We start from the raw sequence: 72,089 nt of genomic DNA on the forward strand, positions 1-72,089 counted from the left end.
GTTCCGACGTGACTCAGTTTGAGATCGACTGGCTCTACCGGTCTAGGAGGATTCCGGAAGGAGTCATCTGCCGGCTTCCAGGTGACGAGATCGAACCGGTGCTCGAACCCGGTGAGGTCGTTGTTTTCCTTGCTCATTTTGAGCGTGGTTTCGGCCTTCCTGCCTCTGATTTCTTTCGTCAATTCCTTAACTTCTATCGTCTCCAGCCTCACCACCTTCCCGGCAATGCCGTTTTTTATCTTTCTTGTTTTGTGGCCTTCATGGAGGGCTACATTGGCATCCGTCCCGCTCGCGAGACGTTTGCCCGCTTTTTCTCCCTTCGGATCAATTCGGTCCAGGGCAAGGACATTCCCAAGCCCAAACCCCCCGTTCAATGCGGGTCTTGCATCATCGGCTCCCGCCAAGGGAGCCCCTTTTTTAAGTTCAACGGCCTCGAGTCTTGCCGGTTGTGGCAGACGACGTTCTTCTATGTGAAGAACGCGGGCGACGTCGACCTCATCAACTTGCCGGCGTTCAACCCGGCGCCGCCCGCCAAGACCAACTGGCAGTACAACCCCGGTACGGATCACGCCGAGACGAACCGGGTGGTGCGCTTCATGCTGAGGTTGATGAAGGACACCAACATCTGCTCCGACGATATCATCCGCGCCTTCATCAGCCGCCGGGTGCTTCCCCTCCAGCAGCGCGCTCACAAGATTAGTGAGATGTACGGCCCCGGTGATCCCACCAAGATCACCGGCCTGGCCTTAAGCAAAGAGGATGTGGTCCTAAAGGCTAGCCAAATCTGCCAAACGGACATGCCGGATGACTGGGAGTGGGGCCTTTGCCCCCTCAGCGCCAGAAATCCTCCGTCCAAAGAAGTAAGAAAATATGCGGCTCGGGTCGTACTACCGATAACTTTTGTACTTATGTCTAATCTCCCTTTTTTCCTTTGTTTTCAGGCTAAGGCCCGCTTCCCCCGGATTGACTCAGACCGACGAGGCCCTTGCCGGAAGAGGCCTCTAGACAAGTACGATCCGGATCCCGTTATTCATTGGCTGGATCTGAGGATGGGCCGGACTCCATCTTCTCGCCTCGGCAAGTCTCCGCCGGAACCAGCTGGTTCGTCTGATGACTTGACCTTGCTTGAGGTAGCCTTTCTGTTCCATTTCTTATAGACATTTTGTTACTTCCAGCCTGTAGACAGTCCCCCAGCCACCAACAACCCACAGGTCCATGAGCATGAGCCCCCCCAGCCGAGGTTGGGGACGAGTTCCTGGATAAACTCATGGCCGAAGGCCGAAGAGTGATCCTCCGGGCCGGGCGCCGGCTGACCATGCTTCCTCTGCCAAACGCCCTCGGACTGAAGTCATTGGAGGGAAGCAGGTTAGCACCAAGCGCTACAAGCAGAAGCGGATGCCGATGTCTTCCGGGTAAGTTTTTATTTCTTTTTATGCTCTCTTTGTTTCCACCGAGTTCTTTTCCGGTTGCTTTTTTCCAATTTGCTCTCTTTTTCCTTTCTTTCAGCCCTGCGCTTGAGCTTGGCTCTGCCGGCTCCGCAAGGACCTCAACTCCTCCTCCTTACTCAAGTCCGGTACCATCTGGTGCCGGCAACAGCTCTGCCTCCCCCTCGGGAGGCACTACAAGTTCGGGGCGCGCGGCCCCAACACCTCCTGATCACCGCGCGGAGAAGGACTTCACCTCCCCTACAGAAACCCAAGACACCGGCGCCAGCAACATCGGCGCCGGCCAGACAGATGCCGGGCAGGTGGAACCTTTGGTTCCTCCTCCCCCGAAGAAAAAGAAGAAGCAGTCAAGCTCTTCCCCTACCGCGCCGGATACTTCCGCGCCGGTATCTTCTCCTCCTCCCGAGGCCACGCCGACACCGCCGCCCAGCCAAGGACCTTCCGCGGCCAAGCAACCGGCGCCGTCCGAGACCCCCAAGATTACCAAATTCCTCAAGCCCGGGGCTTCCCGTGGCAAGGCTGTGGAGGGCGACGCCTCAGGTGGCTCGCGGGACGTGGTGCTGCACGTCGGTCCCGCTGCTGCCACTGTACAAGACAAGCCTACCGGCCTCCTAGGCCGGATCATCGAGCTGAAACGCGCAGGCAAAGACCTGGGGCACCTCCTCCCCTACGCCCAGAAGTGGAATGAGGCGGATATCTCCGCATCTACCCGCGGCCTGGGGAAGGACCGCCTTCCGGCACCAGACCCTGCTGGGCCTCGGTCTACTGAAGAACACTTCACGCGGCTTAAACGCGCCGTGAAAGAGTTTGACAGTGCCTGGTACGATGCTACCAACAACGTGGTGGTAAGTTTTGCTAAACCTCTTGTATTTTTGTTGATGCCGGTTTCTTTTCTTTCCGGATCTTGTCTATTCTCCCAGTCCCCGAGTTTCGTGGTGAAAACGCAGTTTTCAGCGCGAAACTTTAACTAGAGGCATGTGAAACCGGCATAGCCAGTCCCCGAGTTTCGGGTTGAAACCTTGTTTCTTTCTTTCTCACACCCATCTTCCTTTGAACAGAGCACTGCTGACGCCCGGAAGCAACTCTTTGAGGAGCTTCTATGGGAGCATCGGGACCTTGCCGAGGCCCACAGCCACTGCCAAGGTTTGTTTTGTTCCTTTTCCCTCCGGCACCTTTTCACCGGAATGTTTCCTTCTCTGATATTTACGCATCCTTTTGTTTAACAGTTGTTCCGGAAGCTACCATCGAGGCCCTGAAGGCCCAGGTTACCAAGCTTCAAGGTATCATCCTTTCTTTTTCTGCTAGCCATCTTCTTTTTTCATTTCATCTATTGTTGCTTTGCTAAAACTTTTCTTTCCGGTACTTAGGCGAGAAAGAGCAGCTTCTCAAGGAGCACAACGAGGCACTGGACGCTCAGAAGACCGCCTTGGGGGAGCTGAAGGAACAGGCTATGCAAGCCGCGCTCCGGCATGAGCAAGCCTTGAAGGACGCCCGGGTTGCAGCTGAGGCCAGGTTGGCGGAGGTCGTGGAGGACTCCACGAACTCCAACACCGTATTGACGGCAGAGCTGGAGGAGGAGAGGAAATCGCGGAAAGCAGCGGAGCGCCTCATTGATACCATGACCACTGATCACCGGGAATACGATCGGTTGGTTATGAAGATAGACGCGCTGGCTCTTCGTAAGTTCTTGCCTTGCCCCTTCTTTCGCTTATAAGCTTTCTCCTTTTGAAAATGTACCCTCGTTCCTTGTTCTTCCGACATGCTTTTTTCCGGTGTCTTGCGTTTATGCTTTTTCCTTCTTCCTGTAGAGCATTTCCCGGAATCCCAGGTCTATGCCTTGAAGAAGGTGAGGGAGGATCGGATTGCGCGGGAATTTCCCAATCTGGACGCGCACTGGGATGGGTACGACTATCTTGTCGCCCTCTCCGCGCGAGTCCAACATATGCGCTCCGTCGACCGGCTTCTTGCCGACCTGCCAGCCGCCGCCATCCAAGTCTTCAAGGTACTGTGGCCTGAGGAGGAGCTGCCAGGAAATATCACGCTTACCGCCGCGCGGCTCAATGATGCCGGGCACCGGATTCGCGAGTGGCAATGCTCCGCGGCTCGTGCCGGAGCTGACACGGCGCTGCGCTCCGCATGCTCCTGGTACCCTGATCTGAATCTGGATGCTCTTCAAGGCGTACGCGCAGATGCTCCCACGGACACGGATCCGGCGCTCGCCGCGAAGCGGCGGGACCGGGCATACCGGCTTGCTGAGTATGCCGAGGTCCGCACCTTCATCCCTCCCCCTCCTGGTGTCAAGGACTACCTCAGCGATGAGGAAGAAGAAGACGAGGGAAATGAAGATGAGGCTGCCGAGGACGTGCCGCCGGAAGCTCCCGAAGCCGGGGCTGCTCCCCCTGAAGATGTTGAGGCCGGTGCCGCTCCACCTGATGCCCCTGCTGCCTGATGATCCTTTATGCCATGTTTGCCTGTGATATGTTCGTTTGCCCTGGTTGTCTTAAAACAATGCCCGTTAAATTCTACCCCGGTATGCCGGGGTTTATGATGTAAGACTTTAAATTTGCTTTTGGTTACCGTACAACATTTTATGCCGGTAAGTTATGCCGGTAAGTTATACCGGTAGCTAATTATCTTAAGTTTGCTTTAGCACATTTGCTTTTGGTTCTGCTTTTATCCTGCACTGCAAAGATTTCCCAATTGTTTCCGCATCCAATTTGATGCATACTTGGTTCTTTTGCCTTGGCTCTGCCTGCCTTCTCTGGGCGTTCTTTGGCGTATGAGCACAAGGTTCTTTCACCAAACAAGCATCTTCTTGAACTTAGAAATAACTTTGAAATTTTGCAAAAAACTGGTTTAACCGGGGTTAGTTAAATTTTCCGGATTGTTCTTTCCTGCTCTCCCTTTTCGCAGTTCATGTGCTTATCCCCTACCGGTTTATCTTGCTTGCCATGAAGCCGGTTTGCGGACAGCAGCAGAGTCGAAGACTCCGGTAGGATTTAGCACACTACTAAACCGGAAAGAAAAAACATTCAATAAGCAACCGGTAAACTGAAAAAATAAACAAGTTACATGCAACCTTATTGGGGTAGTCCCCGAGATTCATTCAAGGTTCCGGCATCTTTTATTCATAGCGTATAAGGTACAAAAAGGAACTTCTTATACCACCACTTCAAGAGTAGAAAGGACGCAACAGAGCTACGTTCCATGGACGCTTGCTCTCCTCTCCGGACCTGTCCGCCTTTCCTTTCTTCCACTCCTGCGCATCGATTAAGTAGTACGCATCATTGTGAAGCACCTTGCTTACAATGAAGGGACCTTCCCATGGTGGCAAGAGCTTATGCCGGCCTTCAGTGCGCTGCACTAGGCGAAGCACAAGATCTCCTTCCCGGAAAACTCTCGGGTTAACCTTCCGGTTATGATAGCGTCTTAGGTTTTGCTGGTAAATGGCTGTTCTTGCCAAAGCCAGCTCTCTTGCTTCCTCCAGCAAGTCCACATCATTTTCTCTGGCCTCTTTGACCTCTTGCTCAGTATAGAGCTGTACCCTTGGTGAATCATGAATGATGTCGGTTGGTATGACCGCTTCTGCTCCGTAAACCATGAAGAACGGAGTGTATCCGGTAGACCGGTTTGGAGTCGTTCTTATACTCCACAGAACTGATGGTAGCTCATCGAGCCAACATCCCGGTGACTTTTCCACTGCATCAATGAGTCTAGGCTTGATACCGGAAAGCACCAAAGCATTCATTCTTTCCACCTGGCCATTGCCTTGTGGGTGTGCCACTGAGCACAAATCCAACCGGATGTTGTTGTCCTCACAGAACCTTTTGAACTCACCTTGAGCAAAGTTGGTTCCATTATCAGTGATGATGCTGTGCGGGTATCCATACCGCAAAATGACATCTTTTAGGAATTTCACCGCTGTATGCCCATCACACTTTGCGATAGGTTTTACTTCTAGCCATTTGGTGAACTTATCCACCATGACCAAGATATGGGTCATGCTGCTTCTTGCAGTTTTGAATGGGCCAACCATGTCAAGGCACCAAACGGCGAATGGCCATGTTAACGGTATTGTCTTTAAACCGGATGCTGGGGTATGATTTTGCTTGGCGTACCTCTGGCAGCCGTTGCATTTTCTTACCAAATCCTCAGCGTTCTCCAAAGCAGTGGGCCAATAAAACCCATGCCGGAATACTTTTGCTACTAGCGCCCTTGATGAAGCATGGTGCCCACATTCTCCTTGGTGAATTTCCTCAAGCATTTCTTTCCCTTCCTCCGGTTCCACACATCTTTGAAGGACACCGGTAACGCTTCTCTTGTACACCTCGCCGTTGATGAAGGTGTAAGCTTTGGACCTTCTTTGTATCCTCCTTGACTCATTTTCGTCGGCCGGCAAGGTGCCGTTGATCAGGAATTCCTTAATAGGTTTAACCCATGACGGTATCTCTCGAACCAAAAACACCGGTGCATCTATCTCCATGCTATCTACCAGCATCATTTCTTCCGGTATGGGTACAACAGTCCCCGAGCTTACCGGAGCAGTCCCCGAGCTTGCCGGTACAGTCCCCGAGCTTGCCGGTACAGTCCCCGGGTTCCCTTCATCAATATCCATGGGTACTACATGTGATTCCGGTACAAAAATTGATTCCGATTCCGGGCTTGGTTTGATCGATGGTACTCTTAAATGAGCCAAAGCTATTCCGGGAGGAATTTCTTGCCTAGATGAGCCCAGCTTGGACAAAGCATCCGCGGCTTCATTTTCTGCGCGTGGCACATGGTGGAACTCACATCCTTCGAAGAATCCGGCAATCTTTTGCACGTGAAACCGGTACGAGGCCATGTTGGCATCTTTTGCATCCCAATCCCCGGAACACTGCTGTACCACAAGATCTGAATCTCCATAGCAAATGATCCGGTGTGCACCGATTTCTTTTGCGACCTTAAGCCCATGGATCAAAGCTTCATATTCGGAGACATTATTGGATGCCCTGAAATGCACTTGCAAGACATACCGGAGGTGATCCCCTTTAGGCGAAGTAAGTACCACACCGGCACCTAGGCCCTCTTTGAGTTTGGATCCATCAAAGTGCATTTTCCAATATTCTATCCTCTGATCTGGCGGTTTGTATTGCATTTCCGCCCAATCAACGAGGAAATCAGCCAAAGCCTGTGATTTTATGGCATCTCTTCTTTCATACACCGGCACGTATGGTGATATCTGGATTGCCCATTTTGCAATCCGGCCGCTAGCGTCTTTGTTGCACATGATGTCGGAGATTGGTGCTTCACTCACCACCTTCATGGGGTGCTCCTCAAAGTATTGCTTGAGTTTTGTGGCGGCCATGTACACGCCATAAGTCATTTTTTGGAAGTGAGGGTAGTTTTGTTTTGAGAGGGAGAGCACTTCGCTCAGGTAGTATACCGGCCTCTGGACGATTTTTCCTTCCTCTTCTCTTTCAACCACAACTACTACGCTCACAACCCGGTTTGTTGCCGCTATGTATAATAGCATAGGTTCTCTTTCTAGAGGTGAAGCCAGTATAGGTGCTGTGGCTAGCATTGTTTTTAGCTCCTTAAACGCTGCGTCTGCCTGAGGGGTCCAGACGAACGTGTCAGATTTTTTCATCAGAGCATAGAGTGGCAGAGCTTTTTCTCCCAACCTGCTCACGAACCGGCTTAGCGATGCCAAGCTTCCGGTAAACTTTTGCACATCTTTTAACTCTCGAGGGATAGCCATTCTTTCTATCGCCCGGATTTTTACCGGATTGACTTCTATGCCCCGGCTTGACACCAGGAAACCGAGCAGCTTGCCGGCAGGGACACCAAAGATGCATTTTGCCGGATTGAGTTTCATCCGGAACCGTCTTAGGTTATCGAATGTTTGCCGGATGTCATCGATTAAGGTGTTCTTTACCTTAGTTTTTATCACAATGTCATCCACATAGACTTGCACATTCTTTCCGATTTGATCAAACAAGCATTTTTGCATACAGCGCTGGTACGTTGCACCAGCGTTGCGCAAACCAAAAGGCATAGTGACATAGCAATAAGCCCCGTGCGGGGTAATGAACGCAGTTTTTATTTGATCTTCCTTTTTCAAGGGAATCTGGTGGAAACCGGAATACGCATCCAGGAAGGACAGCAACTCACACCCAGCAGTTGAATCAATCACTTGATCGATCCGTGGTAAAGAAAACGGGTCTCTTGGGCAAGCCTTGTTTAGGTTGGTGTAGTCAATGCACATACGCCACACCTTCGGAGCTTTTGCCTCCAGATTCTCATCTTTCTTCTTTTCCACCATCACCGGATTGGCCAGCCACTCTGTGTGCGTGACCTCCACAATGAATCCGGCAGCAAGCAGCTTGGTTACCTCTTCTCCTATGATCTTTCTTCTATCTTCAGCGAACCGGCGCAAGGGTTGTCGCACCGGCTTGGCATCTTTCCGGACGTTTAAAGAGTGCTCAGCCAGCTCCCTCGGAACACCCACCAAGTCGTCAGTTGACCAGGCAAAGATATTCCGATTCTCACGGAGGAAGCTGACGAGCGCGCTTTCCTATGCTTGATCAAGCCCGGCACCGATACGAACGGTGCGCTCTGGGTAAGCCGGATCCAGCGCGATGTCCTTTGTTTCATTCGTCGGCTTGAATGCCGGTGAGCCCAAGTTTCCACTCATTGCCGCTAAGCTCAACTGTGAGGACTGAGCCAGCGCAACAGCTGTTTGCATCCTTTTCTTTTCCTCCGCGATCACCAGCGACTCCGCTAGGTTTGATCCGGCAGATGCAGTTTCCAGTGAGACTTTATAGTTTCCCACAACAGTCAGCGGTCCACGAGGTGCCGGCATCTTCATCTTGAGGTAAGCCGTATGAGTTGTGGCCATGAAGGCTGCCAATGCCGGTCTCCCCAGTAATGCATGGTAGGGACTGTCTAGATCCACCACCTCAAACTCGACATTTTCAACCCGGCAATTGTCACGACCTCCAAATGCTACGTCCACCCGAACTTTTCCTATCGGGGTGCAGGACAAGCCCGGAACGATTCCGTGGAACGTTGTGCGCGTCGGCTGAAGCATGTTTTCTGTTATGCCCAGCGTATGCATAGTATGCTTGTACATGATGTTTATGCTGCTGCCATTGTCTATCAGCACCTTGCTGAATTTTACTCGAGTTTGCGGCCCTTTCATGATTGGGTCCACAACAAGAGCGTATCCACCCGGATTCGGCATGATCTTGGGGTGATCCTTAGATGACCAGGTAATTTCCTGATTGGACCACATCATGTATTTGGGAACCGCCGGCATCACGGCGTTTACTTCCATGGAGCGGCGATGCATACTTTGCCTGTCTGTTGGCTCAGTGACAAAGACAACACAGCACAGATGCGGGTCTTCGTAAACATTCCGGCCTAAAGGTGCCGGTGGAGGTGGTTGATTATCGTTTTGCTCCACCCGGTTAACCTGCTGGTACTGCTGCCGGTTTGGCTGTACCGGTAAGGCGTTTGCCCCGGTAAGCGGCGGTGGTGGCGGTAGCTGTTGCTGCCGCGGCATGTCTTGTGGTGGCTGTGCATCTTTTACCGTTCCCTTTTGCATCAAGTACTTGGTCCAGGTACAATCCTTCGTCAGATGGTTTGACGGGTGTGCCGGATTCGGTGTGTGCCACCGGCAAGGTTGATCCATGGCAGCTTCCATGGTGTATTTTGCGGGTTCTTGCCAGTTTCTTTTCTGGACCCAGGGTTTCTTTTCCACCCATTGTTTCTTAGGACCCGCCCATGGCTGCGATCCGGTTTTTTGCCTCTGACTGCCGCTGGCCTCAGAGTTTTCCTGCACAGCAGCAACTTGCTGCGGACCATACCTTCGATCCGGAAAATCTTCCCTTCTTTTGTTATTCCGGTTATCCCGGTGTTGTTCGTGGCGCAGCTGTTCCGGCTCAGGTTGCACTGCCGGCTGCGTTGGGTCTCCCAACGCATAGCTATCCGCCACACGTATCATCTCTGCCAACGTTGTCGGCATGTTCCGCTGCAGCTTTTGCCACAACGGTGAACCTCTTCTGCACCCACTGCTAAACCAAGCAATGGCCTGTGCCTCGATTACCCCTTCACAGGAGTTCCTTGTTGTGTTCCACCGGGCCAGATAATCCCGGTCTGTTTCGTTCGGGCGCTGTACGCACAGAGCAAGTTGTTGCGGCCTGTTTGGCCTCTGATAGGTGCTGCTGAAATTGCTCACAAAAGCCTCTTCAAAATCCAGCCAGCCATTTATGCTTCCTGCCGGCAAGTTGTTTAGCCAGATTCTTGCCGGTCCCACCAAAAACGATGGTATGATTCTCACGGCCCAACGCCGGTTTCCTCCTCCTGCTACGGTTCCTCCACCGCCTGCGACGTATACCGCGGTCACGTAATCCGCGAGCCAGTCTTCCGGCTTCGTGGTGCCATCGAATGTTTTTGTGTCACGGGGCAACATGAAGTTGCGCACTGGTGGTTTTTCTTTCATGATCCTTGGGCCAAAGCACTTTGGGCCTGGAGGACCTTCCTCCTCGATCATTTCTGACAAATACACTCTATCCAGACGGTGCCTCGCATCCTGTTCCGGTAAGTATCTCTCTCCCAAGCGTTCTCCCAACGCGTTCCGGTATGCTGCCGGTCTTGCAGAGTCAGCTTCATCATAACATTCCGGTACCGCGGCCCTTGCTTGCCGGTACCTCGGGGGATCTATTTCCTCCTCATCGTACGCTGCCCTTGCAGCTCGATAATTTTGCCCGGTTTCATATCTACCGGCATGATTGTTTCCGGCATAACCTCCTTTGGCGTAGCCTCGTTCTGCCCCTTGGCTTTTTCTACCGGCATCATGTTGCCCGGCTTGTTGCTTTCCGGCAAGAACTGGATCGTACACAGTCATCTGCTGCGCATTCACCTCTTTTTCTCTTCTTCTGTCCGGATGGGGGGACGAAGCCTGCCCATGGGACTTGCTACCGGCATTCTTTGTTGAACGCGCGGATTTTGAGGCCGTGGCCTTGTTCAGCTTAGCCAGCTGCTCGGCATTTTGCTGCTCAATAGTTTCCAGCAGCTCTCTAACACGCTCTTGCTGTTTTGCCAAAGCATCCCCGGAAAGCGACTCGCACAGCTCTACCGCAGCTTTAGCAGCTTTTATAGTTTTATCCGGGCTGCTATACTTAGGCTTTTCCACGATGCTAACAGATGCAGAGGCACTTTTGCCGGCATGAATCTCTTTGCGCAGATCCTGATCTAGGTTGCGAGCTTTTAGCCGGTTTTCCGGCATCCTAGCAGCATGCGCGCTAACCGAAGCAAAGCCATGGGCAGCGTTATACTCACGTACGGTTAGGTTCAGCTCGCGCTGCGCCCTGACGATGTCCTTGCCGCTCTCGAGCATCTTCTGGCGCTGCACCTCCAGCTCCGCCTGAGCCGCTGCCGGGTCGATGTTCTGCGCGATGGGGGTGGCGAGGACGTTCATCGCCGCTTGAAGCGGTGTTTCCGGTGGTGCGGACGATGCTCCCGCTGCGCCTGCGCCTCGCTCCAGCGGTGGCTTGGCTGCACGGGTCGAAACCGCGCGACCAGCACCTTCACCCACAGCTTCCTTTCCTGCACCAGCCACACCGGTCATCATTACCTCGACGCTGCCGGCGGCGCGGCTAGCACAGAGCCATCTTGGCGGGTCCGGTGCCACCAGCACCGGCGAGAGGCGCTGGCGCACGGGGACGGTGCCGAGGTAGACGCGGTGGCTGCCAAACTCGATGATGCGGCCGTTCTTGGGGAAGACGCCGCCGTTGGCGAAGCAGCCCGCGTTGTCGTTGATGAAGTCCATGGCGTAGATGCGCTGCACCAACGCGGACACCGTACGCTCGCCGGAGATCTCGAGGACGCCCGCCCGAATGTGAACTCCATCAAGCGCCACTTCATGCCCCACGGTGGGCGCCAACTGTCGTCGTGGTGAACGAGCAGATGCCATAGGATGGCTTAGATTGGGGCCGAATGGACGCAAGAGGATTCGGGGGAGGGTTTGTGATCAGGTGGGATGAACTTCCGGATGGTTTCCTCAAGAACTTGGCCAAGGCCAGAGGTTGAAGAAGAAAGACACAAAGAAGAACTCGCTCTAGATCACCATGTTCATTGATTCACACAAGTTACAGGTTTTTCTCTCTCTGTGTTCCGCGCCCGTGAAGAAGGGCTGCCCCCTCTCCTTATATAGGGGAGAGGGTGGCTTACAGTGCAAGAAACCCTAATGGCATCTTTGACTGGACAAACTACTTTACAAAGCTACTTTACAAAGCTACTTTAATCATAGATGACACCGGGGTCTTCTTTAATCAGGGAGGCTGACGTCCTCCGGCTTCTTTCTTCGTCATCTTCTTCTTTATCGTCAGCCCTTCGTTTAAAGCTACTTTGCTTAGCTCATCTTTGTCTTCTAGCTCTGGAAAGGATCTTTGACCAGCCCTGCCGACAAGCTCATCCTTCCGGTGGCCCGGTATCTTTTCTATCCGGTTCCGGTATCCCTCCTCTGAGGATACCGGCTTAACCTGTTCAGCCAAACGCCTATCTTAGACTCCGGCATGAACATCTAACCGGTATCCTGATGGCTCAAACCATCCGGTTTGGCATGCCTTTGGCATACCGGGGGTCATCCCCCCAACAAACCTCCTTTAGTCAGTCCACCAATCCGACCTTCATGATATTCCTTCTTCCGACTTCACCATGGACCAAAAAGTCACCAGATGTCAACACAGAATATAGCTTCGCGGCGCTCCCTCCGGAACCAAACGGTCGGAATAAAAACATGGGTGCGCGCGACCGAATACCACCCGATCCAGCAAACTGCAGGCAAAATATGCACTGTTCCATTCGCCAGCGGAGCTTTCCGGAACTCATCTCTCTAGCCAGATCAAAGCAAACTGACCTCCGGTAGATCTTCATCTTCGCTTGCGAGAAATCCGAGGACCGCCACCAAAAACAAAGCAAGACCAGCAGCCCCCACGCCGCCAGTCCCTCCTGCCAGATCACCAGGGAAGAAGACGGTGGCGCGGATCATGCGTACCACCGCTGAACCGTCACCGGGGCGGAGGCCGCCACCGCTCCACCGAATCCTCCATGGCTACCGACGGAGAGCATCAGACCCCGGCCAAGTAGCCGTGCCGCCCGGCTTCCTCCACCGGCGCTTCATCACCTCCCATGGAACGCCACCGTGGAAACCCTCTCCTCCCCCTCGTCGTTCGACGGAAGGGGCGCCGCCACCGCCGTCGTGGCCGAGGCCAGGGCCGGGGCTGTGGCCGGGCCGGGGCCGAAGCCGGGGCCAAGGCCAAGGCCGGGGCCAGGGCCGAGGCCGGCAGCAGCGGCGGCTGAGGTGCGGCGATCCGGGGACGGCTGCTCGGAGCGGGGCGGGTAGATCCTCCGCCGCCGCCCGGGAGGGGGGCGGGAGAGGAGGAGGCGGCGGCTAGGTTAGGGAGAGGAGGCGGCGGCTAGGTTAGGGAGCGTTTGTAATGTCTGTACTGATCAGACATAACGCATTGGAATGAAGCAACATACTATGCACATGAGCCAAAGTCACACGTACAGAGAGCGAATTCACCTTATCTCAGAGAGATTTAGCTCGGACTCAAGTCATGTTTCCATTTGGTGACTTGAATGTCTTGAGATGCTATGTCCGTAGGACGAGACATATCGCCTTTAATTTTTGGAGATGCGAGTACATTCCATGGTACCCAATGCAAATATGATCGGTGAAGAGAAATAGTCCACCAATATTTTCCCATAAATGACATCAGTTTTTTTACAAACTATCATTGTCAAAATGAAGAAATGTATTATTCCAGGAAGGCGTGGCGAGAATGCACGCATTTCTTTCCATAGATAGGGAGGAAGGCGTGGCGAGAATGCACACATTTCTTTCCATAAATAGGGAAAGAAGTAAATACAAAGATCCACAAATAAAAACAGGTCAGGCCAAAGCCCCAAAAACAATAAAGCAGATATCTCAGTAGAAACCTAGTAATTTCCAACTGTCGAAGTATAAATGTATCGCATGATCTCTTTCATCAGATCGATATTTAGTTGTGTTGGGTAGAGCATGCAGTTCCACACCACCTATCTGGCTCCTCCATGATGGCGTTGATAAGAAGCGCTTTCGTCTTTTTTTTTTGAAGATCATATAATTCCGCTCGATCCAAATTGACTTGAGCACCAAGAAGAAGAGTGATCACACTGGACAGAAAGAAAGTAAAAGATTCCATTGAGACAGTTATGGATTTGATTGAGTTCCCCTTACTTGACCAAACATATTCCAATTCTGTTATTTCAACTACACCAAATGATCTTTCAAATTGGTCAAGACTCTCCAGTTTATGGCACCTTCTATACGGTACTAGTTGTTGTTTCATTGAATTTGCTTCATTAATAGGCTAGGGATTCGCCTTACAAGCTCAATAAATTGCAATTCTTCACCTTTTTCTCAGATAGTGGGAATGCATTTTCTTACTTGATTGACATTGATAGATATGTGTACCACGTCGAACAAGCAATATGTCATATGCTTGATGTACTAGCCAAGCCAGCTCTTTTTTCCTCAGTTCCCTTATCCTTAGCACAAAAGTCAGAAGAAAATGAAAGAAAGTTTGTATTTCTTTGGTTTAGTTATAAGAGTCATTATGATTACTATGCTAGTACAACTTAGTAAACATATTGCAATTGCATTTAGTCATATATTTACGTGTGTCCGCCGTAGAGCCAATCACCGGCCGTGGCCACCGCTTAAGAAGACACACCACCGGTACGCAGGAGAGAGGGATGGTCCAAGCCCCTCGACACTTGAAACCAGATGCTCCGAGGGAAGAGACATTGAAGATGAAGATGACGTATTATCTGGGAGCCTTACCAGCAGCAGAAGGACGTGCAAGAACCATCGGCGAAGTCCCCTACTATCGTTTATCCAAGGCAAAGGGTTTAATTTGAGGGGTTTCTGTTTGCACAGCAGCGTACACACGGAATCACGGATATGCTACCAGCAGCGCGGCGGCACATGAGAAAATGCCGAAGCCGCTACAGCTCGCACACGTTGTAGTAGTAGTAGTAGCGACTAATCCTGTTGCTGGTTGGATTTAAATGTAGAGAGTGTCGGTGATTCGGGCCGGGGAGTGGCACCACCGCCCACCCCGAAAGCGAAACCCGCGTGGTGTGGCCGGACCAGAAGACGACGCCGCCTCCGTGCAGCCCGAGACGCGCCTGTGACCCAGCACCTCCTCCTTGTCTCCTTCCATGCATGATCGATCGCCATGCATATGCATGCATGATCCGCTCCTGACGCATGACATCGTCATGATTTTCCGCTCGCCTGTTAGCGTCACTGTCAGGGCAGCGCCAGGCAACGCGGTTGCCGTGGCCGCTTTCACGCGTTAACCATGGATCCTCTAATCATCATCATCCCTTTGCCTCCTCAATCCTCATTGCTCTCTTTCACTAGAACATTGTGACTTTGGTGTGTTTGGTTTACCACAAGATGACACGGCTATTGATCGAGCACTAGCTCCGCACACGTGCCCATCGTGGTGGAGCAGGTAGTGAGCAAACAATTTGTTATCTTACCGTTGTTCTAGCTTGGCTGCCTAATGGCGCGCGTCCACCCAAATCTGCGGTCACTAGCTTTTCAATCGTGAACTCAGATGCTGCACCGGTTGTCGTCAAGAGATGTTTGGAGGTGGAGGCAAACATTCCATTGCACAAAGCCGGTCTCATTTTTAAACAAAGTCAAGTGCGCCCAGCATCAACGATGCCTCGGCCGTTCAGTAGGTCTTAATTAATCGACAAGGATTCTCGGTCGACTGGGCATTAGCTAGTTTTCTCGGTCGGTTGCAACTCCCAATTAACAAGAATCACAAACCAAATCAATCAGTTAGGGACATTATCCCGAGAGCGGAGTTTGTCCCGTACCGTTTGATTTAACATGTTTCATGCTTTTGAGATTCAGTTCCAGAAACCCTAAAACAAATTGGCACACAACGGAATCTAATTTTGCCGTGCACGGGAGGTGAAACATGGTGAATCCAGCGGCGCAAACAGAGGTGCCGTGCATTGGACCAATACATTTCTCACATTATCCATCGATGCAACTCACTTGTAGCTAGCAAAACTTAGTTGTAACCCGTTTCCAACTCATAGACATTACGAATCAAGATGCAAATCTAACAGTGTTGAAATTGGCCTACTCAAAATATTAGTATGAGATGTTTTAGCCAATAGTCCTTTGAATATCAGATTCACTTGTTTACAGAGGATAAATGGGTTATGTGGATAAGCCTAGTGCGGAGACTAATGGGAGTAGCGCTTCATGATGAAATGGATAGGGATACATGACACTGGATCATAAATGGTTTTTTTTTTGTAAAGTCTATGTATGTTAATTATATGAATAGACATATAATTATCCTTACAAAATACTACCTCCATCCCAAGGCTTAAGACCTATATTTTTTCAGAAAGTCAAACGAAGTAAAGTTTGACCAAACTTTTAGAATTTTTTTTGAATAAATATGATATTTTGTATGTACCATATGAAAATAGATTTCATTATCTATCTAATGATATTGATTTTGTACTTTTCATGTTAATGTTTTTTGATAAAAACTTAGTCAAACTTAACATAGTTTGACTTTCTGAAAAAATATAGGCCTTAAGTCTTGGGATGGAGTAGTACTTGTGAAAAATTAAGGTTTCCCTAAGATATAGATTTTCATGTGGTTTGTTTATAAAATTGTGCTTATGACTAAGGATAACATGTCGAAAAGACGATGAAATGGGTGTACTAACTGTGTGATTCTATTGACCACCTTTTATCTCATGTCAAGTTGCACGTCTAGTATGAAGAGTTGTCCACTTCACGTATAACATCCCTCATCCAAAACGATGTTGTATTTAACAGACATGCAAAACTAAAAAAAATGCAAGTTATACATAGGGCGGCTTAATCAATCTATATGTGGTCCTACCTTCTTCCCGTGGAGCAGTAGAAACCTATACATATTGGCTGCAATCGTTGGATGGCGGTCGGCTATCCTTCAGTTAGGTTGGATAGCAACATTCTAAGCAAATTCAGTATGCATATAGGATACTCTTGTTCTTTATTTAGATGGCTTATTCTTGCTGTAACTTCAAGTGATCCATGAATTGTAAAACTGATGCATATAAACTCTTGAATTCAGTGGTAATATAACTGATGCATGCATGATCGGTTCCTGACGCATGGCATCGTCATGATTTTCTGCTCGCCTGTTAGTGTCACTGTCAGGCCAGCGGCAGGCAACGCGGGTGCCGTGGCCGCTTTCACGCGTTAACCATAGATCCTCTAATCATCATCATCCCTTTGCCTCCTCAATCCTCATTGCTCTCTTTCACTAGAAAAGCTCATGACATTCTGACTTTGGTGTGCTTGGTTTACCACAAGATGACACGGCGATTGATCGAGCACTAGCTGCACACAAGTGCCGATGGCAGTGGAGCAGGTTGGGAGCAAAAAAATTGTTATCTTACCGTTGTTCTAGCTTGGCTGCCTAATGGCGCGCGTCCCCCCAAATCTGCGGTCACTAGAGAGCTTTTCTATCGTGAAATCAGATGCTGCACCGGTTGTCGTCAAGAGATGTTTGCAAGTGGTGGAGCCAAACATTCCATTGCACAAAGCCGGTCTCATCTATTAAGAACAAGCAAGTGCGTGTATGCTTGCCCTATCCCAGAGCGATCCACGATAGCCAACTGGCGTGCAGCGGTAGGGCGTTGTTCTTCATCGCGAGCCGTTCGATCCAGGAGCGCGGCCCGCGTCAATCTCGTCCGTCCATCCACTCCCAGTTTCCCTCAATGCGGGGTAAAACCCTAGCCCCGAGCCGCCGCCACCCTCATTTTCTTCCTCGTCGTTCCTCTCTCACACGCGCCCACGTTGTTGTCCTCCTTCCATTGCGATGCCACCCCGCCCTCCTCCATCCTTACATCTCCCTTGAAGAGCTCGCACCACCACCTCACTCTGCCTCTCAGTCGTGCTCAGTGGGTCGGCAAACGCGGGGAACGCACGTGCCCATGGCGGTAAGATAAGCTCCGGCTATAGCAGATCTGATTTTCTTGATCTTTTACCTATTCCAGTGAATCTCCCGTTCTCTCATTTCCAGGACCAGTGGAGGAGAACAACTAACCAACCAGAAAAGCGGCAGCGACAAAAGTTCTTTCACAGCATCTCAGCAGCCAGGTGATTCCCCAACTCATGTCGTCTCATCTCTTATTTCCTATTTTCCGTTTCAGAGTTCGACCTGTTTTCCTTTGTATCACCTGATTTGTGCATCGTTTCAGGAGGATAAGGAGTTTGTTTTACTCGATGGAGGAGCCACACCGTTCAGAGTATGCAGGACAAGCAATGAACTTCGATTTTATTTTCCCATGTGGGTGCTCCTGTGAGCATGATAAATTGTGTTTTAACTACTACGTAGTGGGTACAGTGTGTACAAGAAATTAATCTTTAGGCTGACTGATGTCATACAAATAATTGATGCAAAAAATCTTGTGCATATAATTTTTGTGTTAGTGCCTTCTACATGTTTGTTGTTATGCTCCATACAGCTGAATCTATTTGTTTGAGGTTTTGTGAATGCATACACATGCTCATAGTGAGCCCACGTCCCTGGTGAGCAAATGTAATGCATGGCCACCACGCCCATGGGTGCAATTGGGTGGTCATTGTGTTGAGCTCTCTGCCACTCCCTCTTCTGCCATGGCTTAAGTGACATTTAATTGTTATTAATTAGAATTAGTGCTGGATTTGTGACTGTCACAGCGTTTTTCGCTCCTAGCGGTATAATTAATTAGGCAAACTGAGCAATCACACCAATTAGTTTGTCACTTATTATGTCGCTGAATCTTTAGGCTTGGTTAACTGTACAAACAAATAATTTTCTAGCAGCTTTGAAATACTGAAATGTGTGGCATCGTCACTTTGTAGGTTGGTTGCGTGGCATCGTTTATGTGTAAAATTTCAGAAAAGACAACGGATAATAAACTATCTTTGATGCAGAAATCTGTAGAAAAGAAATTCCGAGCTCGAAGAAACCAATTGGCATGACCGGATAGAACTTCAAACTAGGTAAACTGATGGATCCATTTGCTTTTATGTCTGATGCAAAAAAATGAACCAATCGGGATAGACCTTGGATTTCATGTCTCATTCAATGTATCATATTTCACATGTTGCCATAGAATCCTTGTAAGGAGTATCATACAACTCATAAAATGTCTGAATTTGTTAAAGATAACATCTATCTATACATACGATGTTCACAAACTCAACCTCATGATTTCTCTGTGTATCCAGACCTAGCTGAAACTTGATGAGATTTGCATGACAGAAATTGTATGGGTAGCAAAGTTTGCATGAGCATGTTTAATTCGTTAGAATTCAGGTGGCTCCCTATGTGGGAATTGATGTAATTAAGTTAAAAGATTTACGTGTTATTTTCATGAAAATTTGGTCAAATATTTGCTCTATTTGTATATTGTTCTAGCACTGCTTTATTTTCTTCCTACAATAAATAAATTTGTTAACCTGCCACCATGAAATGTTTGTTCTGGCAAGAATCTAACCTTTTGTTCTTTTACATATGATCTGAAATTCATGAAAGTTTTAAGAAATGGCTTTAGATGAATGAAGCTTCCATGTTCATTGCCAACCCGACCGGTCCTCCGTAAATGGTTACAAACCACACAAGGTCTTCTGGCATACTATTTTCTTGCAACGTACAACCTATTTGTCTTATTTTGCTTCTTTAGTTCTTCATGTTGATCGTGATTTACGTTTTCTATTATAACTCATAATTAGGGGTAACAATAATAGGTCAGGGTACTATGCCATTCGAAGGAATGTATACAATATTGTTATTCCATAAGTGCTTCATTCATAGGACATAACGAGCCAAATTTAGATATGGCCAAAGACTGTCAAAGGAGGCGCACGACACTCCAAATTGTTTGAGTTCATCTAATTGCTTATTGACCGTGTTTTGTTAAAACATTTTGCTTCTGTTCATACATCGATTCTAGGGCAATCAGGTCTGGACAAACTACTCCTGCACTACTGTCATATTAATTCTGTTAAATTTTGTGCTTCTGCTCCTATATCTCTAACAATGCCAAAGATTGTCTTGTCATGTCCATCAGATACTTGACATAGTTCCAATCGCATGTGTACTTCTTCCTTAAATGGCTTTTTACGAAGAAGCTCAGGTAATTATTGTTCATGTGAGAACCGTGTATGCTCTTCTGCTGTAATCATTTTCATTCTTACCATTTTCATTCTTACATTAACAGACATTCCTTCCAATTTATCTGTAATTCTTGTTAGGAGATGTAATAGCAGTATTGTTAAACGATTACCTAAGAAGAATCTATTCTAGAGAGAATCTCCTGCGTACTAATGATACATTTTTCATCTTCGGCTGTTCCCATAGCATTTATGTCCATTGTGGACAATGCTTAGGGTAATTACATTCCTGAGTATTTCTAGATCAATAAGACGCTGCAAGATCGTTCCTTGTGCCAAATATAGGTTATGAACACCACGACAATTGGATGGTAGAGGTCAGATAGGAGTATAATGAAGTTTCTGAAAAAGACGTGGAATGTGAGCTCCTACATGTTTCTCATCATAAAATTCCCTTGTACTAACTGTCTTAAGTTAGTCTTGCACCATATTCATTTTCTACAATGCTTTTTGGTCTTCTATTTTTAGGTTGGAGATAGATTTGATGTACTATGTATCTGCCATCTCCCTGTAGTCTGCCAACCGGCGTCGTAATTGGTCCTTTGTAAATCTAATTATTCTAGGTAAATAGGATGAAATAAGGATCTATGTTTGCCATGGTGCCACACATAATTTAGCATTGCATTATCATTAATTTCTGAAAGCTACTTCATCATTCGTGATGCACATACTTGGGTTAATTTATCTTTGGCCAAAAAAAACCACATTGTTCTATTATCGAAGAATGTTCTATTTTTAGCTATCAAACTTGTTTTCCTCTATTGTTCATTATGTTTTAATGTTCACATTGAGTTGGGTTCAGCTCTATTTTACATTCTAATTATTGTTAGAAAGGGTCACGCCTATTTTGATTAAATAGCTCATCTAGGATGAATTCTTTGATTGATGAAACTATGATATCATGCTTCTTGCCTACTCAGTTTTTCTTATTTCGGTTGTCAATAGAAATCACACCATTTACCAAGGCCTTTCTGTTTCCCATTTTATGTCCGAAGTAATCTAATCGATGATGACATGATGACATGACAGAGTTTACTGGAAAGACGTCCATGCATATTGGCATGCCAAGGTCCAAGACAGGTACCTCCCATGACTTGATGATTCGGAGACCAGATAGAGGCGGTGTGCCAGCGGGAGAAGGGTGAACAAAGAGAACTGCGATGGACGCTCAGAAGAATCGACCGAAGCATACAACAAAAAGGAACCGAAGAAAACAAAATTGGGCAGTGATATGGCAAGGATGGCGATTTTCCAGATTTAGATTAATCCATGTCCATCAAAAAGACTCAAGCTAAGCTGTATGTAGCCTTGTAGGGATGTATGTGTCATAACCTGGCCAGTAGCAGAAAAATCATGGATAGTGGATGTAACATGTAACTTTTGCTTTTCCTACAACCCGATTGACTATGGATACGTAATTGGAATGAACCTCGTACTATACCATTCTATCAACTTGCAGTTTTCTCGGATTGAAGAGGTATATTGGACGCGGTTGGATTAGGAGTGGCAGAAAAATAGGCGAACACGTAAAATAAATTGACTGCTATTGGGATGGGATTGGGCAGCCACCGTACGGTGAGGAGGCGCCCCATGGGGCGCCCCAACCACTAGTACCTAATAATAAAGGAGCTAAGGTTTCTGCCAAAATTTTCGTCCAACTTTTTATTGGACGGATTTGCCCTCCCACCAAACCCCATAATACATCAAAGTGCCATGTACCGGTTCGTTTTGTTCTTCGTTGGAGTCGAAACCTTCCCGCGACAGCGTGGGGAGGAGTCTTTCCCGGTCGCACCACTCGAGCGAGCGAGCTGGGAACCTCGGCCTGCTCGGGAACTGTTGTCGCGTGTTTCTCCCCGAACGAGTGGGACGACCGGCCTGGGCTCGGTTCCAACCTGGTATTTTCGTCCACATCAAATTGGCGACATTGAATAATTGGATATGTACGAAAATTATGGCTCTACAACTACATATAGTCCCACCTCGCTCCTGTATGAGGAATCCCACCAGTTTATATTCGTACATTTTCTGGATTGTAACAAGCAATTACCAGCAGCAACACGGTCTAAAGATGTAATTTCGGAGCGGATTTAAAAGAGGAATTGCAAGGGCTGGTGGCATGAGGAAGGAAACAAAAACAAATTAAGGAGGGGGTGGAAGGAAGGAAAGCTGGGGAAAGCAAATTAAAGGGACGAATTGCAAAAAAATACACGCCGGAGAGAGATTGGACGGAAGGGGAAGCACAGCCAGAGATTGGTGGGCGGGGACTATGCCAAGCAGCAGAAAAAAGCTGAATCTGCCGCCGCAACCTCTAGCAACTAATCGGAGAGAGAGCTTGGAGGAGCTGGGGGGATTTCCCGCCGACGGCGGCGTCGCTGCTGCCAAGGTGCCTATCGAGTTTTCAGTAGTAACGAAGTACACCAAGGGAAAGCTGGCTCTGGTTGAAAGGATAAGAAGAAAATGAGTGGCATTGGAGAGGTGCCGCGTGCTTCCTTATAGCAGCTGGCAATTGTGTGTGTCTTTCGTAGCTGACTTGATACGTCTATGCTCCGTTGCTGATTGCTAGCTGTCGTGAGCCATTGTGTTTGTTTTGATATTTTTTATCCCAGTTAAATGGATGATGATGAATGTAGTTTTATATCTTGGTAGCATCCGCGGGCGAACAAAATCAAGGAGAAATCGAGTCGCACAGTAAATTGGGAGCCCACAGCATAATCCCTGTGGTTCGAGACTAGAGTCTAATACCAATTGTCACACCGGCCCCTAGCCGGTATGATTGCCGGCGTGAGGCACGATCGATGGTAGAGAGAGAGCAGGAGAGAGATAGTGAGGAGAGTTTTCTGTAGAAAGTGCATGATTTTCTTGTGAAAGTATTTTGCAGTGTTGCTGCTACACATATTCTTTTCAAATGTATTTTGTGAACATTTTGTACTGCTTGTGCAAGCTGCAGTTGCGCACCGTCGCCCCGAGTTGTGGCGTCGCTCACTTGCGCGATGGCTGCTCGAGTGCGTGCACGCTCCCGCTGGGTCTGGGGATAGATAGAAATTCGACTGCGTGCAGTGAAGACTTGGACTTTTAGATGTGTTTGCGAAAATTGACCAAAGGTTCATCTCAAAAAAAAAAAAAAATTGACCAAAGGTAGGTAGCTGCCGTGTGTTTGTGTGCTTGCAGAATTGTGTTTTTTAATATCAAATCTAGCTTTAGGTTTCATTTGTCTTAAAAAAATCACCTTCTAATTTATGGTTCAAAACAAATGTTGTAATTTATGTCAATTTATAATATGCAAATTTTACCAAAGCTACTTGGTTTTTGTTGCGCCCGTCTCGAACTCTTCATCGGCGCCACCACCATCCGGTCGTTGCTCGGCTCTTCAGCGCCAGCGACTAACTCGCTCCATCTTCACTTCTCGGGCTATCAACTCAAGGTGTACCCAGTTGGCCCCTATAATTAATCAAATTCCGTTGTTGTCTCACTCGATCAACAACATCGCTAGCCCAGATGTCGTTGTTCACACTTGGCGGACTTTGTTGCCGTCTTTGTCGACCGATCATTCGTCGATCGCTACTCAAAAGCTATCACGGCTAGGTTCTCAATCAATATCCGCTAGATGCAACTAGGAAGCACACCGTGTTCAACGACCTCACAACGAGGTCACACAGCCGAAGCAATACACGACCACAAGCGCAACACATCAAGGTGACATAGTCGAAGCGGAAATTGCGTGACCACAAGAGCAACAAGGTCTCGTATTTTTTGTGAACCAACGGTGATGGATCAAACGACGATGATGTAGACGGCTAATGTTGGTGCAAAGAGTAGCTGCACAGAGCACAATCTCGTTGTCATAGCGGTAGCGCTTCACGCACATCATCAGTTTCCGACATCGTTGCTGCATTTGTTCCCACGAAACTAAGTGTATATGCAGTTTTTTTTATCCCGATGCAACGCACGGGCACTTTTGCTAGTTTTTAAACAAAGTCAAGTGCGCCCAGCATCAACGATGCCTCGGTCGTTCAGTACGTCTTAAGTAATCGACAAGGATTCTCGGTCGACTGGGCATTAGCTAGTTTTTTCGGTCGGTTGCAACTCCCAATTAACAAGAATCACAAACCAAATCAATCAGTTAGGGACATTATCCCGAGAGCGGAGTTTGTCCCGTACCGTTTGATTTAACAGGTTTGAGATTCAGAGCATCGCGTCCCCTAAACGGCGCCGGATTGAACGTTTGGGGATGAGTTTCGTTCATGCTGCGTTTGGGGGACGAACGCCGCCCCCAAACATTAAAATACTCTTTTTTTGTTTTTTTTTTGCATTTTTATTTTAATAAAGAGAAGAAATATATTCCACAAACTAATACATAATTTGGAACGCGGTTTACATAAAGATATAGTCTGGAACCTGATTTTCCACAAACTAATACATAGTTTGAATCATGGTGGACACAAATATAAAACATTGCAGCGTGCCGGGGTGGTCGTCACCGGCGACGAAGTCGGCGAAGCTGTCCGGCAGCATCTGGATGCCGCGTGGGTCGCCCTTGAGGACGAGAACGAACTCGATCAGCACGAGGCCCTCCGTGTCCATCTCCGACGATGTCGCAGGCGACGGCGTGCGTGCACCTCTGCCGCGGCCACAGCCACGGCCGCGAGCTCGGCCTGCACCTCTACCAGCCATGGCGTTGACTCTTGAGATGGTGGTGGCTAGGGTTGGGGATAGAGGCGTTAGGGTTTTGTGTGAGAGGGACGATGAGAGGCGGCCCTTTTTATAGGCCGGAGGGAGGCGGGGGAGCGGTGGCGCTCGTTAACGCCGGCACGCAGAGCAAGGCGCGACGAGACGCTTCGCTGCGCCTCTGCGGAAACTGCACCATCGCTGCGCGCCAATAACTTCCGCCGCGAGGTAGGCGACGATTAGGTTAAAATTCAATGTGTCGCTGACACGTCGGCCCCGCCACTCCCTGCCTCGCATTTTGGTGTGTCCGACGTCCCCGGTACGTCCCTGTGGGGCGGGGACGGGCTCGGGGCGCCGGACACCGTATCGGGGCGCGCCGGACAAAAAGCGGCTTTGGGGGATGCGGCTGGGAACGTTTTTTTGTCCGGCGCGCCCCAAATCCCTTTAGAGGACGCGACTGAAGATGCTCTCACTTCCAGAAACCTAAAACAAATTTGCACACAACGGAGCCGGCCGAATCCCCCAACCACCGGTAGAATCCTCTACCACCGGCCCGCCACCAAGTTCCCCGATGCCTTCTTGATCCATTCTCGTCCCCTGCCGGTCAAATCCCGCCTCCCGCCTAGCGCCCGCCCCCAGCAATGTCCGCCTCCTGGAGGTTCTTCTAGATCTTGGTCCACTGTCGTGCGTTCGGAATTGCTCGCATCTCTGATATCCGGCAAGTGAAAGAATTAATTCTCCACGTTCGTGTCTCTAGTGGCCGGAGGCTCGCGCGTGTGCCATGGCGACACAACGGGGGATGTCTGGCTGATGTTGTTGCCTTCTTTGAACATTCCTTTCCTCTCCTATTATTTCTGGATCTTTCCTTTCTCCACAGCTCAAATTAAGGGGTGTTATTGACATTCCACTACTCCACACATCAAATAAGCTAAAATTGTAGAAGCCCAAAAGAATAGGACATGCTAGTTTTTAGAAGCTTCTCCCCACCACAGTTTCTTCCCACCATTTTTCATAAGCCAGCTTATGCATAAGCATAAGCTCAAAAGAAGTCCCCCTTAGCCGTGCACGGGAGGTGAAACATGGTGAATCCAGCGGAGCAAACAGAGGTGTCGTGCATTGGACCAATACATTTCTCACATTATCCATCGATGCAACTGTAAAACTTAGTTGTAACCCGTTTCCAACTCATAGACATTACAAATCAAGATGCAAATCTAACGACGGTGTTGAAATTGGCCTGCTCAAAATATTAGTATGAGATGTTTTAGCCGATAGTCATTTGAATGTATGATTCACTCGTTTACGGAGGATAAATGAAATACTTGGATAAGCCTAGTGCAGAGACTAATGGGAGTAGCGCTTAATGATGAATCGGATAGGGCTACATGACACTTGATCACTATTGGTATTTTTTTGGTAAAGTCCATGTATGTTAATTGTATGAATAGCCATATAATTTTCCTTAAAAACTACTTGTGAAGAATTAAGGTTTCCCTAAGGTAATAATTTTCATGTGGTTTGTTTATAAAATTGTGATTGTAACTAAGGATAACATGTTGAAAAGACGAGGAAATGGGTGTACTAACTGTGTGATTCTCACGAAACTGTTGACCACCTTTTTATCTCATGTCAAGTTGCACGTCCAGTATGTAGAGTTGTCCACTTCATGTATAACATCCCTCATCCAAAACGATGTTGTATTTACCAGACATGCAAAACCAAAAAAAAAGATGCAGGTTATAGATAGGGCGGCTTAGAGCATCTCCAGTCGCGTCCCCCAAATCGTCTCCCAAAACGCGCCGGATCGAGCGTTTGGGGGACGTGTTTTGTTCGTGCCGCGAGCGACGTCGCGTCCCTCAAACGCCGCCCCCAAATGAATATTGGTGCACGAAAATAAAGGTTCTCATTCAAATTTGATTATATATTACAAAGTTTGAATGAAAACGGCTAGCTTTCAACTAAACCTAGCCTACTGACCGCCCGGCGGTGCGTTCGACGGCCCCGCCCCGTCGCCGCCTCCCCTCCGCCACAGCTCTTGTTGCGCGCGCCGCCTCTCCGTGCGTAGGGCGGTGGCCAGACGCCGCTGCTGCAGCAGCGCGTCGACGTCCGCCCTCCCCTGCTGCGCCGTCTGGAGGGAGAGCTCGACGGCGCGACGAATCTGCGCCTCTTCGCGGGCACGGGCGTCGTCCTGGAGCTTCTTCTCCGACTCGAAGGACTCGACGAGCGCGCGTTGCTGATCGGCCGTCTCATCTGGGTGCGGCCCGTCGTCGTCGTCCTCCACCTCGGTCTCCTCCTCCTCCCCTCGGCCTCCTCCTCCTCCATTGGCGCCTCCTCCTCCACATCCGTTGGGGCCTCCATCATCGCCGCCGCCAACGCGTCGGCCTCCGCCGCCAACTGATGCGTGCAGTTAACACACGTCCGTTGGGAACCCCAAGAGGAAGGTGTGATACAGACAGTAGCAAGTTTTCTCTCAGAAAGAAACCAAGGTTTATCGAACCAGGAGGAACCAAGAAGCACGTTGAAGGTTGATGGCGGCGAAGTGTAGTGCGGCGCAACACCAGGGATTCCGGTGCCAACGTGGAACCTGCACAACACAACCAAAGTACTTTGCCCCAACGTAACAGTGAGGTTGTCAATCTCACCGGCTTGCTGTGAACAAAGGATTAACCGTATTGTGTGGAAGATGATTGTTTGCAAAGAACAGTAAAGAACAAGTATTGCAGTAGATTGTATTTCAGATGTAAAGAATAGACCGGGGTCCACAGTTCACTAGAGGTGTCTCTCCCATAAGATAAATAGCATGTTGGGTGAACAAATTACAGTTGGGCAATTGACAAATAAAGAAGGCATAACAATGCACATACAAATATCATGATGAGTACTATGAGATTTAATCAGGGCATTACGATAAAGTACATAGACCGCCATCCAGCATGCATCTATGCCTAAAAAGTCCACTTTCAGGTTATCATCCGAACCCCTTCCGGTATTAAGTTGCAAGCAACAGACAATTGCATTAAGTATGGTGCGTAATGTAATCAACACAAATATCCTTAGACAAAGCATCGATGTTTTATCCCTAGAGGCAACAGCACATCCACAACCTTAGAAATATCTGTCACATCGTCCTGCATTTAATGGAGGCATGAACCCACTATCGAGCATAAATACTCCCTCTTGGAGTCACAAGTATCAACTTGGCCAGAGCCTCTACTAGCAACGGAGAGCATGCAAGAACATAAACAACTCATATATGATAGATTGATAATCAACTTGACATAGTATTCAATATCCATCGGATCCCAACAAACACAACATGTAGGATTACAAAGAAACGATCTTGATCATGATAGGCAGCTCACAAGATCGAGCATGATAGCACAATTAGGAGAAGACGACCATCTAGCTACTGCTATGGACCCATGGTCCAGGGGTGAACTACTCACACATCAATCCGGAGGCGATCATGGCGATGAAGAGTCCTCCGGGAGATGATTCCCCTCTCCGGCAGGGTGCCGGAGGCGATCTCCTGAATCCCCCGAGATGGGATTGGCGGCGGCGGCGTCTCTGTAAGGTTTTCCGTATCGTGGCTCTCGGTACTGGGGGTTTCGCGACGAAGACTTTAAGTAGGCGGAAGGGTAGGTCAAGGGGCGTCACGAGGGGCCCACATGCTAGGGCCGCGCGGCCAGGGGCTGGGCCACGCCACCCTGTTGTGTGGCCGCCTCGTGGCCCCACTTCTTATCCTCTTTGGTCTTCTGGAAGCTTCGTGTGAAAATAGGACCCTGAGCGTTGATTTCGTCCAATTCCGAGAATATTTCCTTACTAGGATTTCTGAAATCAAAAACAGCAGAAAACAGCAACTGGCTCTTCGGCATCTCGTCAATAGGTTAGTGCCGGAAAATGCATAATAACGACATATAATGTGTATAAAACATGTGAGTATCATCATAAAAGTAGCATGGAACATAAGAAATTATAGATACGTTTGGGACGTATCAAGGACGTATCAAGCATCCCCAAGCTTAGTTCCTACTCGCCCTCGAGTAGGTAAACGATAACAAAGATAATTTCTGAAGTGACATGCTATCATAATCTTGATCATACTATTGTAAAGCACATGAGATGAATGCAACGATTCGAAGCAATGATAAAGATAATGAGTAAACAAATGAATCATATAGCAAAGACTTTTCATGAATAATACTTTCAAGACAAGCATCAATAAGTCTTGCATAAGAGTTAACTCATAAGCAATAAATTCTTAGTAGAAAGCTTTGAAACAACACAAAGGAAGATATAAGTTTCAGCGGTTGCTTTCAACTTCAACATGTATATCTCATGGATAATTGTCAACACAAAGTAATATAACAAGTGCAATAAGTAAACATGTAAGAATCAATGCACACAGTTTACACAAGTGTTTGCTTCTAAGATAGAAAGAATAGGTAAACTGACTCAACAATAAAGTAGAAGAAAGACCCTTCGCAGAGGGAAGCATGGATTACTATTTTTGTGCTAGAGCTTTTATTTTGAAAACAAGAAACAATTTTGTCAACGGTAGTAATAAAGCATATGAGTTATGTATAAGACATCTTATAAGTTGCAAGCCTCATGCATAGTATACTAATAGTGCTCGCACCTTGTCCTAATTAGCTTGGGTTAACACGGATTATCATTGCATAACATATGTTTCAACCAAGTGTCACAAAGGGGTACCTCTATGCCGCCTGTACAAGGGTCCAAGGAGAAGGTTCGCATTGGATTTCTCGCTTTTGATCATTCTCAACTTAGACACCCATACCGGGACAACATAGACAACAAATAATGGACTCCTCTTTTAATGCTTAAGCATTCAACAACAGTTAATATTCTCATAAGAGATTGAGGTTTTATGTCCAAACTGAAACTTCCACCATGATTCATGGCTTTAGTTAGCGGCCCAATGTTCTTCTCTAACAGTATGCATACTCAAACCATTTGATTGTGAAAACCGTCCTTACTTCAGACAAGACGAACATGCATAGCAACTCACATGATATTCAACAAAGGTAAAAAGTTGATGGTGTCCCCAGAAACATGGTTACCGCTCAACAAGCAACTTGCTAAGAAATAAGACACATAAGTACATATTCTTCACCACGATAGTTTCTAAGGCTATTTTGTCCCATGAGCTATATATTGTAAAGGTAAAGAATGGAAATTTTAAAGGTAGCACTCAAGTAATGTACTTTGGAATGGCGGAGAAATACCATGTGGTAGGCAGGTATGGTGGACACAAATGGCATGATTATTGGCTCAAGGATTTGGATGCACGAGAAGATTCCCTCTCAATACAAGGCTAGGCTAGCAAGGTTGTTTGAAGCAAACTCAAGTATGAAATGGTGCAGCAAGACTCACATATAAACATATTGTAAGCATTATAAGACTTTACATCGTCTCCTTGTTGTTCAAACACCTCAACCAGAAAATATCTAGACTTAGAGAGAACAATCATGCAAACCAAATTTTAACATGCTCTATGTAGTTATTCATTAATGGGTACAAGGTACATGATGCAAGAGCTTAAACAAGATCTATATGAGCACAACAATTGCCAAGTATCACATTATTCAAGACATTATACCATTTACCACATGCGGCATTTTCCGTTTCCAACCATATATCAATGAATGAGGTAGTTCAACTTTCGCAATGAACATTAAAGATAAAGCTAAGAACACATGTGTTCATACGAAACAGCGGAGCGTAATATCTCCAATATAAAGGATTGTGGGATCCGACTTTATGCAAACAAAACAAAAACTAAAGCAAACAGACGCTCCAAGCAAAGCACATAAGATGTGACTGAATAAAAATATAGTTTAATTAGAGGAACCTGATAAGTTGTCGATGAAGAAGGGGATGCCTTGGGCATCCCCAAGCTTAGACGCTTGGGTCTTCTTAAAATATGCAGGGATGAACCACGGGGGCATCCCCAAGCTTTGACTTTTCACTCTTCTTGATCATATTGTATCATCCTCCTCTCTTGACCCTTGAAAACTTCCTCCACACCAAACTCGAAACAAACTCATTAGAGGGTCAGTGCATAATTCATATATTCAGAGGTGACATAATCATTCTTAATACTTCTGGACATTGCACAAAGCTACTGAAAGTTAATGGAACAAAGAAATCCATCAAACATAGCAAAACAGGCAATGCGAAATAAAAGGCAGAATCTGTCAAAACAGAACAGTCCATAAAGACGAATTTTAAAATGGCACCAGACTTGCTCAGATGAAAATTCCCAAATTGAATGAAAGTTGCGTACATATCTGAGGATCACTCACGTAAATTGGCAGATTTTTCTGAGTTACCTACAGAGAATTCTGCCCAGATTCGTGACAGCAAGAAATCTGTTCCTGCGCAGTAATCCAAATCTAGTATTGACTTTACTATCAAAGACTTTACTTGGCACAACAATGCAATAAAATAAAGATAAGGAGAGGTTGCTACAGTAGTAAACAACTTCCAGGACTCAAATATAAAATAAAGTACTGTAGTAAAAATATGGGTTGTCTCCCACAAGCGCTTTTCTTTAACGCCTTTCAGCTAGGCGCAGAAAGTGTGAATCAAGTGTTATCAAGAGATGAAGCATCGACATCATAATTTGTTCTAATAATAGAATCATAAGGTAACTTCATTTTTTCTAGGGAAGTGTTCCATACCTTTCTTGAGAGGAAATTGATATTTAATATTACCTTCCTTCATATCAATGGTAGCACCAACAGTTCGAAGAAAAGGTCTTCCCAATATAATGGGACAAGATGCATTGCATTCAATATCCAAGACAACAAAATCAACGGGGACAAGATAATTGTTAACCATAATACGAACATTATCAATCCTCCCCAAAGGTTTCTTTTTAACATTATCAGCAAGATTAACATCCAAATAACAATTTTTCAATGGTGGCAAGTCAAGCATATCATAAATTTTCTTAGGCATAACAGAAATACTTGCACCAAGATCACATAAAGAATTACAATCAAAATCATTGACCCTCATCTTAATGATGGGCTCCCAACCATCTTCTAACTTCCTAGGAATAGAAGTTTCAAGTTTTAGTTTCTCTTCTCTAGCTTTTATGAGAGCATTTGTAATATGTTTTGTAAAGGCCAAATTTATAGCACTAGCATTAGGACTTCTAGCAAGTTTTTGTAAGAACTTTATAACTTCAGAGATGTTACAATCATTAAAATCTAAACCATTATGAGCTACAGCAATGGGATCATTGTCCCCAATGTTGGAAAAAATTTCAGCAGTTTTATCACAAGCAGTTTCAGCAGTTTTAGCAGTTTCAGGTAATTTTGCACGCTTTGCACTAGGAGTAGAAACATTGCCAACACCAATTATTTCACCATTGATGGTAGAAGGTGTAGCAACATGTGAATCATTAACATTACTAGTGGTGGTAATAGTCCAAACTTTAGCTACATTATTCTCTTTAGCTAGTTTTTCATTTTCTTCTCTATCCCACCTAGCACGCAATTCAGCCATTAATCTTATATTCTCATTAATTCTAACTTGGATGGCATTTGCTGTAGTAACAATCTTATTTTCATTATCCTTATTAGGCATGACTTCCAATTTTAAAAGATCAACATCAGAGGCAAGTCTATCAACCTTAGAAGCAAGAATACCAATTTTATCGAGCTTTTCCTCAACAGATTTGTTAAAAGCAGTTTATGTACTAATAAATTCTTTAAGCATGGCTTCAAGACCAGGGGGTACACTCCTATTATTGTTGTAAGAATTCCCATAAGAATTACCATAACCATTACCATTAGCAGAAGGATATGGCCTATAGTTGTTACCAGAATTGTTCCTATAAGCATTGTTGTTGAAATTATTATTTTTAATGAAATTCACATCAACATTCTCTTCTTGAGCAACCAATGAAGCTAAAGGAACATTATTTGGATCAACATTAGATCTACCATTCACAAGCATAGACATAATCACATCAATCTTATCACTCAAGGAGGAGGTTTCTTCGACAGAATTTACCTTCTTACCTTGTGGAGCTCTTTCCGTGTGCCATTCAGAGTAATTTATCATCATATCATCAAGAAGCTTTGTAGCCACCCCCAAAGTGATGGACATAAAGGTACCTCCAGCAGCTGAATCCAATAGGTTCCGCGAAGAAAAATTTAATCCTGCATAGAAGGTTTGGATGATCATCCAAGTAGTTAGTCCATGGGTTGGGCAATTCTTTACCAAAGATTTCATTCTCTCCCATGCTTGAGCAACATGTTCATTATCTAATTGCTTAAAATTCATTATGCTACTTCTCAAAGATATAATTTTAGCAGGAGGATAATATCTACCAATAAAAGCATCTTTACATTTAGTCCATGAATCAATACTATTCTTAGGCAAAGATAGCAACCAATCTTTAGCTCTTCCTCTTAAGGAGAAAGGAAACAATTTCAATTTTATAATATTACCATCTACATCCTTATACTTTTGCATTTCACATAGTTCAACAAAATTATTAAGATGGGCAGCAGCATCATCAGAACTAACACCAGAAAATTGCTCTCTCATAACAAGATTCAAGAAAGGTGTTTAATTTCAAAGAATTCTGCTGTAGTAGCAGGTGGAGCAATAGGTGTGCATAAGAAATCATTATTATTAGTGTTTGTGAAGTCACACAACTTAGTGTTTTCAGGGGTATTCATTTTAGCAGTAGTAAATAAGGCAAACTAGATAAAGTAAATGCAAGTAACTAATTTTTTCGTGTTTTTAATATGGAGAACAAGACAAGATAGTAAATAAAGTAAAGCTAGCAACTAATTTTTTTGTGTTTTGTTTAAGTGCAGCAAACAAAGTAGTAAATAAAATAAAGCAAGACAAAAACAAAGTAAAGAGATTGGAAGTGGAGACTCCCCTTGCAACGTGTCTTGATCTCCCCGGCAACGGCGCCAGAAATTTGCTTGATGCGTGCAGTTAACACACGTCCGTTGGGAACCCCAAGAGGAAGGTGTGATGCAAACAGTAGCAAGTTTTCCCTCAGAAAGAAACCAAGGTTTATCGAACCAGGAGGAGCCAAGAAGCACGTTGAAGGTTGATGGCGGCGAAGTGTAGTGCGGCGCAACACCAGGGATTCCGGCGCCAACGTGGAACCTGCACAACACAACCAAAGTACTTTGCCCCAACGTAACAGTGAGATTGTCAATCTCACCGGCTTGCTGTGAACAAAGGATTAACCGTATTGTGTGGAAGATGATTGTTTGCAAAGAACAGTAAAGAACAAGTATTGCAGTAGATTGTATTTCAGATGTAAAGAATAGACCGGGGTCCACAGTTCACTAGAGGTGTCTCTCCCATAAGATAAATAGCATGTTGGGTGAACAAATTACAGTTGGGCAATTGACAAATAAAGAAGGCATAACAATGCACATACAAATATCATGATGAGTACTATGAGATTTAATCAGGGCATTACGACAAAGTACATAGACCGCCATCTAGCATGCATCTATGCCTAAAAAGTCCACTTTCAGGTTATCATCCGAACCCCTTCCGGTATTAAGTTGCAAGCAACAGACAATTGCATTAAGTATGGTGCGTAATGTAATCAACACAAATATCCTTAGACAAAGCATCGATGTTTTATCCCTAGTGGCAACAGCACATCCACAACCTTAGAACTTTCTATCACTGTCCCAGATTTAATGGAGGCATGAACCCACTATCGAGCATAAATACTCCCTCTTGGAGTCACAAGTATCAACTTGGCCAGAGCCTCTACTAGCAACGGAGAGCATGCAAGAACATAAACAACTCATATATGATAGATTGATAATCAACTTGACATAGTATTCAATATCCATCGGATCCCAACAAACACAACATGTAGGATTACAAAGAAACGATCTTGATCATGATAGGCAGCTCACAAGATCGAGCATGATAGCACAATTAGGAGAAGACGACCATCTAGCTACTGCTATGGACCCATGGTCCAGGGGTGAACTACTCACACATCAATCTGGAGGCGATCATGGCGATGAAGAGTCCTCCGGGAGATGATTCACCTCTCCGGCAGGGTGCCGGAGGCGATCTCCTGAATCCCCCGAGATGGGATTGGCGGCGGCGGCGTCTCTGTAAGGTTTTCCGTATCGTGGCTCTCGGTACTGGGGGTTTCGCGACGAAGACTTTAAGTAGGCGGAAGGGTAGGTCAAGGGGCGTCACGAGGGGCCCACACGCTAGGGCCGCGCGGCCAGGGGCTGGGCCGCGCCGCCCTGTTGTGTGGCCACCTCATGGCCCCACTTCTTATCCTCTTCGGTCTTCTGGAAGCTTCGTGTGAAAATAGGACCCTGGGCGTTGATTTCGTCCAATTCCGAGAATATTTCCTTACTAGGATTTCTGAAATCAAAAACAGCAGAAAACAGCAACTGGCTCTTCGGCATCTCGTCAATAGGTTAGTGCCGTAAAATGCATAATAACGACATATAATGTGTATAAAACATGTGAGTATCATCATAAAAGTAGCATGGAACAAAAGAAATTATAGATACGTTTGGGACGTATCACCAACTCGTCCGCCCGCCTCCCCCAGATCGCCGCCAGCGCCGCCTCCCGCTGATGACGCTCCTCCGCCACCAGCTGCTGCTGGCGCTCGATCGAGTCCCGCCGCCGGCGTTCGATTGCCTCCCGCCGTTCACGGTACAGCGTCTCCCGCTCCTCGCGCTGGCGTCGGCGCTCATCAACCCACCGCCGGCTCATCTCCTCCGTCCAGCGCCGCCGCGCCTCTTCTGCCGTCGAGGCGTCGAACGCCGCAACGGTGTCCGCCAGAGCCTCCTCGTGCCACGCTGCTGCCGCCGCGGTCTCGTCAGCTGCGGGTCCAGGGGTGTTGAACGCCGCTACATCCGCCGCGTGCGCCGCCTCACGCTGCTGGCGGGCCTGCTGCTCGAGTGCCTCCCGCTGCTGCCGACGATGTGCACGCTAGTTCTCCATCCCTCGCCACCGCCGCTCTTCCCGGGCAACGACGTCGATGCCGAACTACGAGTCATGTGGTGTAGGTGGTGCTGGAGGAGACGACGGTGGAGGGAACTGGCCATCGCCGGGGCGGCTCGTTATTACGCACTGGTGGTGGAGGAGACGGTGGTGGAGCGACGAGGGTTGTGTTTGTGGCGGATAATGGGGTGTCGGCGGCTGTGGTGGCTGTCATTGAGCCGGGAGGGCCTTTTATAGACGTCGGCGTCGGGAAGAAAGCGCGGGAAGAGGCGAGAAGAGGCGGGAAGAAAGCGCGGGAACTGGCGGTGGCGTGCGAACGCCGGCGACACGTGGAGGCTCGACAGCACCGATGAGACGTCTCGCCTGCCCCTCCGTCACCATTAAGGCAAAGATGCCGTCGTTTGTCACTGCGCGCGAATAACTTCCGCCGCGAGGTAGGCGACGGTTAGGTCCAAACTTGAATGAGTCGCTGATGTGTCGGGCCCGCGTCGCTTCGCCTCGCTTCTCGTTGTGTCCGGCATGCCCGGTGCGTCCCCTGTGGGACGGGGACGGGCTTGGGGCGCTGGACACCGTATCGGACCGCGCCGAACAAAATTCGGCTTTGGGGACGCGGCTGGAACGATTTTTTTGTCCGGCGCGCCCCAAATAGCTTTGGGGGACGCGACTGAAGATGCTCTTAATCAATCTACATGTGATCCTACCTTCTTCCCATGGAGCAGTAGAAACCTATACATATTGGCTGCAATCGTTGGGTGGCGATCGTTCAGGCTATCCTTCTGCTAGGTTGGATAGCAACATTCTAAGCAAATTCAGTATGCATATAGGATACTCTTGTTCTTTATTTAGATGGCTTATTCTTGCTGTAACTTCAACCTTCAAGTGATCCATGAATTGTAAAACTGATGCATATAAACTCTTGAATTCAGTGCTGATATAACGGTTCGTGTGCATCAATTTGATGTAGAGGCTGGACGGATGCTTCTGTTTTTTTAAAAATAAACTAATTCTCAGCCACCAGAAAGTAGCAAAAACGTAGTTAATGTGGTATGCTCAGAATACAAGCCACAAGTTGAATTGTTTGCTAATCCTAGGATGGACCATTAGAGAGAGTTGAAAGTAGCAAGTTAATTAGAACTTTCACTGATAGAAGAGGGATTTGACTGGAGGGGAACCAAGTTTGATACCATGCGGCGCGAGCCAAAACCAATGGACCGCATGCGGCCATGCATGACATTGCCATGTTACGGAAGGAATTCATGGGAAGGTGACCTCGGGCCAACCCATTAATGACTCCAATCTCATGTCAATTATTTAGGGGGTAGGGTGGTCATAGCATTACTGCTACTCTGTGGATGTTTCCGTCACCACCACTGCTTGCGCTTGGGATTAGAAGCTGTAAGTGACTAGCGAGGTTCACGGGATCAAGCGCAGCAAATGCGACTCACCTAACCTAATTCTGGCGAGGTACAACTAGGACAGCCGGGCATGGAGGCCGACATGTTTCCGGGCCCGATCCTGTCACAGGTCAATGCCAAAACATTGTTCGGCGCTTCCCTCCTTTCGTCCACGCTACTCGGCAAGTTCAATTCAATCACCGTTTTTGGTGTTTGTGATACTAGCAGCACTGCAGCGGTACCTATCCGCCCGGATCAGCTTGTAGAGCTACTCCACCGCCATGTAACTTTGTCCGGCGAGAGCGCCGGCCACCGGCAGACGTGTTCTAGATACGCCGGTAAACGCGGCCGCTGGTTTGCGGCCGGCTGACCAAACTGCCGGTGCAAATACAGAATATTTACGATTTGCAATATTTTTTAATTTGTTATATCACACCACAATTCATTTATGCAAAACAAAAATTCAACCAAATAAATTTACTTAATCAGATAAATAACATCATTCGACTAAATTCAAACATAGCCATAGCATAGTGCATATAATAATTAAAATGAATTGATATATGAGATGTTTAAATAGGTCAAGACTCATGATGCATTCTCTATCCTCGCCCACAAGTACTCCACTAGATCATCATTTTGAATTTGTTGGTGAACCTGTTCATCGCAGATTTTATGATGCATGGAGAGAAAAGCTTTAAACTCGGCTGACGCATGGTGATCAACATATCATATATTCATATGGCTCTGCTGGAGAAGGGTGACAGATGATGCGAATGGCGAAGGGGGCAGCCTCCTAAACTGCAGCATGGGTGAGACGAAGGAGGCGTGGCTACACAGTGTTTCTGCGTGGCGGTTGCTAGACCCGACGGCATCGTTCGGAGGGTGACATGACGGCAAATCGGTAGTGGAGCCGGAAAAATGAGATGGCGTAGGCTGGAAAAATAGAGTAAATTTAATTCGGCTCCTAGGTGCGTATGCTCCCTCTACCAAAATCATATTTCAAAATGTCGAAAAGTTTTGACAAAAAATTTTACATGTACATCTTCATAATATATGTGTGTTCTTTCAAGTTTCACGTAAAAAGAATATTTTTATGGTCTATGTAAAAAGAGAAAACTTATCTTGTGAAAAACATTATTTTTACCACTGAGTTTTATCTTTTTTACACACGTCACATGACAAATCAATTTTTTTATGAAACGACTTTGTGAACGTGTAGCACGTAAAGATGTACGTGCAAGGTTTTTATTTCAATTTTTGAAAATTCAAAACATATGTAAAATGCATTTTAAATTTGAGGTAGCGTATGCTCTTATGTTTCAAAACACCACTCGTACAAAAATAGCTAGGTCCTTGCGACCTGTCCATTTTTTACATGGCGAGCGTGCCGACGTCCGTGTGTCGAGCCTCTATGAAACGAGCTCTATGAAACGAGGTGACACACGGTAGCCGGACAGAGTTTTGGACGTGGCTCGATGCCATCATCGCTTTGGGGCGGCCAGTGGAATCACGTTCTTACCGGGCAGCACGTTGTACCAGTACATGAAGCCATGGTTGCCGATGTGAAAACCACCAACAAATGGGTCCCTACTCCTGCCCATGTGTCGATCGGCCAGACCTGCTTGTTGGTAAATCTGCAGGACCCTGGATTATTGCTGCAAGCAGCAGAGCTAGACTGCTAGAGGGTGCAGCTCCATCGTCTTGAAGCAGATTTCGGCAAAAAAACAAAACCGATGAACCCATCCGAAAAGTGAAGGGAGAATTAACCAAAGAATGCAACAGAGATATACGTAGTTTGACAAAATCGCAGTTAATTTTTTAATCGGGACTGACATTGTGTTCAAGCCATGTCAAGTTGTCAACCAGCAACTCGTGAGGATCTCACTGAACTTCTCCCACAATCATCGATCCCCCGTTAATCCCATTTAGCGGCTCATAGCTGTCTAAAAAAAGAAATTTAAAATGTTAAAAAGATTAGAATTTTTTTTAGATGTATATCCCGACATTCTATATCCATTCACAAAATTTAGCGAGAAAGTGATGTTTTTGGTGAATTGTGTAAAAGAGATAATTTTAGGTGCTCCTACATAGTTTCTCACAAGACATTTTCCCTCTTTATTACACAATCCACAAAAAATATCCCTTTGTCACAAATTTTTGTGTCTGAACATACCATACCATATCACTATATCAGGATGTACATCTAGATTTCTTTTTATTTTTTAAAATTGTAAAATATATTTAAAATACATATTTATAATAGGTATATATAGACCAATCAGACAAAACTCCATGTTCATCTCGTATCTCCATTTCTCTTATAGAACTTTCAAAAATTCGTTGCAAATCCCTCCAAATGGAAAACAAAACTATGCCCTACATAATTTAGTACTTACTCTGTCCATAAAATGATGTTGAAGAATTATTTAAATTTAGAAGTATCTATTAGATACATCTAAATTTGACATACCCTTCTATGGAGGGAGGTAGTACTAGTAAAGTAATTAGATCAATTTAATGTTTATTCTCTTTGTTTATGCTAGGGCGTCCGCAATTTTGGAGCACTAAAAATTATTTGTATGTGCTCAAACCAATTCAAAGAGGAGAAAATGAATCTGAATAGGGTGGTAAAAATCAATAGCCATTTCGTCTTCTTCTTATCAATCTTGCAATTTTCCCTCCTTCCTAAATTTGCAGCCTTGTTACACCCATATGCCCTTCGGCTTTCCCTATATCGTAAAGTTTGCACATAAGCCCCTAAGAAACGTTTTCAATGGGCTCAGCTCTTCTTCCACTCTTCGTCGGCGCCGTCGCTGCCGGGGAGGTAGGCCTTCTTCCTCTTCTCGGCGCGAGCGCACGCGCATACGATGACGAAGCACGCGGCGTAGACCGCGTACACTCGCCAGTTGGCGCGCGGGGCCTCGCCGGCGGCGGCGCGGTGGAACACGGCGGCGTAGTAGTGAAGTCCGACGGCCAGCCCCACCACCATCTGCGCGAGGCCGAGCGCCTTGGTGGCGTCCGCGCCGCTGTCCTCCTCCGGCGCGGCGGCCCCGGAGAAGATGGCGACGAGGTCCACCATCTGGAGCACGAGGTAGCCCATGAAGCCGAGCGACTGCGCGGCCTGCGTCCAGGCGTACGCCGCCGGCGAGGCGGCGTGGAAGAAGCGGAGCGGCTCGAGCCCCGTGGCTGCCGCGGCGAGCGCGAGCGTGGCGAAGTAGATGGCGAGGTACGCCTGCGAGAGCAGCAGCGCGCGGTGGAGGAGCGGCAGGTAGGGGCCCAGGCGCCGCACCAGCGCCGTGAGCATGAAGAGCGGCAGCAGGAGCAGGGCGACCGACGCCGCGGACGCCGCCGCGGAAGCCCAGCGGCCGCCCAGGATGGGCCGCACGCTGCCGGCGATCCCCGTGTTGGCGGCCGAGAGGTACGCCTTGGACGTGTAGGAGAGGCGCGCCAGGTCCGGCATGAGCGTCTCGTGCAGGCGCGTGGGAAGGCCCCGGATCTCGGACATGAGGTCCTCCGTCCCCTCCGCCTCCTCCGCCAGCACCACGTCCTCCTCCACCCCCGCCGCGGCCTCCTTGCTCACGGTGGTTGTTGTGTTCGCCTTCACATCGGCGACCACCTTCGCCTTCTTGGTGGTCGATTTGGCCGCCGGCTTGGCACCGGCATCCGCCGTGGAATTGGACGGTTTCTTCGGCTTGGAGGCGCCTCCCTCGGATTTCACCGGCTTGACCGCCTTGGCAGCGCCCGTCTTTGTGGACTTGGTGGAATCGGCGGTGCTCTTGGGCTTGGCGGTGGCCGCCTTGTCCGGCTTGGCGGTGGCGCCCTTGCCCAGCTTGGCGACGGCAGCTGCCTTGTCCAGTTTGGGGACCTTCGGCTTGGCAGTGGCCACATCGGCGCCCGCTTTGGTGGTGGTCTTCTTGGTGACCTTGGCTGTGGTGGCCGGCTCCGGTTTCTTGGCTTTGACAGCAGCCTTGGCGGTCTGGTTCTTGGCGTCGGGGGAGACCTTCTTCTTGATCTTACTCGCCGCGGTGACCTTGGGCGCCTTGACGGGCTCGTCCCCTTCGTCGTCGTCGGAGGAGGACACGAGGTCCTTGCGGCCGGCGGAGAGCTTGGGCTTGGGCTTGGCCGCCGGCGCGGCCGAGGAGCAGAGCGCAATGTGGGAGCAGAGGAGGGCGAGCAGCAGGAGCAGCAGCAGTGGCCTCGGCGGCGACCCAGCCGCCATCTGCGGCGGGAGCGGAAGATCTGGTCGGGGTTTTGGAGGGGGACGGGATACGGCGAAGGGGAAGCAGCGGCGCGGCGGCGGTGCTAGCTAGATCCGGGAGGAGTGAGGGAGGGTTAAGGTATTTTCGGCTTTTGTTATATAGAAACTGGAAGCGAAAAGGGCCGAGCAAGGAGGAGAGTGTGGGAGTGGGGAGCGAGCTACACCACCGCTGCTCTGCTCCGCTGGATGGGAGGAAGGAGAGGAAGGTGGTGGTGGGGTTTGGCTACGGCCGGTACAAGGTCACATGAGACATGACAACGTGGTGCGTCTCCTCCCAATCGTGGAGACAAACGTCAAACGCCGGAACCTCCACCGCCCTAGCAAGTGCAATGTTCTCCACTTTTGCTCATCACGTTTCAGTCATCTCTTTTTTACTCTAGCTAAGCATCGCAAAAAAGTTTTTTATTCCCCGTAAAAGAAAGGAAACTGCTGGGCGTCCCCCGGGGATCTGATTCCCCAGCCCCGGGTCCCCAGCCGTCGGATCAACCATTTTGACGGTTAGATTTGCATGTAGCAAAAAAACATCTTCCGGCAGCAAAAATCACCCCCGGCAGCAAATGACTGAAGCAAAAAACGGTTCATTCATAAAAAGAAAAAAAAAGACTGGGCTCGCCTGAGACCTCGCCGGAGACCACGTAGCAAACATATTACGCAGATGTAGCAAAACCGCAAATAAATTGTAGCAAATTTTTTTATTCATATGCTGCAAATCCTCTAAGACATCAACGGAGACATCGTCTGCAGCTGGCAGCAAACGCCGTCCGAGGTTGCAGCAACTCCGTCCGTCCAGGACAGCAACGCCACAAGCTGCTAGTAGCAACGCCCTATGCCTATGGTAGCAAAAATCCACCCTCCACCGGTAGCAATACCGGACACCTTAAATAGCAAAACCGACCTCCGCAGGTAGCAACACCGCAGGCCTAAGGCAGCAAAACTCCCTAACGAAGCAGAGGAGCACGAGATGGAGGCGGCGCTGGTAGCATCGGAGGCGACCGCTTGTAGCATCGACGCCTCGGGCGATAGCAATAAAGGATGTACCACTAGTAGCATCCAAAAATTGGGCTACACAGCAGCGTCGTCGCCGAGCATGGCGCCCGGAGCATGGCTATAGCACGGCGGCGGAGTGGCCGGGCCGCGGGGGCGCGCGCGCGCTGCGGCCCGAACTCGTGTGGAGGGACGACGAGCACACGGCAACGGACGGGGAGAGGAGGACCTCGCGCGCCATGGCCGCACTCGCGGCGGCGCGCCGGCAGCCCGAGCATTGTTGCGGCACGGCGGCGGGAGTAGTTGGGGTGCGGCGGCGCGTGGCCGGGCGCCGCGGCCCGAGCTCGTGCGGAGGCTCCCTGGCCGGCCTCCTTTGCTCCGTCTCGGCCGCTCCATTGCTTGTAGAGAGAAGAAGATAAGGAAAAAAAGAGTGGAGAGGAGTTGCGCGGCGGCGACCGGGTCAAGCGCGGCGGCGATCGGCTGTGGCGGCGAGGCGTGAACGGCGGCGCAGCGGAGAGCTCGCCGTGCGGTACCTCGTTTGCTCATCTCCGTGCGTGTGTGAAAACGAAGGGATAGGGATAGGTGAACGTGGGTGGGGTCCACCCACGTGCTGCGCAGGAGTAGTTTTGACCCTTCAATCGTGCGGCCAGGCAACCGGGGGTTGCAAACGCGTTATCCCCCGGGGGAATAGTATCATTTTCCTAAAAGAAAAGTCAGTGCTTCTACTATTTTAATAGCAGATTTTTCGGCTGTGGCCCTGTCACTATAGTGTAACATCTCAAGATATGGCTTAAAAAAAGAATGAAGGCCTTTGGATTTGGCATTGATATGATTTCTTTGGATTTCTTCCATAGAATTTTAATTTCTCAAACTTTAGCTTAGCTTGAGAGTTAATGTTTTTTGAATCTTTTACACTTGGGATGACCTAGTAGATGAGTCAATCCATACTTCTCCAAATACCAAACCCTATGAAAATGTTTTTTTTTTTTACATTTACACAAAACCCTTTTTATTCCGGTCTTAAAAAGGAACCCTACTTTATGTTGTTTGTAAAACCCAAGAAAATCAAGGAATGATCACTACACATTATACTGTCAATATATATGCATGAATATTTGCTCACTTATGTAATATCCCAGGTTTAGCAACGATCGAGGGGTAGAATTTAGAAAGGGATGTGCATTGCATCGGAAAATCTGGGAAATTTCGCGCTTTTAAAAGAAAACTGCATCAAAGGGGGGACAAATTTCTCTCTCGACACCTTACATGCTTATGGTTTCGAGAGTGCGATAGACTTGGACCTCAATGAACTCAACTAGGTTTTTCTGGAGAAGAGAGGGGGAACATTGCATCTCAATTTAAGTTGCATGATTGAATTCAAATAAGTTATGTTTGAATTTTCAAAATTCAAACATCAATTGAATATATCATAATTGATAAGCAAACATATAAAAGAATATCACATATAATTAAAGCTCATTAGAGAAATTTGAGATTTATTGATTACCACACAATTTACATTGTCAATTACAATATTCCAAACGAATTATGAATATTACAACACTTTACAGAAATTACAAGAATGAAAAGGGAAAATGAAAATTACAAAGATGTTCACATAACTAAACTACTAGCTAGATTTCTTCATGAATTCTTGATCATCAAAGAGATGGAGATCATCTTGATCATCTTCTTTGATCCCTGTAAACAAAAACAACACAAACAAATGAAGTATTAAGCCAAGTGGCAATGCCACTTGGCAGGTTAGTAAACAAAGAGAATTGTGAGGATATTATCAAATATCAGCCGAGCTGATCCATTCATAGCCCAAGTCCCAAACCACACACACACAGGCAGCTCACACTGCATGTGTGCATGCACCCCAGCACACACCAGCCAGAGGAGTCGCTAAAGTGACCAGACACTGCTGTCGACCAAGGAAGCAAGGAACTGGATGATATAAAAGCTTTTCACCAGCAGAACCCTAGCAGCTCATCGACAGATCTCCAAAGGGTAAGAATACCAAGAACAACAAGAACAGGAAGAACAGCCAGAGCTGTTCAACCTCTCTCAACAATCACCAGAATTAAACCAAGCATCACAAGCTAGCCAGGAGGAGCAGGGCAAACCAACAAACCATCCAGAAGCAAACCCTCTACAGCAACAACTAATCTAGGAGCTGGAGTGAGGTATACAAAAATCATCCTGAGCAAAATCATGTTTTGCTCATCAATAAGCATGCCATGCATCACAGAAGCACAGGAGGGTAGAACCCTGTTTGTATCATCATCTGGCTACGAAGCCATTTGGTGCAAGCAAACTGATGAATAGCCAGAAGGAAATCACCAAGGGAACACTGGTGTGTCAGTGATACGTCTCCGACGTATCGATAATTTCTTATGTTCCATGCCACATTATTGATGTTATCTACATGTTTTATGCACACTTTATGTCATATTCGTGCATTTTCTGGAACTAACCTATTAACAAGATGCCGAAGTGCCGATTCTTTGTTTTCTGCTGTTTTTGGTTTCAGAAATCCTAGTAAGGAAATATTCTCGGAATTGGACGAAATCAAAGCCCAGGGGCCTATTTTTCCACGAAGCTTCCGTAAGTCCGAAGGAGAGACGAAGAGGGGCGACGAGGGGCCACACCCTAGGGCGGCGCGGCCCCTTGGCCGCGCGGCCCCGTGGTGTGGGGCCCCGTGCCGCCTCTTGACCTGCCCTTCCGCCTACAAATAGCCTCCGTGACGAAACCCCCGCATCGAGAACCACGATACGGAAAACCTTCCAGAGACGCCGCCAACGCCGATCCCATCTCGGGGGATCCAGGAGATCGCCTTCGCACCTGCCGAGAGGGGAATCATCTCCCCGGAGGACTCTACGCCGCCATGGTCGCCTCCGGTGTGATGTGTGAGTAGTCTACCCCTAGACTATGGGTCCATAGCAGTAGCTAGATGGTTGTCTTCTCCCCATTGTGCTATCATTGTCGGATCTTGTGAGCTGCCTAACATGATCAAGATCATCTATCTGTAATTCTATATGTTGCGTTTGTTGGGATCCGATGAATAGAGAATACTTGTTATGTTGATTATCAAAGTTATGCTTATGTGTTGTTTATGATCTTGCATGCTTTCCGTTACTAGTAGATGCTCTGGCCAAGTAGATGCTTGTAACTCCAAGAGGGAGTACTTATGCTCGATAGTGGGTTCATGCCTCGCATTGACACAGGACGTGTGTGAAAGTTCTAAGGTTGTGTTGTCTTGTTGCCACTAGGGATAAAACATTGATGCTATGTCTAAGGATGTAGTTGTTGATTACATTACGCACCATACTTAATGCAATTGTCTCTGTTGCTTTGCAACTTAATACCGGAGGGGGTTCGGATCAAAACCTGAAGTTAGACTTTTTAGGCATAGATTCAATCTGGATGGCGGTCTATGTACTTTGTCGTAATGCCCAATTAAATCTCACTATACTCATCATGATATGTATGTGCATTGTCATGATCTCTTTATTTGTCAATTGCCCAACTGTAATTTGTTCACCCAACATGCTGTTTGTCTTATGGGAGAGACACCTCTAGTGAACTGTGGACCCCGGTCCAATTCTCTTTACTGAAATACAATCTACTGCAATACTTGTTCTACTGTTTTCTGCAAACAATCATCTTCCACACAATACGGTTAATCCTTTGTTACAGCAAGCCGGTGAGATTGACAACCTCACTGTTTCGTTGGGGCAAAGTACTTTGGTTGTGTTGTGCAGGTTCCACGTTGGCGTCGGAATCCCTGGTGTTGCGCCGCACTACATCCCTCCGCCATCAACCTTCAACGTGCTTCTTGGCTCCTCCTGGTTCGATAAACCTTGGTTTCTTTCTGAGGGAAAACTTGCTGCTGTGCGCATCATACCTTCCTCTTGGGGTTGCCCAACGAACGTGTGAAATACACGCCATCAAGCATATTTTCTGGCGCCGTTGCCGGGGAGATCAAGACACGCTGCAAGGGGAGTCTCCACTTCTCAATCTCTTTACTTTGTTTTTGTCTTGCTTAGTTTTATTTACTACTTTGTTTGCTGCACTAAATCAAAATACAAAAAAATTAGTTGCTAGTTTATTTGTTATCTTGTTTGCTATATCAAAAACACACAAAAAATTAGTTTACTTGCATTTACTTTATCTAGTTTGCTTTATTTACTACTACTAAAATGAGTAACCCTGAAGTTGAAGTTCGTACATTTAAACAACGAGGGGGAGAATGTTTGAGAGATGCTTGGTATAGAATTAGTGATGCCCATAATAGATGCACTAAGAAACACTCCACCATTATTTTACTCAGGAACTTTTATGTTGGTATCTCTAGCTGGAATAGATATGTTCTTGATAGTCTCGCAAAAGGTGACTTCTTAAGTACTCCTGCATTAGAAGCTAGTTGCATTATTGAGAGTTTATTTGGAATACCCCCTGTTGATAAAGTTAAAACTGAAATCTCTCTTGAAGATGTTATGAAAAAATTGGAAACCATAGAGAAAAATTCTCCAAGTATTGAAGCTAAATTGGAAATATTACTTGATAAAACTGATGAACTTGATAAATCCTTAGGAGGAATTGATGAAAGAATTAGTGTCCTAGGAACTAGTATTGTCCATGATGATCAAATCAATAGGATTGACGAACTTGAAAGAGCTATGGGAACCTTGGGTTCAACATTTTCTTCTCTTAAATATAAGGAGAAAGCTTACGTGGGTAAGGAGCAAAAGTTTATGTATGTCTCTAAAGTGCCTAGACCAAAGAAGTATTATTATAGGCCTAAAATTGACAAAGCCCTTAGTACCACTATGGATGGGGGAGCTCATGATAACGATGCACCATCTCTTGATAACACTTGATACACACTTTCTGCGCCTAGCTGAAAGGCGTTAAAGAAAAGCGCTTATGGGAGACAACCCATGTTTTTACCTACAGTACTTTGTTTTTATTTTGTATCTTGGAAGTTGTTTACTACTGTAGCAACCTCTCCTTATCTTAGTTTTGTGTTTTGTTGTGCCAAGTTAAGCCGTTGATAGAAAAGTAAGTACTAGATTTGGATTACTGCACAGTTCCAGATTTCTTTGCTGTCACGAATCTGGGTCCACCTCCCTGTAGGTAGCTCAGAAAATTAAGCCAATTTACGTGCATGATCCTCAGATATGTACGCAACTTTCATTCAATTTGAGCATTTTCATCTGAGCAAGTCTGGTGCCATTTTAAAATTCGTCAATACGAACTGTTCTGTTTTGACAGATTCTGCCTTTTATTTCGCATTGCCTCTTTTGCTATGTTGGATGAATTTCTTTGATCCACTAATGTCCAGTAGCATTATGCAATGTCCAGAAGTGTTAAGAATGATTGTGTCACCTCTGAATATGTCAATTTATATTGTGCACTAACCCTCTAATGAGTTGTTTCGAGTTTGGTGTGGAGGAAGTTTTCAAGGATCAAGAGAGGAGTATGATGCAACATGATCAAGGAGAGTGAAAGCTCTAAGCTTGGGGATGCCCCGGTGGTTCACCCCTGCATATATTAAGAAGACTCAAGCGTCTAAGCTTGGGGATGCCCAAGGCATCCCCTTCTTCATCGACAACATTATCAGGTTCCTCCCCTGAAACTATATTTTTATTCCATCACATCTTATGTGCTTTTTCTTGGAGCGTCGGTTTGTTTTTGTTTTTGTTTTGTTTGAATAAAATGGATCCTAGCATTCACTTTATGGGAGAGAGACACGCTCCGCTGTAGCATATGGACAAGTATGTCCTTGGTTTCTACTCATAGTATTCATGGCGAAGTTTCTCCTTCGTTAAATTGTTATATGGTTGGAATTGGAAAATGATACATGTAGTAATTGCTATAAATGTCTTGGGTAATGTGATACTTGGCAATTGTTGTGCTCATGATTAAGCTCTTGCATCATATGCTTTGCACCCATTAATGAAGAAATACATAGAGCATGCTAAAATTTGGTTTGCATATTTGGTTTCTCTAAGGTCTAGATAATTTCTAGTATTGAGTTTGAACAACAAGGAAGACGGTGTAGAGTCTTATAATGTTTTCAATATGTCTTTTATGTGAGTTTTGCTGCACCGGTTCATCCTTGTGTTTGTTTCAAATAAGCCTTGCTAGCCTAAAACTTGTATCGAGAGGGAATACTTCTCATGCATCCAAAATACTTGAGCCAACCACTATGCCATTTGTGTCCACCATACCTACCTATACTACATGGTATTTTCCGCCATTCCAAAGTAAATTGCTTGAGTGCTACCTTTAAAATTCCATCATTCACCTTTGCAATATATAGCTCATGGGACAAATAGCTTAAAAACTATTGTGGTATTGAATATGTAATTATGCACTTTATCTCTTGTTAAGTTGCTTGTTGTGCGATAACCATGTTCACTGGGGACGCCATCAACTATTCATTGTTGAATTTCATGTGAGTTGCTATGCATGTCCGTCTTGTCTCGAAGTAAGAGAGATCTACCACCTTATGGTTAAGCATGCATATGTTAGAGAAGAACATTGGGCCGCTAACTAAAGCCATGATCCATGGTGGAAGTTTCAGTTTTGGACATATATCCTCAATCTCAAATGAGAAAATTATTAATTGTTGTTACATGCTTATGCATAAAAGAGGAGTCCATTATCTCGTTGTCTATGTTGTCCCGGTATGGATGTCTAAGTTGAAGAATAATCAATAGCGAGAAATCCAATGCGAGCTTTCTCCTTAGACCTTTGTACAAAGTGCATAGAGGTACCCCTTTGTGACACTTGGTAAAAACAATGCATTGTGATGATCCGGTAGTCCAAGCTAATTAGGACAAGGTGCGGGCACTATTAGTACACTATGCATGAGGCTTGCAACTTATAAGATATAATTTACATGATGCATATGCTTTATTACTACCGTTGACAAAATTGTTTCATGTTTTCAAAATCAAAGCTCTAGCACAAATATAGCAATCGATGCTTTTCCTCTATGGAGGACCATTCTTTTACTTTCAATGTTGAGTCAGTTCACCTATTTCTCTCCACCTCAAGAAGCAAACACTTGTGTGAACTGTGCATTGATTCCTACATATTTGCTTATTGCACTTATTATATTACTCTATGTTGACAATATCCATGAGATATACATGTTACAAGTTGAAAGCAATCGCTGAAACTTAATCTTCTTTTGTGTTGCTTCAATGCCTTTACTTTGAATTATTGCTTTATGAGTTAACTCTTATGCAAGACTTAATTGATGCTTGTCTTGAAGTGCTATTCATGAAAAGTCTTTGCTTTATGGTTCACTTGTTTACTCATGTCATATACATTGTTTTGATCGCTGCATTCACTACATATGCTTTACAAATAGTATGATCAAGATTATGATGGCATGTCACTCCAGAAATTATCTCGTGTTATCGTTTTACCCGCTCGGGACGAGCAGAACTAAGCTTGGGGATGCTGATACGTCTCGACGTATCGATAATTTCTTATGTTCCATGCCACATTATTGATGTTATCTACATGTTTTATGCACACTTTATGTCATATTCGTGCATTTTCTCGAACTAACCTATTAACAAGATGCCGAAGTGCCGATTGCTCGTTTTTCTGCTATTTTTGGTTTCAGAAATCCTAGTAAGGAAATATTCTCGGAATTGGACGAAATCAAAGCCCAGGGGCCTATTTTTCCACGAAGCTTCCGAAGTCCGAAGGAGAGACGAAGAGGGGCGACGAGGGCCACACCCTAGGCGGCGCGGCCCCCTTGGCCGCGCGGCCCCGTGGTGTGGGGCCCCGTGCCGCCTCTTGACCTGCCCTTCCGCGTACAAATAGCCTCCGTGACGAAACCCCGCATCGAGAACCACGATACGGAAAACCTTCCGGAGACGCCGCCAACGCCGATCCCATCTCGGGGGATCCAGAGATCGCCTCCGCACCCTGCCGGAGAGGGGAATCATCTCCCGGAGGACTCTACGCCGCCATGGTCGCCTCCGGTGTGATGTGTGAGTAGTCTACCCCTGGACTATGGGTCCATAGCAGTAGCTAGATGGTTGTCTTCTCCCCATTGTGCTATCATTGTCGGATCTTGTGAGCTGCCTAACATGATCAAGATCATCTATCTGTAATTCTATATGTTGCGTTTGTTGGGATCCGATGAATAGAGAATACTTGTTATGTTGATTATCAAAGTTATGCTTATGTGTTGTGTATGATCTTGCATGCTTTCCGTTACTAGTAGATGCTCGGCCAAGTAGATGCTTGTAACTCCAAGAGGGAGTACTTATGCTCGATAGTGGGTTCATGCCTACATTGACACCGGGACAGGATGAAAGTTCTAAGGTTGTGTTGTCTTGTTGCCACTAGGGATAAAACATTGATGCTATGTCTAAGGATGTAGTTGTTGATTACATTACGCACCATACTTAATGCAATTTTCTGTTGCTTTGCAACTTAATACCGGAGGGGTTCGGATGATAACTCGAAGGTGGACTTTTTAGGCATAGATGCAGTTGGATGGCGGTCTATGTACTTTGTCGTAATGCCCAATTAAATCTCACTATACTCATCATGATATGTATGTGCATTGTCATGCTCTCTTTATTTGTCAATTGCCCAACTGTAATTTGTTCACCCAACATGCTGTTTGTCTTATGGGAGAGACACCTCTAGTGAACTGTGGACCCCGGTCCAATTCTCTTTACTGAAATACAATCTACTGCAATACTTGTTCTACTGTTTTCTGCAAACAATCATCTTCCACACAATACGGTTAATCCTTTGTTACAGCAAGCCGGTGAGATTGACAACCTCACTGTTTCGTTGGGGCAAAGTACTTTGGTTGTGTTGTGCAGGTTCCACGTTGGCGCCGGAATCCCTGGTGTTGCGCCGCACTACATCCCGCCACCATCAACCTTCAACGTGCTTCTTGGCTCCTCCTGGTTCGATAAACCTTGGTTTCTTTCTGAGGGAAAACTTGCTGCTGTGCGCATCATACCTTCCTCTTGGGGTTGCCCAACGAACGTGTGAAATACACGCCATCAGTCAGTATAGTGACACTACCAGAGAAATCCAACAAGGATTTAATCCTATCTAACCAGCCAAAACCACCTAGCACCTATAGCTAGTTACACCATCAGACATATAGACAATATAGTGTCTATTTATGTTTTCAACAGCAAAGGTTACTGGAAATCCAACCATGGATTAACCAGAAAGCATTTCAAAGCCACAACAAACCCACAGAGGGGGAGCTACCCTTGGATAGCATCAGGATGCTGTCAGGGCCACCTCAAACCCACAAATCATCCAGTACATCCACTTCATCATCACCCAGATGGGTTTAGAGTGAGCTAGGGTCCCCAACAATTGTTGGCATCCCTCTAGCTCAAGTAAATTAATCTATATGATCATCACTGCAAAGCAGTTCACCTAATTTATCCATTTAATAAATAAGAACTATGCAGATAAATGAGACAGAAAAATAAAGCATGCATCAGGAACTTGCATAAGATCCAATGGATCACTGCAAGCTGTAATATCCCAGGTTTAGAGGCAATAAAATGAGAGAACACCAAAGTGTGCATTGCATTCATGCATAGAAAATCCGGGGAATTTTCGCGCTTTCAAATAAAACTTACCACAGTAACTGAAGTTTCACTTGACTTGCTGGAATTGAAGTAGATCATCAAGTCAAGCGCTATAAACTTCACTGTGATCTTTGTTAAAACCTTGTTTTGGGTAGAGATGATTTGATCTATGGATTAGATCAAATGGAATTATATTTACAACAACACATTCTTTATGAATCAAACCCTAACTTATTAACACTTAAAAGTTAGCAACTACCTTTGTGTGTAAATTAATTCACTTCTAAACTTATTACCAAACAAGGTAAACCACAGGGTCTAAAGTGCATAAAAGCCACACATTCTTATTTAAATCATAACTTATTAAGTATATGGAATATCATAAAACTAAATCCATTTACATTACGATTTATAGTTCAAACTATTTGAATCAAACTGACTATGAGTATTTTGAAACTCATATGATCATGCCTTGGTGAAATCAAACACCAACTATCCAAATTTGAGGAATAACCTTCAACCTTGATCTTTTGATCAATATTATAATATAAGTCCAATCCAATATGATATAGTGACTCATCCACAATAATAAAACCATCCACAAGATATTTAGTAGCAAATGCCACTTGGCTATCCAAAAATAAATCATATGAGAGGATAATGATCTTGCCACATAGGATGAAAATATCTACATGACTTGCTTTCCAAGCTATGTCACCTCATGCTCAAAGGATTGCTATGGATGAGGGCATGACACCCAAGCACCTTACTCATCAACCCAACACAAGAGTCACCACCTATGTGTCATGATGCTAGAGCTTGCCCAAGCCTATAAATAGAGCCACACCCTTCATCCATTTGCTCATCAAGTACCATGATACATGGGAACAAACACTTGAGACCTTCCATGTGAATTAGCTAGGATCAAGATGAAGAAGCTAGGAGGTGGAGGCATACCACAAGATGTAGGTTTATCAGATTTCAAGAACAAGCTACAGAAAATAACAAGGTAGAATTCCTAGGCAAACCATATATTTAGAGGATCATATCATCATATCTTGAGTAGGACCTTAGGCTATTACAAGACATTTAGAAGTGAGAGAGATTATAGATGCTAACCATAGCCATGTCTATCCTAGAGAATTTTAGAGTAGTATTACATCTTACTTGTTTAAACCAACCTTTAATCTTGTAGATGAGAGCCATGTTCCATTAGTGAAACATAACTAAATCTTATGCTCATATTTTAATCCTAGTTGTGTATCACATTAGTGATCACTACTTAAACTCTAAACTACATTTGAATTCCAACCCATGGATTAACTTGGATTATAATTATAACCCTACCATGCCTCATGCCTATTTCATACTTCAAATAGTGAAGTATTCCCAAAACCCTAAACCTGTCATATGGAATCAATTCCACATAAAATATTATGTCCTAACTTGTGTATCATGGATCACAAATATAAACCAAGCCATCTATACTTAGGACTAAATGCCTTTGGTGAGTAGAATGAAACCAATACCCTATTTTACTTTGCTATCCAAATACCTTGTTGAGTGAACCAAATAAAATAGTATTCAGATAAGTAGTTGAGTTAACCATGATGAGCATAGGATCTATCTGAGATAATTTAAGCTAGAAGTTGCTAAGCAAGATTGGTAATTATAGAGTTTGTTCAACCATTTTCTTAAACCCTAGAAATAATAACTCACATAAAATTATGAACCAACCCATATCTACTTTATTTATATTTCACCAAAGCATCCATACAATCAAATATTAAATATTTGTTTGAACAGAACAAATATGCAGCAAGTAGCACTATCAAGTTCTATTAAGATTCACATATTTAAAAACCTACAAAAATTAACCAGATTCAAATTCAATTCAAACAACAAATAAAAAAACAGAAAATAAACATTTGAATTGAGAAAGGGAGGGAAACTTACCTGGCAGCCCAGCACCTCAGCAGCCCGAAGCCATCAACTCGGCCCAGCCCACGAACAAACAGCCCACCTTACCGTTTCGGCAGATAGAAGAAAAGGGGCTTCGTTCTCCTTCCCGGCGACGACAGCTCGACGGAGGAGCCTCTGCCACCTCCTCGACAAGGATAAGGACACCGCCGGACGCCACTCGCCACTCCAGAGTCGAGATGAACTTCATCTGCATCCGCTGCCAGTCAGAGCATCAAGATTCCCGCACAGAAACCCTAACAGAGAGCACCGCCGTATCTGGACCGCTCGTCGCCGACGTTCGTCGTCGTTTCCGACCACCTCCAGCCCTATAAAGACCACCAAGAGGATCGCCGTGCTCATCTTGTTCACCTCACCACTCAAATACCTCGCATTTGCTCTCTATCACCCGATCTCTTCCACAGTACATCGCCGGAGTTCATCACGTTGCCGTCGATGGAGGCCACCCCGGCGTCTATCAAGTGGATGGCTAGAAGCGCACGAGTTCACTGATCATTCTGGTAGAAGGAATCGAGAAGGAGCTTCACCAATCGAGCTAATTTTGGAATTTCCTTCCACGGAAGTTCGTCGGAATCCACGACGCCGTGCTCGTCTCCGACCATCTCAAGCTTTGCCGAGGGTCTCATCATATTCCTGGTGAGCTTGCGCATCTTCCGAACCCATTCGTCCTCCCTAGCATCATCTGTAGCTCGCGTTTGATTCTTCGCCGGAGAGCACCGCCGCAAGCCATTGTTTCTGACGAAGCTCCGGTGAGTCCCCGCACCAATCATCACCACCAGTAAGCTGTGTTTCGTCGCCCTCGTTCAAATAGGCCTAGCCGCGCATCTCAGGGAGCCAGAAATGGGCGGCGCCGTCCTCGTCTGCTCGCCGGCGTCAAGCCGACGGTGAGAGGGACGTTTCCCCGCCACGTCAGAAACTTTGACTGGTCCTCTGCCCGCGTGGCAGTTGACTGGTCAAAGGTCCCACCTGTCTGTCTCTAGGGTTAGGCAGTGAACCGGTATCTTTAGCATTTTTCTTTAATTTTAAAAAACCAGTAAATAGATGAAACTTTGCAAAATCATAGAAATTTCATTTCAACTCAGAAAAATGCAAATAATATATCAAAATGCTCACAAAAATAAACTCTACTCAAATAAAATATAAAACAAAAATGTGTGTCAAAATAAAATTTCACTTATTTTTAACCTTATTAATTATGCCATTTCATTTATTTAAAATACAATTTGAATTCAATAATTAATGAAGTTTCAAAAATTAAATTTTAACTATTCAGTAACTAAGTAAAATGTTAGGATTAATTTTATTTACCATAATTGCCTTAACTTAATTATCAGTGGTAATTCATAAACCCTAATTTGCAAATTACTATTTTCTATTTTCTTTAAATAAGTAATAACTCAAGAAAATATTATAAGCCAATATTATTTTGGTAAATCAAAACTTATTTACTTAAACATCTTTAGTTAACAAGTTAATTATTTTAAACCCTAATAACAATTATTAAACCCTGATTCTTAATTAAACCAAAATAGGAGTTACCCTAATTATTAAATCTTGTGAAAATTAATAAAATGTCAAACCATTACTAATGTTGTTTCAAAGTAATTAGTAACCACACCTATATTGATAATCATCATTTTAGGAGTTGTACCATAATTTAGAAACCCTAGTTTCAATTTGAATAAGAACCTTGAACTCATTATTCCATGTGTTCATCCATAGTAGTTGCAGACCTAAAACCCTAGGGGTTTAGCCATGTGATCATAGCCACTTCAACTTTACTTGTAGAACCTTGATAAGTAACCAATGAATGCATAATCATGATCCATCAACATAAAACCAATTCACATGAGCTTGTCATTTCATGTTCCTGTTCTTAATTAAAACCTATATGATTCACTAGTATCACCTAGGTATAAACCCTAGCTTGTTACCACATGTTAGCACCATTGATCATCAATCCTATATACCATACCATTAGGATCAACCTCAACCATCATCATTTAGTAGAACCATAATCATGAACCCTAGTATCAACCTTGTGTAGTAATGCACATCACATGCTCCTATTCCACTCAACCCTACTTAGGAAATAATAAGCCACTTAGCTTAGAAACCATTAGAGACTATTTAGTAAAGCAATTGTGAAACCATAGTTAACCCTAATAGCTAACTCATAGCACCATCTTGATAACCATCCTTTGATATGATGCTTAGAATCAACCATAGTAATAAACCTACCAATACTTGTTGTATATAGAACCAATTCAACTTAAGAACCCAACTAGTTCCTATCCAAGAACTAAATGAATTCAATAGTAAACCCTAGAAACCCATAGCACCTATATATAATAGTTCATATTCTTAATTAACATGTTCTTCAAAAAGTTATTCTTTTGAAGTATAGTATAAGTAAACATCAACCATGTCCTGTAGAACTTAAAATTTACAACTGTTCTTTACATATTATTCCATCACTATTCTGTATGTGTATGATTGTTATGATGTCTTATATCACTTGGATATGATGCTAATATAACCAAACCCTAATAAGAACCTTGTTTGAGAATCATTCTAAAAATGCAACCAACCCTAAAGAAATATTTACAACTTATCAATCCTAAATCATCGAGGTTAGGTTACGCTCGGGACGATTGCATCTCATACTATGCATTATAGCATGTTTGCCAGTTCTTTAAACATTGTCCTTACCGGACGATGATGGTATTTCAGCATTTGGAGTTCTCACGTATCGAAGCTTTTGCCTGCATAATCTTGCAACAAGAAAGGCAAGTTCATCGCTTGCTCATGTCATTTGATTATTTGTATCAAACTATATGCAAAGTACTATACTTATCACTCATGCATTGAAAAGCAAAGTATTATTTTGTAATTATGAATATGACTATGTGGTGGGCAATGGAACCATGGTATGTGTTTATATGGTGGAGGTTCCATTGCATGGGTTATATCACCCTAGGATTAATTACCAATGCCGTCCAGTGATTCTAGCGCCGTACATATCGCGTTATCCATAAGATCTATAATGGCTCTGGGGAAGTCACCGTATCTTTTCCCTTCTGCACGCCAACGGATAGGTAGAGCCGGCGGGGTGTTGGAGGCACTGCCGTAGGTTGGGATAGCCTTTTAAATCCCCATCCATTAGTGATGATGGCTCTACGATCTATGATGGATTGTCCGGAGTACACCATGAGTAAAGCCGTATTATCGGGGGAAGTCTACTGGAGGTGTACGGTTGGACAAAAGGGTGGGTTTGCAGGGTCGCGGAGAAGGCAGTGATTGGCTTGGATCTTATACTGGGCCTCACACCAAAGGAAGTGTGGACGGGGACATACTCTCGGCCGGCAACATGGTTAAGATCTCTTGTGGGGTAAAGTAACGCACCTCTGCAGAGGGTATCAAGAATTGTGACTGTCACTCCCTGTTCCGGGAAGGGAACTGCGAACGCGGCAGGAAAGGAACTCCACGAAGTTCTAGTCAACCTGTGAAGACTGACGGGCATAGTTTTCAGAATAAAATAAACCTTTTGAAGAAATGATTATGAAAACTTGCATTGGCCTATGACTTTATGGTCTATGGCTGTAGCTAGTGCATGATACACATATTTCCTAATATGAACTTGCTGAGTACGCTCGTACTCATTCTATCCCATTTGAACCCCCTTCTTAGATCAAGGCACCGAAGGAGAAACCACCGTGGAACTCGAAGACAAAGGAGTCAACTGCAACAAGATGAAGAATCCAATCAAAGAAGTCAATGGAGTCAACTTCTGCATCAGCTATAATGAAAACCTAGACTAGTAATAGAAGGGAACCTTTCCCTAATCCTAGCACCTAAATAGCTAGAATTCTATAGCAAGCCTAGCATCTCTAAAGATAGTGATAGTTATAGGATAGACTACGAGTCGTTCTTCTGGAGCTTTAATTGAAGTTTTACCTCACTGTAAAGTAGGAGGTTGTGTTGATCTTATGTAAACAGCTCGTGTGTACTTCTATAGACATACCTTGGACTCGCATATGTTTCTGTTGTACCACTCTGAGAGATGTAATATGAGTGGAACGGTGTTTCACTTGTGTTATGTCAACGACTTGTGTACTACACCATGCAGTGGTACGCTGGGTCACCGCAGCTGGTATCAGAGCAAATGCTTTGACCCTAGGATTAAAACCCTTTAAAGGAGACCTTTAGGTTTGGTAGTGTCTATAGGAAGTGATTTAGCTATGTCAACTATGCTAAACCAACTATTCTTTTGACTTGAGATGGGTATTCACTTGAGAATAATCCTGACACACTTGAGTCAATCTTTCTTATCTATCTTTCTTAAGTTAAGTTAGTTAGTTATATGGCTTCATTCCAACTAATTAGAACACCATTGAAGCTTAAGATAATGGGTGGTAGTAGACCACAGTTGGTATACAATACATGGTAGTCCAAAGAGAGGATACAACCATAAGGAAGATATCCTATTGGAATAAGTATACCAATGCCAGTTATAGTTATAGTTAAGTAAGAGTCATTAAAAATGTCAAATGACTGATGTTAAGTAAGGGAGATAAGTTATATAAGGTAGTAAATGTCTATGATGAGTCAATCATAGGAGGTAAGGAAGAGTGATAGGAGTTATACAAGTTTACTTTTCATGATAAAATTGGTACTCATATATGATTCACTTGAGAATCATGGTATGATGGAGTAGAACATCATAAGTACGATAACAAAAGGATGATAAGGAGTAGGATTTAGGGAATAGTTCGAAAGCTTAGGCCTTAAAATCCTGGAAACTGTGTCAAGAATGTTAGAACCATAGTCCTTAATTTAAAGAAGGCTTATTTAGAGCATATCACATAGAGAAATCCTAGAGTTATAGGTGGTATATTCTAAACAATCATATGTTTAGAGTAGACATGTTAGAACTAATTGTATTATAGGAAGTAGTCCTCAATAGCACATATATATGGTATACTATTTTGTTAGTACTTCCAAAGAAAACTAGATGAACTCCAACTATCCCAGGCCATTTTGTTTCAAGTTTGTCTTTTTGCAAATGTGCAATTAAGACAAATGTTGAGACAAATAGTAGAAATTCACGTATTGTGCTAAGTATCACAACCTAAACCTATCTTATGTGGTGTTATATACTACACATCTGATCCTGATGTTTAGGGATGTCTTACCCAATTATTATATTCAGGCATATAAGGATGTGTATTATAAACACAAAGCTGATTTTCTTGGATTTTCTTGAATCTTCATTGATTGACTAGATCCATACATGAAGTTTGACTTTGATATGCAAATGCATGTTGCAATATCAAGCTCTTACTTGATGTTATAGGTCTAGAGGGTAAAGGTATTCGTGTAAGGAAGTGACGAATTCTAAAGATTTGAAGACAAGATGGAGGTTCACTTGAAGAAGGAAGTAAAAATTGTGGGAAGCAACCACAACAATCTGAAGGAAGGACCAATCAAAACTCATTTTTATCCTTAATTAAGGAGTACTACAACCTGGAAGTACCATGAAAGTGAGAAAATAGTGAATATGGAGCAGTAGAAGTAGAGCCATATTCATTCTGGAAGAAGGGATTGCAAGTAGAGTCACTTACAATACTATTTTCATAGTGTCAACAAGTGGTCATCTTGCCAAACAAACCCTAGAAGAAGGAAAAATAAACAAGTGAAGTCGCAGCTGGTATAATAAGACCGCAGCTGATATAGGATAATCATGAAGAGAAAGTATGTGAAGTGAGGTATATCTTATCTAAAACTATGTAAGTAGTCACAGCGAGTAGATAGATGTTGACTAGAACCATAATATAGCCACAGCTGGTATCCAATAAGCCACATCTAGTGCTAGATAGTCTACAGCTGGTAACAGATAGCCCACAGCCTGAACATTTCTTTACCCTAAAAGAAAGGGGGATTCGCAGCTAGTATTTCACAGCTGGTATCTCGTAGTTGGTAAATATTTAGTCGGAGGATTCATAATGGATACCCACAACTGTGTGGATACACCACAAAGAATTCTTCGTGAGACTTTAGAAAAGTACAAAATATAAACCAGACTTAAACCAACTACCTAACCTTGGAGTTTAATGATTAGAAGAAAGGAAGTTGGAAGATCATTAGTAAACTCCAAGGGGGAGAGGAAGGCTGAAGGAGAAGTATTAAGATATTATTGGTAGTGTGATAGACGGAGAAAAAGGTCTGAACTGAGAGGAAGTCCGATCTTATTTTTATAAGGTTGTTGGGAAGTACCCTATAAAAGTACTCTCAAGAGGTTGTCAGACCAGAAGCCGAGGTTCATAGCTCGAGGAAGTAAGGGTTAGACCTTAACTTGAGTGGGTAATTGTAATTACTCAAAACCAAGAGAACTCAAGTAAGTCTAAGATAATGAAGTTGGATGAAGAAGATATCGGAGGACAATTAAAGCCTAAGGAAACAAAAAGGGTTTGACCATACCAAAACTAATTATTATTAGAAAGATTCCTTTCATGGAACCTAAAGAAACCAAAAAGAAGATAACTAGCAGAAACTAGAAGCCATGATTGGATGGACTAAATGAGTCTAATCCATTCGTAGGACTAAACCACCAGGACCATGCCTATTGTAAATACCCTACCAAGTACCATTACTTTCGTTATGGTAGTAAGGGAAAACAATACCCTACCTTAAATGAATCTTTTAGAATTAAGGTTTGGACATCGCAGCTGGTACACCATAGTGCCATATTACATCGCAGCTGGATTATCGCAGCTGATAGAACCAAGTTTTGAGTACCCAAATAGGAAGCTATCACCACAACCATTAGTAAAGTCCATTAGCATAAGAAGATGTCCTAATCCAAGAATCTTTGGAAAGTAAGCCTATAAGCTTAGAGTGTTGGAAGAAATCATAGAATTGAAGAAAGTATCAGTGCTAGATATCAGAAGATTTCATGAAGGATCGAGACAAGGGATATATTCAATTATATCTAATGAGATCACTAGGGAGTTTGAAAGGATTGTGATCTGTTCAAGACATTTCCACATTCCGAAACATGAGAGCGTTCGAACTTCGGGATGAAGTTCAGTTTAAGGGGGAGAGGCTGTAATATCCCAGGTTTAGAGGCAATAAAATGAGAGAACACCAAAGTGTGCATTGCATTCATGCATAGAAAATCCGGGGAATTTTCGCGCTTTCAAATAAAACTTACCACAAGAATCAAGTTTCACTTGACTTGCTGGAATTGAAGTAGATCATCAAGTCAAGCGCTATAAACTTCACTGTGATCTTTGTTAAAACCTTGTTTTGGGTAGAGATGATTTGATCTATGGATTAGATCAAATGGAATTATATTTACAACAACACATTCTTTATGAATCAAACCCTAACTTATTAACACTTAAAAGTTAGCAACTACCTTTGTGTGTAAATTAATTCACTTCTAAACTTATTACCAAACAAGGTAAACCACAGGGTCTAAAGTGCATAAAAGCCACACATTCTTATTTAAATCATAACTTATTAAGTATATGGAATATCATAAAACTAAATCCATTTACATTACGATTTATAGTTCAAACTATTTGAATCAAACTGACTATGAGTATTTTGAAACTCATATGATCATGCCTTGGTGAAATCAAACACCAACTATCCAAATTTGAGGAATAACCTTCAACCTTGATCTTTTGATCAATATTATAATATAAGTCCAATCCAATATGATATAGTGACTCATCCACAATAATAAAACCATCCACAAGATATTTAGTAGCAAATGCCACTTGGCTATCCAAAAATAAATCATATGAGAGGATAATGATCTTGCCACATAGGATGAAAATATCTACATGACTTGCTTTCCAAGCTATGCCACCTCATGCTCAAAGGATTGCTATGGATGAGGGCATGACACCCAAGCACCTTACTCATCAACCCAACACAAGAGTCACCACCTATGTGTCATGATGCTAGAGCTTGCCCAAGCCTATAAATAGAGCCACACCCTTCATCCATTTGCTCATCAAGTACCATGATACATGGGAACAAACACTTGAGACCTTCCATGTGAATTAGCTAGGATCAAGATGAAGAAGCTAGGAGGTGGAGGCATACCACAAGATGTAGGTTTATCAGATTTCCTGAAGAACAAGCTACAGAAAATACCAAGGTAGAATTCCTAGGCAAACCATATATTTAGAGGATCATATCATCATATCTTGAGTAGGACCTTAGGCTATTACAAGACATTTAGAAGTGAGAGAGATTATAGATGCTAACCATAGCCATGTCTATCCTAGAGAATTTTAGAGTAGTATTACATCTTACTTGTTTAAACCAACCTTTAATCTTGTAGATGAGAGCCATGTTCCATTAGTGAAACATAACTAAATCTTATGCTCATATTTTAATCCTAGTTGTGTATCACATTAGTGATCACTACTTAAACTCTAAACTACATTTGAATTCCAACCCATGGATTAACTTGGATTATAATTATAACCCTACCATGCCTCATGCCTATTTCATACTTCAAATAGTGAAGTATTCCCAAAACCCTAAACCTGTCATATGGAATCAATTCCACATAAAATATTATGTCCTAACTTGTGTATCATGGATCACAAATATAAACCAAGCCATCTATACTTAGGACTAAATGCCTTTGGTGAGTAGAATGAAACCAATACCCTATTTTACTTTGCTATCCAAATACCTTGTTGAGTGAACCAAATAAAATAGTATTCAGATAAGTAGTTGAGTTAACCATGATGAGCATAGGATCTATCTGAGATAATTTAAGATAGAAGTTGCTAAGCAAGATTGGTAATTATAGAGTTTGTTCAACCATTTTCTTAAACCCTAGAAATAATAACTCACATAAAATTATGAACCAACCCATATCTACTTTATTTATATTTCACCAAAGCATCCATACAATCAAATATTAAATATTTGTTTGAACAGAACAAATATGCAGCAAGTAGCACTATCAAGTTCTATTAAGATTCACATATTTAAAAACCTACAAAAATTAACCAGATTCAAATTCAATTCAAACAACAAATAAAAAAACAGAAAATAAACATTTGAATTGAGAAAGGGAGGGAAACTTACCTGGCAGCCCAGCACCTCAAAGAGAAGCCATCAACTCGGCCCAGCCCACGAACAAACAGCCCACCTTACCGTTTCGGCAGATAGAAGAAAAGGGGCTTCGTTCTCCTTCCCGGCGACGACAGCTCGACGGAGGAGCCTCTGCCACCTCCTCGACAAGGATAAGGACACCGCCGGACGCCACTCGCCACTCCAGAGTCGAGATGAACTTCATCTGCATCCGCTGCCAGTCAGAGCATCAAGATTCCCGCACAGAAACCCTAACAGAGAGCACCGCCGTATCTGGACCGCTCGTCGCCGACGTTCGTCGTCGTTTCTGACCACCTCCAGCCCTATAAAGACCACCAAGAGGATCGCCGTGCTCATCTTGTTCACCTCACCACTCAAATACCTCGCATTTGCTCTCTATCACCCGATCTCTTCCACAGTACATCGCCGGAGTTCATCACGTTGCCGTCGATGGAGGCCACCCCGGCGTCTATCAAGTGGATGGCTAGAAGCGCACGAGTTCACTGATCATTCTGGTAGAAGGAATCGAGAAGGAGCTTCACCAATCGAGCTAATTTTGGAATTTCCTTCCACGGAAGTTCGTCGGAATCCGCGACGCCGTGCTCGTCTCCGACCATCTCAAGCTTCGCCGAGGGTCTCATCATATTCCTGGTGAGCTTGCGCATCTTCCGAACCCATTCGTCCTCCCTAGCATCATCTGTAGCTCGCGTTTGATTCTTCGCCGGAGAGCACCGCCGCAAGCCATTGTTTCTGACGAAGCTCCGGTGAGTCCCCGCACCAATCATCACCACCAGTAAGCTGTGTTTCGTTGCCCTCGTTCAAATAGGCCTAGCCGCGCATCTCAGGGAGCCAGAAATGGGCGGCGCCGTCCTCGTCTGCTCGCCGGCGTCAAGCCGACGGCGAGAGGGACGTTTCCCCGCCACGTCAGAAACTTTGACTGGTCCTCTGCCCGCGTGGCAGTTGACTGGTCAAAGGTCCCACCTGTCTGTCTCTAGGGTTAGGCAGTGAACCGGTATCTTTAGCATTTTTCTTTAATTTTAAAAAACCAGTAAATAGATGAAACTTTGCAAAATCATAGAAATTTCATTTCATCTCAGAAAAATGCAAATAATATATCAAAATGCTCACAAAAATAAACTCTACTCAAATAAAATATAAAACAAAAATGTGTGTCAAAATAAAATTTCACTTATTTTTAACCTTATTAATTATGCCATTTCATTTATTTAAAATACAATTTGAATTCAATAATTAATGAAGTTTCAAAAATTAAATTTTAACTATTCAGTAACTAAGTAAAATGTTAGGATTAATTTTATTTACCATAATTGCCTTAACTTAATTATTAGTGGTAATTCATAAACCCTAATTTGCAAATTACTATTTTCTATTTTCTTTAAATAAGTAATAACTCAAGAAAATATTATAAGCCAATATTATTTTGGTAAATCAAAACTTATTTACTTAAACATCTTTAGTTAACAAGTTAATTATTTTAAACCCTAATAACAATTATTAAACCCTGATTCTTAATTAAACCAAAATAGGAGTTACCCTAATTATTAAATATTGTGAAAATTAATAAAATGTCAAACCATTACTAATGTTGTTTCAAAGTAATTAGTAACCGCACCTATATTGATAATCATCATTTTAGGAGTTGTACCATAATTTAGAAACCCTAGTTTCAATTTGAATAAGAACCTTGAACTCATTATTCCATGTGTTCATCCATAGTAGTTGCACCTAAAACCCTAGGGGTTTAGCCATGTGATCATAGCCACTTCAACTTTACTTGTAGAACCTTGATAAGTAACCAATGAATGCATAATCATGATCCATCAACATAAAACCAATTCACATGAGCTTGTCATTTCATGTTCCTGTTCTTAATTAAAACCTATATGATTCACTAGTATCACCTAGGTATAAACCCTAGCTTGTTACCACATGTTAGCACCATTGATCATCAATCCTATATACCATACCATTAGGATCAACCTCAACCATCATCATTTAGTAGAACCATAATCATGAACCCTAGTATCAACCTTGTGTAGTAATGCACATCACATGCTCCTATTCCACTCAACCCTACTTAGGAAATAATAAGCCACTTAGCTTAGAAACCATTAGAGACTATTTAGTAAAGCAATTGTGAAACCATAGTTAACCCTAATAGCTAACTCATAGCACCATCTTGATAACCATCCTTTGATATGATGCTTAGAATCAACCATAGTAATAAACCTACCAATACTTGTTGTATATAGAACCAATTCAACTTAAGAACCCAACTAGTTCCTATCCAAGAACTAAATGAATTCAATAGTAAACCCTAGAAACCCATAGCACCTATATATAATAGTTCATATTCTTAATTAACATGTTCTTCAAAAAGTTATTCTTTTGAAGTATAGTATAAGTAAACATCAACCATGTCCTGTAGAACTTAAAATTTACAACTGTTCTTTACATATTATTCCATCACTATTCTGTATGTGTATGATTGTTATGATGTCTTATATCACTTGGATGTGATGCTAATATAACCAAACCCTAATAAGAACCTTGTTTGAGAATCATTCTAAAAATGCAACCAACCCTAAAGAAATATTTACAACTTATCAATCCTAAATCATCAAGGTTAGGTTACGCTCGGGACGATTGCATCTCATACTATGCATTATAGCATGTTTGCCAGTTCTTTAAACATTGTCCTTACCGGACGATGATGGTATTTCAGCATTTGGAGTTCTCACGTATCGAAGCTTTTGCCTGCATAATCTTGCAGTCAAGAAAGGCAAGTTCATCGCTTGCTCATGTCATTTGATTATTTGTATCAAACTATATGCAAAGTACTATACTTATCACTCATGCATTGAAAAGCAAAGTATTATTTTGTAATTATGAATATGACTATGTGGTGGGCAATGGAACCATGGTATGTGTTTATATGGTGGAGGTTCCATTGCATGGGTTATATCACCCTAGGATTAATTACCAATGCCGTCCAGTGATTCTAGCGCCGTACATATCGCGTTATCCATAAGATCTATAATGGCTCTGGGGAAGTCAGCTGTATCTTTTCCCTTCTGCACGCCAACGGATAGGTAGAGCCGGCGGGGTGTTGGAGGCACTGCCGTAGGTTGGGATAGCCTTTTAAATCCCCATCCATTAGTGATGATGGCTCTACGATCTATGATGGATTGTCCGGAGTACACCATGAGTAAAGCCGTATTATCGGGAAGTCTACCGGAGGTGTACGGTTGGACAAAAGGGTGGGTTTGCAGTGGTCGCGGAGAAGGCAGTGATTGGCTTGGATCTTATACTGGGCCTCACACCAAAGGAAGTGTGGACGGGGACATACTCTCGGCCGGCAACATGGTTAAGATCTCTTGTGGGGTAAAGTAACGCACCTCTGCAGAGGGTATCAAGAATTGTGACTGTCACTCCCTGTTCCGGGAAGGGAACTGCGAACGCGGCAGGAAAGGAATTCCACGAAGTTCTAGTCAACCTGTGAAGACTGACGGGCATAGTTTTCAGAATAATATAAACCTTTTGAAGAAATGATTATGAAAACTTGCATTGGCCTATGACTTTATGGTCTATGGCTGTAGCTAGTGCATGATACACATATTTCCTAATATGAACTTGCTGAGTACGCTCGTACTCATTCTATCCCATTTGAACCCCCTTCTTAGATCAAGGCACCGAAGGAGAAACCACCGTGGAACTCGAAGACAAAGGAGTCAACTGCAACAAGATGAAGAATCCAATCAAAGAAGTCAATGGAGTCAACTTCTGCATCAGCTATAATGAAAACCTAGACTAGTAATAGAAGGGAACCTTTCCCTAATCCTAGCACCTAAATAGCTAGAATTCTATAGCAAGCCTAGCATCTCTAAAGATAGTGATAGTTATAGGATAGACTACGAGTCGTTCTTCTGGAGCTTTAATTGAAGTTTTACCTCACTGTAAAGTAGGAGGTTGTGTTGATCTTATGTAAACAGCTCGTGTGTACTTCTATAGACATACCTTGGACTCTCATATGTTTCTGTTGTACCACTCTGAGAGATGTAATATGAGTGGAACGGTGTTTCACTTGTGTTATGTCAACGACTTGTGTACTACACCATGCAGTGGTACGCTGGGTCACCGCACAAGCATCAGCAGGTGCTGGAACAAGTAAAAGCATGCATCAGCACAAGCTTTGGTGCCACACAGACACCATGAGAAGCACAAGTAAAGCACCAAACCGTAGGCCAGCAGGCAACCACCAAGCTACTGATGATCATATGATCATCAGGAGTTGACAGAGCATGTCAGTACATGCTAGAACCAAGCCTAGCACCAATCCATGGATCATATAAATGAAATAGCCACAGTTAAGCAACAATTGTATCACAGATAATCATACAAACAAATTTATAATTGTATCCAGAAGCACATCATCAAAAGATGAAGCTATCTAGCCCACAACCAAGCTCAATGGAGCACTACCATGAATTATAACTCATTGAGCAACACACCAGAGGTACTGGTCCTTGCATAAAGCAAGGATTACCCACAGTAATCAAGCCAGAGACAGAAAGTATGAATACACATGATAGTCTAGCAGCATCAGCAATAAATGGAGCAACATGGCAGGCCATGAGCATCACAGTATGCTCATCGGCTACTACTACTATCAGATAATTCTACGCTTGTTCTCCTCCGGAACCCTTCCCGGTTCCGTAGACGATGAGGTAATCCACTCCTTCTAGACCTCCGGAGAGGTCTGGTTCTTCATAGCAGATGTCTTCTGCTCCTTCTTGGTTGTCGTTGTCCTCCTCAAGTCAATTCAGACAATCTAAGCAGGGGATTTAAGAGTGGTATGAGTACGAGCGTAATCAACAAGTTCATTATAGAAAAGAGGTGTTTAATGCACTAGCTACGATATCAGACCAAAAAGTCTAATACCCATGCAGGTTTTGATAACCATTTCTTCAAGAGGTTGTTTTTATTTTGAAGAACTATGTTCGTCAGCCTTCACCGGTTTACTAGAACTTCATGGAGTTCCTTTCCGGCAGCGTTCGCAGTTCCAAACCCGGAACATGGAGTGACAGGTCACGATTCATTACACTCTGCAGAGGTGTGTTGCTTTACCCATAAGAGATCTTAACCTTGGTGCCAACCGGGCAGTTTTCCCGTCCACACTTCCTTTAGTGTGAGGCCCGGTATAAGGTCTTAGCCAATCATATTCCTCCGCTACCTCGCACACCCACCCTTTGTTGCAATCCCCGACCCTGGGTCCTCGCCGGTGTACTTATACCAATTAAGGATGGCCCCCGACCACGACAACAGTTCTGGGCTCTAACCAAAACTCCTTCGCCGGTAGATGCAACCCATCGTAGACCGCACTACCGTGGGGAATTAGAGTGGGATCCCCACCCTCAAGTTGCTCCCGCAAGACACAACTGCTACGGTAAGCGCATCCGTTGATGTACGAGAGGTGGAAATACAATTGACTAGTCTGTCCCATTCCAGATCTTATGGTTAACACGAGTTTTGCGGCACAAGAATCACTGGACGACATTTGTTGTTTAATCCTAGATGGATATAAACCCATTGCAATGGAACCTCCACCATATCAACACATTCCATGGTTCCGTTGCCAACCACATAGTCATATTCATAGTTATGAAAGTAGTGCTTTTGCTTTTCATGCAGAAGTGATAAGTATAGTACTTTGCAAGTAATTTGGTAAAAATACTCAAATGACATGAGCAAGCAATGAACTTGCCTGAAGACTGCAAAGTGTTGCAGTTCGAAGGTGTGGACTGACCCTTGTCCTCTGTTGCTGAAAAATAGCATCATTGTCCGATAAGGGCAATGGTTAAAGAAGCAATTATGCATGGTTCAGCTTTTAGGGTTAGTTCCCCCCTTTCCGATGTCTTATCATTTCATGTGAGAGGTAATTACTAAGAATAATTTAGAGATACTCTTTTTAGAGTAAAATACTACCTTAAAATGTTGTCAAGGTGTTTTTTAAAAGTCCAAATGCATTTATGGACTTATTTTTATTATTGAAAATATTAAGTGTGATTTGAATGATTATAATATTCATCAATTTAGGACTTAATCTTATTTGTCTCCAAAAATTCATTTTCATATTTTATTATGATAGAGAATTTTATGCTGAGTGGTTTTCATATTTTTATTTGTTTTTTTAGAGTTATTAATCATTTTCTATTTATTTTCAAAGTTTCTGGTTTATTTGGAATTGTGAAAAGACCAATTTTCCCTTGGGCCCACCTGTCAGTGGAGCCCAATGGGTTAGGTCAGACCCGAGCCGCTCGGTCCGGCTCGGTCGGCCTCACTCGCCCCCTTCCTCACTCTCTCTCGCAGAAACCCTAACCCTTTCTCTCCCGCGACGCCCGCGTCGCCCGCGTCGTCGCTGATTTGTTCCGACCACCTCCGGCCATCGCCGGTGATGAGATTGGTGTTAATCGAACCGCTGTTCGACGGCGCACCATCTGGTCCGCGTCGATCTGAGTTTCGCCGCCGTTCTTGCTCGCCCCCAACTTCTCTGCGCGACGGCCGCACGAATCCGTGAAGATCCGCCGCTCACCTGCGTTCCTGGCGTCATGGCGCCGCCGTAGGGTGTTGGGTGCTGCGGCGCTGGTCGAGGCTTGGCCTCGCCTGGCCTGGCGCTGTCGTGCGCTCGGCGTGTGCCGCCATGGCCGCCATGGCCGCGACTGTCGTCTGCTCCAGGTACGCCCCCTCTCTACTCCTTTTCTCTTCTCCTCATCTTCTTCTTGATCTAGTCTCTGGTGGTGCTTCCCCTCCGGGAGATGCTAGCCATGCTGTACTGTTGTTGCGTCGTGCTGTGCCATGGTTACTGCGCTTGCCCTAGTGTGTGATGTTGCTGCTGCGTGTCTATGGCCGCCTCTGCTGCTGCTATGGTGTGCTAGCTGTTGCTGCTGCTGCTTTACTAGCCATGGCCTAGCTCTATTATCATGCCTGTGTGGTTGCCCTTCTTTCTCTAGTCTATGCTTGTGCTCTTGCCACTACTGATGCTATGACTCTGTGTAATTGCTCATAGTTGTTCGTCACTCTAGAGTAATAAATGGAGGATAAATTAAGCTTTGGAGAATCCTGTTCTGCTATTTGTGGATTCAATTTTGTTGACCATGTTTTATACTAACTTATTGTTGAAACTATCTTTGCAGTATATTGGTCAAATCACTGGTAGCAATATCTTCTTATCAGAAGCGGAGCTTGAAGATCTTTGCACAGCATGTGGGCTGATTGATTTCACATTTGTCAGAAATGGATTCTATATAATGTTCTCTGCAACTAAAGCAACTTAGTCAAATAAGTGCAGAGTCTTGTAAAAGTTTACCCTGTAGTGTATGTTGTGAATACACTGTTCCATTATTTATCTGAAAAAATGTAGTTCAGTATATCTTCTTCCTCCTATTGCAGGTCCTTGCGTGCCCAGTTTTGCTCAAGGGGCTGGTGATGTAAATAGTGAATGCACAAGTTTTACTTGACCATCCACATATTGTGATGGATCATATCAATTTATTCGTGCATAGCAGCAAAGATCTTTAAGCCTGCAAATGTTGTGCACTGTCCCTGTATGATCGGGGCTACCTTGTTACGACTTCACTATAATCACAAACCTGGCCTTAGACACCCCCCTCTTTTGTTTTAGTCTGTTCATGATTTTTTTTATAGATGTTTCATTCAAAAACCACTGTGCTGTTACGTGGGAGCTTCGAAAGGAGCAAGTATAAGCTGCGACTTGTGTGGTGGTTTGGTAGTACTTGCTGGTACTGAAGCACAATATGGCTCGGCCTCGGTAGTTCGTTCAGTGCGCGTTGAGATCGTTGAGTGCCCAAAGCAGGGGAGAAAGCAAAATTAGTGAAAGCAGCACTAACACAGCGAATCATCAACAACACCGAGCTTCGATTCTTGCATACAGACAACAGTAGCAGAATTGACACTAACCAAGGAACTCACAACACCTCTTCTAGCCAGGGAGTTAAGCCCCCTGGAGTTCCACACTAACACATTGCATCTTGACACTGGGAAATGAAAACACCAACTACAGAGGAATCATCTACAGTACTAAGCAACCGCTCTCCTCTCCTCACCTCCATCCCTAGCTTGTTCTTATCCAGAACCAACCAACGTGTATCTCGCCACCGACCCACCGACCAACCACCACCAGCCGCCGCCGACACGGGGACGGACGGACGGACGGTGGAGGAATAGCTGCTACGCTGGGACGGATGGACTGAGTTGCTTGTACATGCTCGCTGATCACACGCTGCTCTCTGGAGACTTGTTGCATGGTCGTCGTCTTGAATTCTTGCTGCGGATGACCGCTAGCTTCTCGTAGCTGCCGCTGCTTCACTCGGCGTCCGAGCTGTCGGGGTCGGGCGCCTGGTTGAGATCCGGGTTCTTGGCCCGCCCGTTCCACGCCGTCCGCTGCTGCTTCTGGTGGTGGAGCTGGAGCAGCTCCTCGTCACGCGCAGCCTGCTGCGCGTGCTGGTGCTGCCTCTGCCGCTCCCGGTGGTTTGTCGCCGGCGCGGCGGTGGCGACCATCGTCATGCCCGTCTGCTAACATTTATTTGTATAGTCGAAAAACTCAGGTGGCGAGGCTAGGAGGATGGCCGACCCCGGCGATCCCGGCGATGTCACCGCCGCCACCTCCACCTCCGTCCTCCCTCCCTCTCCCCCGTCGATCAGCACACGGAAGGCCGACATCATCATCCCTGCTGATGGGATCCTTCGACGAATCAGGGGTTTCATCAAATCCGTAGGCCTTCGCGCCTCCATTCATCGATCAGATTTCAAACAGATTGGGCCGGAGATAGATTTGATTTCGATTTCGCATGGCGACTGTCGATGGATCAATGGCGCCTGGGTGAAAGTTGGGCCGGAGATTTCGATGGATGTTTGTTCGCGTCGTGATTTGCTTCGTGAGCCGCCCTGCGCGCGTGTTTGCGAAGTGGTCCGATTGGGTCAGAACCTTGGGTTGAATCGATCCATGGCGGCCTCTGCGCAAACTGGATCTGGGCCGCAGCCCAACACTGTGCAGACTTCGTCATTATCCTTACCCACTCCGCCTCGTTTCAACCCTAGATCCAATCTCACCGGAGCAGTCGTGTTCGTCCCACCTCCTCCCGTATCTCGCCCTCAGATCCCCACCACAAATCCCCCGCCGATCTGGACCAGAAATTTCGCCGGCGACAGAAGATCGTTTGCTCAAGTTCTCCGATCACCACCACCGATGGATCGACGCTATGGTGGACCGAGGCGTTCCCCTCCGCGGAGATCGCC

The 72,089-nt window shown here is 45.0% G+C and overlaps 1 protein-coding gene and 2 long non-coding RNA genes across 5 annotated transcripts; 2 read left to right on the forward strand and 1 right to left on the reverse strand.

Moving 5' to 3' along the window:
* Positions 1–17,330: 17,330 nt before the first annotated feature.
* LOC127318623 (uncharacterized) lies at positions 17,331–18,868 on the forward strand. 3 transcript variants are annotated; one of them, XR_011749020.1, is made up of 4 exons: positions 17,331–17,510; positions 17,594–17,670; positions 17,772–17,860; positions 18,418–18,868. It is a non-coding gene; the product is annotated as an uncharacterized lncRNA (long non-coding RNA). The 3 variants fall into 3 exon arrangements; XR_011749019.1 differs by having other exon boundaries at positions 18,490–18,868; XR_011749018.1 differs by having other exon boundaries at positions 17,772–18,868.
* A 213-nt stretch (positions 18,869–19,081) lies between these two features.
* On the forward strand, positions 19,082–21,183 carry LOC139834164 (uncharacterized). Its single transcript, XR_011749599.1, has 2 exons — positions 19,082–19,694; positions 20,761–21,183. It is a non-coding gene; the product is annotated as an uncharacterized lncRNA (long non-coding RNA).
* An 18,234-nt stretch (positions 21,184–39,417) lies between these two features.
* LOC127318736 (uncharacterized) lies at positions 39,418–41,208 on the reverse strand. The gene has a single exon (XM_051349217.2). It carries the CDS (start codon positions 41,014–41,016, stop codon positions 39,577–39,579), a length of 1,440 nt encoding a protein of 479 aa, XP_051205177.1. The 5' UTR covers positions 41,017–41,208; the 3' UTR covers positions 39,418–39,576.
* Positions 41,209–72,089: the final 30,881 nt, after the last annotated feature.

The sequence above is a fragment of the Lolium perenne genome, chromosome 7 (genome assembly GCF_019359855.2).
Source record: "Lolium perenne isolate Kyuss_39 chromosome 7, Kyuss_2.0, whole genome shotgun sequence".
Taxonomy (NCBI): domain Eukaryota; kingdom Viridiplantae; phylum Streptophyta; class Magnoliopsida; order Poales; family Poaceae; genus Lolium; species Lolium perenne.

Excerpts from the sequence above, each read along its gene's own strand:
- LOC127318736 (XM_051349217.2), bottom strand. The coding sequence starts at position 41,016 with ATGGCGGCTGGGTCGCCGCCGAGGCCACTGCTGCTGCTCCTGCTGCTC.